Raw genomic sequence first — 72,089 nt, 5'->3', positions numbered from 1 at the left:
CAACGGAAACACCGAACGCTCCCTCCGTACGGAGGAGCATACGGCAGCTCTCGCAGCGGAGGTACAAAGTAGCCTTCTCAGGCAATTCTCCAGTCCGGCCATTAAAAAGCCAGACACTGCCAAGCGCGCCCGGAGTAACCTACAGCAGGACCGCCTGGCACAGTTTGAGAAAGCGTAGCAATGCGGCCCCAACCCCAGCTCTCGCGACATAGCGAAACCAGTACCTCACGTACATAACTACGCCCTTGAAATACCATGGGCACAGGGGAAGGGGCACAATAACGGCACGCCCAAAATACGGCTTAAAACGTACTAGGGGCTGCCGGATTCTTTTTTTAATTTTTTCTTACTTTCAGGACTCCATACTTCGGACGACCTGTTCGGCAATTCGACTGCCGCACAAACGATGCAAGATCCAGGGAGGCAGACAAGCCATGCCGCATTATGGAACTCCCAGGTGGTCTCTGTTACGAGTGGTATACCTGTTTTAAATACAATTCCACGGCCTGCCCCTGGTCAGGACATACTGAATAGTCCAATATCTTTCGCTTACCGCACTATTTGTATCGTTCGGCTTTGATAAATAGCCTCTCTATAAACAATGCATAGCTTTTTGTCTATTTTTTGCATTATCTCTCTTTTATATATGTTCATTAATGACATGTTGCACCCGTACACTGTGGTACGGCAAGTACGCCAGGGGCTTCAGTACCCTTTAATATGGTGTGAGAAGTCCGTACACTTTCACAAGTGCGGCACCCCGAACTTATAGCACTATATGCATCGGCTCCGAATCATGATTTGGGTCAATAGTTGGGTTTGCCCGGCTCCTATGTTTTGGTGCCTTACGTTCCGCTATATCGGCTAAGGTAGCACTAGGAGAACCACTGCGATTGTGCCCCGGTTGAGCTGGGTTAAGCACCTCAGTGGAGAAAGCTAAAACTGACTGTCATGATGAGGCGAGAGACCGGTCGCTGTTCGAGAGGTTTTTCGAGTCCCTAAAGACTTATGCCGCTTCGAGCGAGGAGCTGGATTACCCGGCCAAGGCGTGGATAGCGCCCCGAACTCGGTCTTCCGAACTAGGGGCTTCGCCGAAATTTAAAATTATAAAGTTCTATGGCTAAGTGAGAGTGTTCAAGCATTATAGTCCGATTGCCTGGTTCGTCGTGCTGAGCGCCTCCCTCGAAGGACCCAACATGGGAAAAAGAGCGCTCAGGTTTATCACCGAACACCCCAGCACTAGTGGCATGGGGGCAGAAGCCGACGACTGGCCATCTCTCAATTTTTGATAAACGGCCGCACAGAAAATAATATTTTAAATTCAATAAGCATTGCTTAGCGCATATGAACAAGTTTTCAGCGCACAGGATAAAACGAGCGAGTTCATTCAAAAATTACATCCTTGGTACATTCATCCGCCACAAGGCGGGCACCCGCAAGAACATCCTTATAGTAGTTCTCGGGCTTGCGATGCTCCTTCCCCGGCGGCGGCCCGTCCCTCACAAGCTTCTCACCGTCCAGCTTACCCCAGTGCACCTTTGCACGGGCAAGGGCCCTACGGGCACCTTCGATGCAGACGGAGCGCTTGATGACCTCGAGCCTTGGACAGGCCTCCACCAGCCGCCGCACCAGCCCGAAGTAGCTCCCAGGCAGGGCCTCTCCGGGCCACAGCCGAACTATGAAGCCCTTCATGGCCTGTTCGGCCGCCTTGTGGAGCTCGACCAGCTGTTTCAGCTGGTCGCTCAAGGGCACAGGGTGTCCGGCCTCAGCATACTGAGACCAGAACACCTTCTCCGTCGAGCTGCCCTCTTCAGCTCGGTAGAATGCGGCGGCGGCGGATACGCTGCGGGGAAGATCTGCGAATGCCCCTGGAGAGCTCCGGATTCGGGTAAGTAACAAGTAGTTTACTTTTATATTTCTGCTTTGCATAAAGAATGCCTTACCCGCTGCTATCTTTTTCACCTCCTCCAACTCTTGGAGGGCCTTTTGGGCTTCGGCCTTGGCAGACTTGGCAGTCTCAAGGGCCGCCGCGAGCTCGGACGCTTGGGTCTTTGACTCAAGCTCCAAACTCTCATGTTTTTTCATAAGAGCCTGAAGCTCTTGCTGCACCTCGCCGACCTGAGCTCCAAGTTTCTCTCGCTCGGTGCGCTCCGCGGCCGTTTTCTTTTCGGCCTCAGATAGCGCCTGCTTGAGGGTCGCCACCTCAGTCGTGGCCCCTACAATAAGTAGTACAATCCTGTTATTTTTTGCAATCGCGCCTCTCTATAGGCACCTTTTTCTGTAAGGTATTTCTTACCTTCTTTCTCCTCGAGCTGCCGTTTGGCAAGGCCGAGCTCTTGCCCGGTCCGCCCGGTCCTGTTTCAGGACACCCACCTCCGCAGTCAGTGCGGCGGTGGACAGCAGCGAAGCCTGCATACGCATATTGACTCTTTATTGTTAGACTCCTGCGAAATTTAATAGATCCTCTATTCGGCTTTTCTTTCTGAACGCCAAACAGAGCATCAGGGGCTACTATCTATGCGGTAATATTTTTTACATATTTTTAGTTACCTCGAAGCCTGTTAGGAGGCTAGCACAAGCTTCACTCAGTCCGCTCTTGGCGGACTGAACCTTCGGGATCACCGTACTCATAATAGTACGGTGCTCCTCGTCGATGGAGGCACCTTCAAACACCTCCAGCAGATTGTCCGGTGCCTCCGGTTGGACGGAGGCTGCCGGCTCAGAAGACTTGCTCCTCTTGGAAGGAGTTTGCCTACCGCAGTCCGGAACTGTTAAAGATTCCGGCGTGGTGTCCGGCATAAAGCCGGACTTGGAGCCCTGGGGGGTCTTGTCCCCTTTACTCCTGGAGTCCGGGAGGTCGCCTTGCGGCTCCTCCAGGACCACCTCCTCCTGCCCCGGAGCTCGTTGCGATGCCACTTCGGCGTCATCCGCAGTGCGGGGGGAGACAACGGGCGGAACTGAGTTCACGTCCGATGAATCCAGGGAGCCGCTCGACGACTCGTTGAGTTTGGCCCGGGGCAGGCTGCTTGATTATATTCGACATTAGGGAAAGCTGTGCAACAAAAGTAATATCATGAGTTACTCTGGTATCCGAACACTTACGATTTCGCCGGATGCCTGGCCCTGTCCGGCCACTCCTCTTCGTCCTCGTCGGCGTCGGGGGTGTAGTCCGGCGGAGGGGTCTTCCTCTTCTTGGACCCTTCGGCCTTCCCCCTTGGGGCGGCCTTCCTTTTCTTTCCTCCCTCCGCTGGGGGGTAGAGCTTTCTTCTTCCTCCTCCTCGTTTTTACGGGAGGAGGGCGTCTCGGACTCGTCGGATGACGAGTCCAACAACACCACGTTGCGGGTACTCTTTCGAGTCCCCGTGGTCTTCTTCTTCTTGGCCTTCTTTTCCGGCACCACATAAGGCGCCGGAGCCAGCAGCTTCACTAGTAGAGGTGGGGCTGGGTCTTCGGGCAGCAGAGCCGGACAGTTGATCGGTCCAGATACCGCCCGCCAAGCCTATCAAAGGTAAGGGAGTTTAGATCCCGCATAGAGATAAACTATGAAAAAAGCTGAACATCCTGTAAAAGGTGAAAATAGCTTACCTCGCTAGCGTGACGCTGCGAGCTGTATCCGCGGTCCTCGGAAGCGGATGCGGGAGCCTCGGCACCTTTGATTAGCGCCTTCCAGACGTCTTCATACATCGTGTCGAAAAGCCTGTTAAGGGTTCGGTGTCGTGCCGGGTCGAACTCCCACAGAGTAAAGTCCCGTTGTTGACATGGCAGGATTCGGCGAACGAGCATGACCTGGACTACATTTACAAGCCTGATTGACTTGTTTACCAGGGACTGGATGCATGTCTTCAGTCCGGTCACCTCTTTCTCGTTGCCCCACGATAGGCCCGTCTCTTTCCAGGACATGAGCCGCGTGGGGGGTCCGTATCGGAACTTGGGGGCTGCGATCCATTTCGGATCGCGTGGCTCGGTGATGTAGAACCACCCAGCTTGCCACCCCTTTAGGATCTCTATGAAGGAGCCCTCGAACCACAAGACGTTGGCAATCTTGCCCGCCATGGCGCCTCCACACTCCGCCTGGTTGCCGCACACCACCTTGGGCTTGACGTTGAACGTCTTGAGCCAGAGGCCAAAATGGGGGCCGACGCGGAGGAAGGCCTCGCACACGACAATAAACACCGAGATGTTGAGGATGAAGTTCGGGGCCATATCGTGAAAATCCAGGCCGTAGTAAAACATGAGCCCCCGGACGAATGGGTGAAGTGGAAAGCCCAGTCCGCGGAGGAAGTGGGGAAGGAATACTACCCTCTCATGGGGCCTTGGGGTGGGGAGAATCTGCCCCTCCTCGGGAAGCCGGTGCGCGATGTCTTTGGACAAGTATCCGGCCTTCCTTAGCTTTTTGACGTCGCCCTCCGTGACGGAGGAGACCATCCACTTGCCTCCCGCTCCGGACATTGCTGGAGAAGGTTGAGGTGAGAAGTGCGGGCTTGGGCGCTGGAGCTCGAGTGCGCGGGAGATGGATAGGCAAAGGAGGAAGAAGGCATAGGAAAAAAGGTGGATCCTTATCCCCTTATATGGACGGATGCGGTTGTGCGTCCCCACCTGCTTAATAAAACTCGCTTGCCTCCCAAGCGCCATGGTAAATGGCGCGGTTAGGGGTACCCACGTCCGTATTGATGAGAATCCCGTAAAAAGGGCATGCGATCTCTGCTTTGACAAGACGTGGCAAGGAAACCGCCTCGCAAAACATGCTGAGGTGGAAAAGTTAAAACGATTCGAGTAAAGGACTTGGCCGTAGTGTGATAGCACACTGCGGAATACGTCAGCAGATCTGATTCGCGTCAGTATTATTCTCTCTATGGCAATATGTGGAAACTTATTTTGCAGAACCGGACACTACTCTTGGTGTTTACAAATATTCTATGAAGGACTTGGAGGAGGAACCCGCCTTGCAATGCCGAAGACAATTTGCGCGCTGGACTCGTCGTCATTGAAGCCTGGTTCAGGGGCTACTGAGGGAGTCCTGGATTAGGGGGTGTTCGGGTAGCCGGACTATACCTTCAGCCGGACTCCTAGACTATGAAGATACAAGATTGAAGACTTCGTCCCGTGTCCGGATAGGACTTTCCTTGGCGTGGAAGGCAAGCTTGGCGATGCGGATATTCAAGATCTCCTACCATTGTAACCGACTCTGTGTAACCCTAACCCTATCTGGTGTCTATATAAACCGGAGGGTTGTAGTCCGTAGGCAATCAACTCCATACACAACAATCATTCCATAGGCTAGCTTCTAGGGTTTAGCCTCCTTGATCTCGTGGTAGATCTACTCTTGTACTACCCATATCATCAATATTAATCAAGCAGGAGTAGGGTATTACCTCCATCGAGAGGGCCCGAACCTGGGTAAAACAAAGTGTTCCCTGCCTCCTGTTACCATCCGGCCTAGACGCACAGTTCGGGACCCCCTACCCGAGATCAGCCGGTTTTGACACCGACACATGGGTTCAGAAGCCCATGCCTTTTCCTCCCAAACCATCCAAGAAAAAAGATGATGAGGATTTTGGGCGCTTTGCTGAAATGATTAGACCTATCTTTTTGCGTATGCGATTGACTGATATGCTCAAAATGAATCCTTATGCTAAATATATGAAAGATATTGTTACTAATAAAAGAAAGATACCGGAAGCTGAAATTTCCACCATGCTTGCTAATTATACTTTTAAGGGTGGAATACCAAAGAAACTTGGAGATCCGAGAGTACCTACTATACCATGTTCCATTAAAAGAAACTATGTTAAAACTGCTTTATGTGATCTTGGAGCCGGTGTTAGTGTTATGCCTCTCTCTTTATATCGTAGACTTGACTTGAATAAGTTGACACCTACTGAAATATCTTTACAAATGGCTGATAAATCAACTGCTATACCTGTCGGTATTTGTGAGGATGTGCCTGTTGTGGTTGCGAACGTTACTATTTTAACGGACTTTGTTATTCTTGATATTCCCGAGGACGATAGTATGTCCATTATTCTTGGAAGACCTTTTCTTAATACTGTAGGGGCTGTTATTGATTGCAACAAAGGCAATGTCAATTTTCATGTTAATGGTAATGCGCATACGGTACACTTTCCGAGGAAACAACCTCAAGTTCATAGTATCAACTCTATTGGAAAAATTCCATTGATTATATTTGGAGGTTTTGAATTTCCTCTTCCTACTGTCAAGAAGAAATATGATATTCTTATTATTGGGGATGTGCATATCCCCGTTGAGGTAACATAGTGTTATTCGAAATTTCTCCGGTTTCATGTTAATCGGAATGAGTTTGTTAACAAGACTTGATCAACCTTGTTAGTGGATTCCTTTTGATGAGCATGAGATGGATGAAACTAGAAAGCACAACCTTCTGTACCCTCTTTATACTTTCTGTTGTTTAGTTGAAATAAAGTAAAAATAGTATTTTTCTGTCTGTTTCCTAATTTATCCGTGCAATATAAAAATATCCCGAAAATAAAAGTCCTCAGAATGCCATGCCAATTTAATATGATTTTTTCGGGAATATTTGAGGATTTATGGTGCAAAAATTACCGCGGGGGGAGCTGCCACCTGGCCACGAGGGTGGAGGGCGCGCCCTACCCCCCTGGGCGTGCCCCCTGCCTCGTGGGCCCACGGTGGCCCTCCTCCACTTATTACTGCACCCATCCTCTTCTTCTTCCTCACAAAAACACGAATATATGGTTCAAGCACGGGTTCTAGCTCACTTTGCTGTGATTTTCGATCTCCTTGGTCAAAGCACCTCTCGCAGAACTGCTTGGGGAGATTGTTCCTTGGTATGCGACTCTTCCATTGGTCCAATTAGTTTTTGTTCTAGTGCTTTATTCTTTGCAAATTTGTGCTGCATAGGTGACCATGTTCTTGAGCTTGCATGTAAAATTTATATGGTTCCAAGTAGTTCTAATGCTTCATATTCGCCCTAGGCACTTGCAGGAGTTGTTGCTATCAATTTTGTTGAGCTTTGTTCACTTTTGTTTGAAGTTACTAAAAAATTCAGAAATTTTTCAGAGAAAAACAATATGTTTAGGAAGATGTTCAAAGGTGGTTCTTCAAGGAAGCAAGGACCCAGGCTTGCAATGCGTGATGCTGATGAGGAGCCCCCGAGGGACGCTCCCGTGAGGCCCTGTGAATGGCCTTTGGAAAACTTTATGGATCGAGTGGGAATTAAAGAATAATTTAACGCATATTTGCGTAACGCCGATCTTGTGGACTTTGAGGCAGACAAATGCCTACAGTATCATGATCTTACTAGTTCATTCGTGAGGAGGTTTGAGTTTTCATCTTCTCATAATTCTCCTTCAGTCATGTTTGATCTTTATGATAAATCCTATACCATGGACTTAGAGGATTTTACTCTTGCCTGCAAACTCCCACAATGGGGTAGTATTATTGATCCCCGTAAATCTGAATTTAGAAACTTTCTTGCTAGTATAACTGTAGGGGAATCTAGAGACATAACGCAAGCTACCATAGGGAGCATTCACTTTCCTGCTATACATTATTTTGCTCTCTTCATAGGTAGATGCATAAATGCTAAAGATGGAGCTTGTCACATGTGTGTTCCTGACCTTAGCATTCTCAGGAGTGCTGTGTTAGGAGACCAATCTTATCATGTGGGAGCCATTGTAGCACGTAGGTTGCATCATAATAGATATAATGGAGATTTCTTTGGAGGAATTTATGCAACCCGCTTAGCTAATTTTCTTGAGGTAGACGTACGTGAGGGTGACATGGAGTTGCCCCCTACTTATTTAGATTTTGATTCTATGGTTTCCCACCAGTTTGTCGAGAGGACCGAATTACCCCTCCAGTATCGACTAATCTTTAACAAACGACATGTTGTCCATATTACTCTTCCTGCTCCTGCCTTCTTTGATTCTCAGACAAAAGGAAGATATACTATTACTAGAGAGGAGGCAGATGAGTACGAGAGGGGAGCAGAGGCAGCTCGACTCCACGCTGCAGCTCAGGAGGCGATAGTCACTGCATCACAGTACAACCCCAACTATTCTTCGTCGTAGTACGACCCCAGCTACACCTACGGGTATCTGCCAGGCTATCCCTGGCAATAAACCAACTTAGGCCAAAAGCCTAAGCTTGGGGGAGTATGTATTTCTCACCGACATTACATTTATGTTCACACACACTCATTGCTAGATGTCGGTGCTCATACTCTTTCATTGTAATATCCATGCTAGTTTATTTTCTTTTTCCTGCTTTCTTCTTGTGTGCTTGTTAAACCTTAAGAAAAACCACAAAAAAATTAGTAGTAGTTTACTTTCCTGCTGTAGTAGTAATAATTAAAAAGAAAACCCAAAAATATTTCCCGTTCTTCTTTTGCTTGTTGGGAGCTTTCCCGTGTAAATAGTTTTATTTCTTTTCTTTTCTTTGGGGGTCGATAGGAGAAGACCATGATTAAATTGTTGAAGTGGCTCTTATATACATAATTGTTGATTTAAACAAGAGCCCATATTGCCTTGTCTTCTCCTGCTTATTGAATGCTCACAGATTCTAGCTTAGTCCAATGCACGAGCACTTTTATTCACATTGTTCGGTCGTGCAAGTGAAAGGCAATTATGATGATATATGATGGACTAACTGAGATGGGAAAAGCTGGTATGAACTCGAACTCTTTTGTTTTTGTAAATATGATGAGTTCATCGTTCTTGATTCAACTTATTATGAATAAACATGTTTGCAATGACAATTAGAGATTATAGTTGCTTATGCCATGCTTGATTAGCTATGAGTTATAATGGTTTACCTTGCGTGCCAACATGCTATCGAAATGGTTATGATGTGGTATAGTGGGGTGGTATCCTCCTTTGGATGATTTAAGTGACTTGACTTGGCACATGTTCGCGCATGTAGTTGAAACAAATCAACATAGCCTTAATGATATTTATGTTCATGGTGGATTATATCCTACTCATGCTTGCATCCAATGTTTATTAGTTTTATTGCATGTACATGGCTGTTGTCGCTCTCTAGTTGGTCGCTTCCCAGTCTTTTGCTAGCCTTCACTTGTACTAAGCGGAATACTGATTGTGCATCCAATCCCTTAAACCCCAAAGTTATTCCATATCAGTCCACTATACCTTCCTATATGTGGTATCTACCTGCCGTTCCAAGTAAATTTGTATGTGCCAAACTCTAAACCTTCAAATAAACATTCTGTTTTGTATGCTCGGATAGCTCATGTATCAACTAGGGCTGCCCTTATCTTCCATATTAGGCGGGTTATTCTCAAGAGGAGTGGACTCTACTCCTCACTCACGAGAAAATGGCTGGTCACCGGGATGCCCAGTCCCATGCTTTATGCAAACTAAATCAAAATTAATTGCAAACAAAACTCCCCCTAGGACCTGATGTTAGTTGGAGACACTCGTTGTTTCGAGCAAGTCATGGATTGATGCTTGTTGGTGGAGGGGGAGTATAAACTTTACCATTCTGTTTGGGAACCGCCTATAATGTGTGTGGCATGGAAGATATCGCCATCTCTTAGTTTCTATGTTGACAATGAAAGTATACCGCTCAAAATATTATTTATCTCTATTTCAAAACCGAGCTCCGGCACCTCTACAAATCCCTACTTCCCTCTACGAAGGGCCTATCCATTTACTTTTATGTTGAGTCATCACCCTCTTATTAAAGAGCACTAGATGGAGAGCACAACTGTCATTTGCATTCATCACTATTAATTTATATTGGGTGTGACTATGACTGGATCTCTTTTACCATGAATTACAATGTCTAGTCAGTCCTTGATCTTTGAAGGTGCTCTGCATTTATGTTTTCCGGTCTCAGAAAGGGCTAGCGAGATACCATCCTGTTATATCATATTATGATTGTTTTGAGAAAGTGTTGTCATCCGAGATTTATTATTATGGCTCGCTAGTTGATTATGCTATTGATATGAGTAATTATGAGACCTGAGAATTATTGCAAATGTGGTTAGTTATAGTATTTGCTGAAAATTTGAATGCTGGCTTGACATATTTACAACAACAAGAGCAAACAAAGTTTGTAAAAGTCTTTCTTTTTCTCTTTCAGTTTGTCAACTGAATTGCTTGAGGACAAGCAAGGGTTTAAGCTTGGGGGAGTTGATACGTCTCCGTCGTATCTACTTTTCCAAACACTTTTGCCCTTGTTTTGGACTCTAACTTGTATAATTTGAATGGAACTAACCCGGACTGACACTGTTTTCAACAGAATTGCCATGATGTTGTTTTATGTGCAGAAAACAAAAGTTCTCGGAATGACCTAAAACTCCACGGAATATCTTATAATAAATAATAAAAATCCTCGCCAAAGATGAAGACCAGGGGGCCCACACCCAGTCCACGAGGGTGGGGGGCGCGCCCCTGGGCCCCCTGGAGACCTTCCGACGCCAACTCCAACTCTATATATTTTCTTTCGGGGAGAAAAAATGGAGGAGAAGAAATCATCGCGTTTTACGATACGGAGCCGCCGCCAAGCCCTAAAACCTCTCGGGAGGACTGATCTCGAGTCCGTTCGGGGCTCCGAAGAGGGGGATTCGTCGCCGTCGTCATCATCAACCATCCTCCATCACCAATTTCATGATGCTCACCGCCGTGCGTGAGTAATTTCATCGTAGGCTTGCTGGACGGTGATGGGTTGGATGAGATCTATCATGTAATCGAGTTAGTTTTGTTAGGGTTTGATCCTTAGTATCCATTATGTTCTGAGATTGATGTTGCTATGACTTTGCTATGCTTAATGCTTGTCACTAGGGCCCGAGTGCCATGATTTCAGATCTGAACCTATTATGTTTTCATGAATATATGTGAGTTCTTGATCCTATCTTGCAAGTCTATAGTCACCTACTATGTGTTATGATCCGGCAATCATGAAGTGACAATAATCGGGACCATTCCCGGTGATGACCATAGTTTGAGGAGTTCATGTATTCACTATGTGCTAATGCTTTGTTCCGGTTCTCTATTAAAAGGAGGTCTTAATATCCCTTAGTTTCTATTAGGACCCCGCTACCACGGGAGGGTAGGACAAAAGATGTCATGCAAGTTCTTTTCCATAAGCACGTATGACTATATTCAAAATACATGCCTACATTACATTGATGAATTGGAGCTAGTTCTGTGTCACCCTATGTTATGACTGTTACATGATGAACCGTATCCGGCATAATTATCCATCACTGATCCAATGCCTACGAGCTTTCCATATACTGGTTTACGCTTATTTACTTTCCCGTTGCTATTGTTACAATCACTACAAAATACCAAAAATATTACTTTGCTTTCTTTGCTCTTTTGTTACCGTTAGCACCACTATCATATTACTTTGCTACTAAACACTTTGTTGCAGATATTAAGTTTCCAGGTGTGGTTGAATTTACAACTCAGCTGCTAATACTTGAGAATATTCTTTGGCTCCCCTTGTGTCGAATCAATAAATTTGGGTTGAATACTCTACCCTTGAAAGCTGTTGCGATCCCTTATACTTGTGGGTTATCAGCGCGCCCCCTAGGCTTGTGGCCTCCTCGGTCACCTCCTGGCACATCTTCGGTGCTCCGTGGGTCTCTTCTGGTCCATAAAAAATCACAGTAAATTTTCAACTCGTTTGTGCTCCGTTTGATATTCCTTTTCTGTAAAACTCAAAAACAAGAAAAAATATAATCTGGCACTGGGCTCGAGGTTAATAGGTTAGTCCCAAAAATAATATAAAATAGCATATTGATGCATATAAAACGTCCAAAACAGATAATATAATAGCATGGAACAATAAAAAATTATAGATATGTTGGAGACGTATCAAGCATCCCCAAGATTAATTCATGCTCGTCCTCTAGTAGGTAAATGATAAAAACAAAAAATTTGACGCGGAATGCTACCTAACATATTTATCCATGTAATCTTCTTTATTGTGGCATGAATATTGAGATCCACAAGATTCAAAACAAAAGTTTAATATTGACATAAAAACAATAATACTTCAAGCATACTAATAAAGTAATCATGTCTTCTTAAAATATCATGGCGAAAGAAAGTTATCCATACAAAATCATATAGTCTGGCTATGCTCCATCTTCATGACACAAAGTATTAAATCATGCACTACCCTGATGACAAGCCAAGCAATTGTTTCATACTTCTGATGTTCTTAAACCTTTTCAACTTTCACGAAATACATGAGCGTGAGCCATGTATATAGCACTATAGGTGGAATAGAGTATGGTGGAGGTTGTGAGGAGAAGACAAAAAGGAGAAAGTCTCACATTAACTAGGCAAATTAATGGGCTATGAAGATGCCCATCAATTGATATCGATGCAAGTGAGTAGGGATTGCCATGCAACCGATGCACTAGAGCTATAAGTGTATGAAAGCTCAAAAGGAAACTAAGTGGGTGTGCATCCAACTTTCTTGCTCACGGAGACCTAGGGAAATTTAAGGAAGCTCATCATTGGAATATACAAGCGAAGTTATATAATGAAAAATTCCCACTAGTATATGAAAGTGATAAAATAGGAGACTCTCTATCATGAAGGACATGGTGCTACTTTGAAGCGCAAGTGTGGTAAAAAGGATAGTAGCATTGCCCCTTCTCTCTTTGCTCTCATTTTCTTTCATTTTTTTATTTGGACTTCTTTCGCCTCTTTTATTTTAAGACATTTTTTATTTCTTAATTAAGATGATGTTTGGAAGATCTCGTGCGTTGACGTTTGGATATGTGCGGTCAAGATGTAATTGATCCACACAATTTGCTCTTGTGGTCAAGATCTTATTCAAATTCTTTCCCTTTGGAGATATTTTCTGCATTTGAGTGGATGAGAATAGAGTCAGGAGCTGAATGATATTGAGAAAAACCAGATTGAAGAAAAAAAACCGAAGGTGGAGGGAAAAAAATCAACGACGGAAGGAAAGAAAACCACTGTGGAGGGGGGATGGTGCGAGGTGAGGCAAAACTAAACTGGTGCGGCGAAAATAAACCATGGATACCGGTCTACCATGTATGCGCGTTTATATGAGCGCTTGCGTCTGTACTGTGTTAAAAAAAGGAGTATAGATGAAACAGGAAAAAATGGAAAAATGAAACATAGGAAAAAGTGAAAAAATAAAAACACGCGCACACATCAAATGGGCCGGCCAAGTTTGATTAACGTTGATGTTTTGGGAAGATTTGATTTGATTTAGGTATGAGTAGTGGAAGACAAAGAAAGTTTGGACTTACTCGATATTTTCTTAGGATTTTACTGGAATTAGTTAATGCATGACGTTGTTTTGGGAAAATGTCGATTTAATTGAATTAATGCATGCATCAAATGGACAAATCCAAATTGGCCGCGCTTGAGCAAAATGTCGCCTATAAGACGCTCGTGAACATAATAAAGGGTTGGTGGGAGGTGAGGCGAGAGTAACAACTCTCCCTTTAGGAGTAGAGATGAGGATCAAATTGCTCCAGAGCGCACCTGAATCCAATCTACAAATAAAATCAATAAAAGTTAAAGATCTTTTAAGTAAAATAAGTGAGATTCAAGCTTTTGATGTTTTAACATTCATCAAATTTTTAACAAACAAATTAGAAAACTGTGTTCTAGATATAAAAAAAAATCTCAAATGACCAAGTATTAGAGTGAATAATAATAATCTCAGGTAGCAAGGCAGATTCTGTTTGTTGAGTACCGGATCTGCCGCGGCGTATATTTTTTGTGCATAATAATATATAAATACGCAAAATTTGACTTGTAATTTTAAAACAGATTGTCATTTATATAGATCTATATATGAAAATAGCATGCATTTTTCATGCCCTTCAATAACCACTGTGTCCAACTTAAAAAAATCCCGCAAAAAACCACATTAACTTAAGGTGTTGCTTCCAGTATCTGAAGTTTTTTACTAGTTGGTGACAGCCGGCTTGCAGCACCCATGTGCTTAATGGCTTGCCATACTCTTAAATATTTGGCCTTTAAAAGTTTTTTTTTCTTGCCAGCACATTTGGCATTTGATCCTTATAGAAAAAGCTTTGATTAGATTTAAGAGCACGAGCCATTACCATTTCGTATGAACAGAGAACAGCGGCCCACGAAGAAAATAGAAAGCAAATCCTACATAATCACGCAAGGTGATTACAAAAGAAGAATATATATTCACCCAATCTGAATACTTAATATATAGAATACTATGCAAATTGTATGATTGTAAAGAATGTGATCTACTACCATAATTCTTTATATCATGCAATCTTTCTCATTTATTGAAAAAACATAAATACACCATTAGTATATATAGGCACGATCCACTGATGGTTGTTGTGTGCTACAGTCAATCTCTCTATACCCATCAAATCCTCGATTGTGCATATTGTTGTGTCAATCGAGATTGAAGCAAGATAATAACGGCCCGGCGCACTTGATAATCTTGTTGATCCTTTTCTGACGCCTTGCAACGACAACCGAGTGTAAGTATATATGTGATGTGTTTGGTAGATTTCATTGCTTTTGTTATGTTTGCATCTTTGACTGAGTTGGGTATGGTAAGTGAATACATGCCAAAAATGTGGTTCTGCACATAGTTTGCTAGCCTGCATTGCACCCTGAGCAGTTTGATGTCTGGCATTTAGTTAGCAGCAATTATGGGTTATGGTTGTCAACATGCAAAACACGGTGTTTGGTTGTGCATGTTGTGGTCACCACTTATCACTAGCGGTGACCTTACAATACATTACACTAGATATGTTGTATGCAATAAACATTGTTTCAATCCTACCTAGTAAACAAATGATAATTCATCCTATCTACAAAAAAATTACAGTACAAATTAATAGTCATATGGCTCCATGGGGGAAATTTCATCGATGCCGAACTAGGAGAAAGTCCATCCTCGCGTTCTTCTTCTTTTATTGTTGTTGCTGCTTCTTCTTCTTTCAATCCCTTCCCGTTCTCGGTTTGCCGACAGTGCCTCAACACACTCGAACCCTTTCATTTTCATATGACTCCACACCATGGCCGGAGTTTTCAACAACACCGACCATCACATATTCCTCGTCCGGCACAAACTCATCACAACCCCATTCTCAGATCCAATTATGGGAAGTGCAACATGCTAGAACATGCCTAATTAACCTAGGTGGGGAAACGATGGAACGGCTTCTGATCCAGGATCTTAAATAGATTCTTCAAAACTCCAAATGCCATTTGAAGTATAACTCTAAGGCTAGAGTGTCTGAGATTGAACAATTCCCTTGCAATCCTCGGATGGTTCCTAGAATAGAACTAGTTCAGATGGTACCTAATTTTTCTGAAGGGTGGAAGAGCACCAGAACGACATGCATATCCAACATCTCTTAGGTAGAACTTATCATCGGGGATATTGATCCCATTAGGTCTAGACATGTTGTCAGCAAGAATGTTAGCATCATGGCCTGACCTTTCCCTAGCCCTAGGCCGCGCCTCCTCCCAACACTCAGCCGCCGCCCCATGAAACCCTTCCCCGCTCCTCCACCATCCCCCATAGATGTCCGCCCACAGCTCAGCTGACTCAATCCAGCCGGCTACCCCCAACTCGTTCGTGCTCGCCAGCGACCCTGTCAACTAGGCCACCGCAGCTACGATGATAAGGCCATCTCGATCTGTTGGGGCGCTCCCAACCCCCAGCAAGGGGCGCCTATGATGGAGATGGTCCGACATCAGCGCCCCGTGTACACGACGGCACCGCCACCGCGCCGAGTGTCTATGGTGGCGATGGTCCCGCAGTAGGGGCGTACATAGCGGTGCCACCGTCGGCACAAGGTGGGCACTGTGCACCTCTGATGGAGATGGTCCCATAGCAGGGAACGGACATGGTGGCCCCGACCGCCCTGCATGCCACATGGTGACGTACCTGGTGATGCAATGGGTGGTGGCACCGACGCCCATGCAGGAGCCATCATACATGCCCATGGCGTCAGCGCTGCCCCTGCAATCCCAAACCAAAATGCCATCTCATCCCTCTTAAGACGAACTTATGATGGCACTGCGGCCATTTATTGGCCGATCCTCCACTTCCACAGCCAGATCCATGATGATGGTGCAACCGCTGTTGCCTGCTGGCACCCATGACGGCCATGCAACACGTACATGCGGCCCTACATACGATGGCACAACAACCGATGCCCACTGCCAAGCATAAGTATCCTTAGTTTCCTGATTACTTTGGTTTGTGTTAGTTTACTGCTCAACACTATCTTTTGATAATTAGATTAATGTTTTATCTTGTTCTTACATATTCATAGGAAAGCATTGAACAATATCCCGTTCCTGGAAAGTGTAAGCATCCTTAGATTAATGTTTTGTACGCTTGGATGTTGAACAGTAAACAATATTCCGTTATACCTTAAACTTTCGAATGAATATGTAAGAACAAGACAAAACTTTAATCTAATTAACATAATTTAGTGTTGAGCAGACACAAATGAAAGTAATCAAGAAACAAAGGATGCTTACGCTTGGCATTTGGCAAAGGCTGCTGTGCCATCGTATGTACGGCTGTCCGTAGGTGCTGCATCGCCGTCATGGGTGGAGGGCCGGCAGGCAGCGGCGGCTGCGCCATCATCGTGGATCCTGCCCGTGGAAGTAGACGACCGGCAAGGAATGGCCGCAGTGCCATCATAAGTTCTTGTTGCGTGGGGTGAGGTGCCATTTTGGTTTGGGCTTACAGGAGCACCGCAGACGTCATGGTCATGTACGATGGCTCCTTCACGAGCGTCGATGCCACTGCCCATTGCATCGCCAGGTGCTTCATCGGTGGCCATGCATGCAGGGCGGCCGAGGCCACCATGTACGTGACCTGCTGCAGAACCTTCTCCATCACAAGCGCACGGTGTCCACCTTGTCTCGGCAGTGCCACTGCCATGTACACGCCCTGCTACAGGGCCGTCGCCACCGTAGACGCTCGGAGCGATTGCAACGCCTTCACGTACACGATGTGTTGCTATGGGCCCATCTCCATCACAGGCGCCTCTTGCTAGGTTGGGAGCGTCCCAGCAGATCGAGGCGGCCCGGACGACGCAGCAACGGTGTCCTGGTGGACAGGGTCGCTGGCGAGCATGGACGAGTTGGGGACGGCCGGCGGGATCGGGTGGGCTAAACTGCGGGCCGACATCTGTGGGGGATGGTGACGTAGTGGGAAAGGGTTTCATGGGGCGGCGACTGAGGGTCGGGAGGAGGTGTGGGCTAGGGCTAGGGAAACAAGGCATCCATATAAATGACGGTGAGCTCCGGGATGCCGGCTTTGGCATTCGCCAGCGGTATCTCCGCTGGAGGAAGGAAACGCGGAAACGGCTGGCGAGTGTCAGCGCGCGGAGGTGAGACCCGCCGCCGATGAATGCGATTTAGCAGGTCTTGGCAACTCTGAAAAAACTCCTGTTGAAATACTGTGATTTGAGTTTAGCATAGGCATACTCTCCCACCTTAGAGGCAAGAGACTTTGGCACAGGTACTATCCAGCAGGGAGATCACGAACTTGAATCGCAATTTCCAAAGTATTCGGTGCAAACGAGGATGGCTTGGTGTATCCATCATACTGCCCGAGCATGACAATGTTGCCCCATACCGTCCATGGCCCTCTCTCCTTGACCCTCTCCCAATATCCAAGGCAAGCAAACTGAAGGATGTACAAATATATTGACGGTTTTGCCAGAATCCTCAAGACTAAGCTACAGAAGATACGAAGGTTGGTTTGGAGGGGATTGTTCTGTATTTATCCTAGTGAGAGTAGCCTCAGAGCACCATCATTGGCTAGCATAAGATCATAGAGCACCTGTTCTTATCAGTGAGAAGGAGAGAAAGAGACAGTGGGAAGAGCAAGTATAGGATCTGTTCGAATCAGAATGTAGAAGCGAGGGAACTTGGGGCAAGAAAAGGTACTGTCCTTAACCAGTACAAAAATTCAGGCCATTGTAGAACATAAACAGTATATCTGCTATAGGCAGAACACTACCACCCACCTGCACAGGGGTATTTTCTATATATAGGAACACCAAGCATATCACAACACTTGGGCTAGTTCATAGCTGCAGTATATACAAGAACAAGAACTATAGTTACATAGATTTATTAAAAGCACAACAATAAAAAGGAATGGAAGAATTACTAACTACAAAGAGCAGATACAGTAACCGGAGAAGCTATTCTAAACTGAACAAGGTAAAGCAATATAATTATCTATAAGTATAAAGGACTAAATCATTATAAAGTACTAAAGAACTAGTAGCACTTATAGGTATCAATTTACAAATGCTGTTGTTGGTAACCTAGAGTGCAACCACTCTGACCATAGACCATTTTTAGTGCACACTGATTATCCCTGTTAGGTACCCGCACAGCGGACATGACGTAAAATGTTGGAGGCACGCGGGTTGCATGAATCAAAATTTAGGGAGAAGGTGGAGCAGGCTTGGTCTGAAGCAAACTGTCACATTACTTCAGGAGGTACCAGGTGAAACTTAATTTCATGCACGATGCGTTCCATGACTGGGACCAAAGGGTGCTGAAGAAGCCACAAAAGAGATTACAGAAGGCTCAAGGGGATCTTGAAAAAGAGATGCAAGACCAGATGGATGATGAAACGGAAATACAAAAAAGGAGCTATCTGAGTTGACAGAATATTTGCTAGAGCTAGAAGAAATTCATTGGCCCTAGCGGTCCCGGGTTAATTGGCTTATGTAAGGAGATAAAAATACTGCCTTTCTCACTTGTTTGCCTCGGCCAGATGGAAACGGAATAGAATATCACGATTGATGAACGACCAGGGTATCTGGCTCGAAGGTACTGATAATTTGAATACTTTGATTCATTCTTGTTTCGCTGATTTGTTTTCTTCTGAAGTTAATGAAACAAAGCCAGAGCGACTTGCTAAGGTGCACTCTCATGTAACCTTGGAGATGAATGATGTGCTCACGACTCCCGATTCAGCAGTAGATGTCAAAAAAGCGGTTATAGTAGTGAGCTCTTTCCTATAAAGAATATTGACATATTTTTGGTGAAGAGATAAAACAAGATGTACTTCCTGCTATTAATTCTGAAATAATATCAGAGGAATGGAATAATACCACTGTTGTTCTTATCCCTAAAGTTGATGCTCCAGAGGTATTTACTTCCTAGATGTGGGTAGCTGGATTGAAAACAGTTCTTCCAGAAATTATCTCCCCAAAACAAAAAACAAAGTGCTTTTGTCCCCGGAAGGTTAATTACTGATAATGTATTGGTGGCATACAAAAATAAAAATGAGAGATTTTTAGGCCTCTTTGCGGTAAAATTTGATATGCATCAGGCCTGTGACCAGATTGAATGGGGTTTTCTGGGAAATATGATGATAAAATTACTGGGTGCCAATATTCAACTTCTGGTGATGAACTGTGTGAGCTCAGTCACGTACACTGTAAGGTATAACTCGCAGGAGCCTGAAAGTTTTTCACACTCTAGAGGCATCCCTCATAGTGATCCTCTATCACCGTATTTATTCCTTTTATGTGCTGAAGGGTTATCGAGTTTGTTGTTGCATGAAGAAGTAGTTGGTGGCATTGATGGGATAAAGGTGTGCAGAAATGCAATGTCGGTTTCCCACCTCTTATTTGCCGACGATTCCTTGATTCTCATGAGAGCGGATATGTTAAATGAAGCTTCCTTGCAACAAGTTCTTGATACATATTGTGCTAATTTTGGTCAGCTTGTGAGTAGGGGAAAGTCAAGCATTTCTTTAGTCCTAACACGGGTGTTGCGCTGAAATCTGAGATTTGCAATGAAGTGCACATTGATAATGAGGCCTTATCTGACAAGTACTTGGGTCTGCCTGTAATGGTGAGTGCGGATAGAATCAACTATTTTAAACATTTTCTAGATAGGATCGGAGAGAAAATTAATGGATGGAAGGAGAACAATTATCTTTAGGCGGTAAGGAAATATTGTTGAAGGTCGTATGTGTTTAAATTATCCACAAGTGTTTGCAAGGACATTATGAATACAATTGCATACTTTTGGTGGGGCGATGATGGAGATGAAAAAAAGATGCACTGGTATGCTTGATGAAGAAAGCAGGGGGCATGGGATTCCGTGATTTACATTGCTTCAACCTAGCAACGTTAGCAAAAAAAGTGTGGAGGCTAGTCACCTCCCCTGATTCTCTCAGTGCTATGATTTTGAAAGCAAAGTACTATCCAAATTGTAGTGTCCTCAAAGCAGGATCTAAAGCAGGGTCCTTGTTCACCTGTCTGAGTTTATGCACTAGTATCCAGACATTTAAAAGAAGTTGCATTTGGAGGATTAGTGGTGGTTAATCGGTTAACGTATGAGCAGATCCTCTGATCCCATTGAGTCCTAATCCAAAAGTTATATCCCAATGTGGTCAAACCCTTCCCTCCGAAGTTAGTGTCTTGATCTATCCCTCTACTAGCAATTGGGATGAAGATCTCATATCCTCTATATTTAGTACGATGGATGTTGCCAGAATTTTACGGATTCCTCCTAACCATGTGGCGTTCGAGGATTTTGTCTCATGGCATTTTACAAAGACATGAATCTTTTCAGTATGCACTGCATACCATATTGAATGGTCCCATCAATTTTGTCAGAATTTAACAAATGGCTCTTCTGGCCCTTCGGTGACAATTCTTGTGGGATCATCTTTGGCACCTCATTGTCCCACGCAAAGTCCACATATTTCGCTTGAGAGCTTTAGATGGTACTACCTTCGTCCTGGTTTATTGGTCCCCTTTGTATTTTGTGTTAAATTTTGACCATAAATTCAAGTAAGAAATATTAATGCATGCCACCAAGATTATATCGTTGGATTCGTATTTAAACATAGTTTCCCATGGTATAAATTTTTATGACATGCATTGACATTTTGTTAGTTAAATCTATAATCAAAATCTGACACTAAATTTTTATGACATGCATTGACACTAAATATGAAGGGGAACAATAAATCAGGCTGGAGGTAGTATTCTGCAGCTGAAACCTATATTGGCTAATCGCCACATTCGCATGCAGGGCCATTTTCCCATTTGTAACCAAGCCGCCGAATGTTAGCCCAAACTACAGAGTATTACGCTGCAGCTAGTAGCTAGGAACTAGTAGAACACGCTAGCTATGTTCTGCACATACAAGCACACGCAGATACAAGTGAAGCTCACGGTGGCACTAGACTACTAGTAGCTAAAAATGATTCTGCACTGAACACCCACGCTATGTAAGAGTACTATTTGAGCTGATTGGAGCTTGGTGCTTGATGGATACTTGCTGCTAAGGATTAATCATCGAATCGGACATTTCACATAATATATCTGTAACCCATTTATCGGTAGGTTAACTAGGGTCATATTTAATATATCTGAGGCTACATAGCAACATGCATTGTACTGAATGACTAAATATGCAATCCTAGACTACATAGCAATAAGGAAAAGTGTTACCTTAATGTTCTGATGATGTCTAGATATATATATAATAAGATCTTATATAATCCGATGAAGGGAGTGTTGTACTACATCATTTTGTAATTGTTGTTTATAGCTTCTAATATTAATTTGGTCCTTTTAGGTACATATGTCATTGTCAAAGATCCGCACTTCGATCCTTTCTGCGTATGGGCCAATGAGATATTCGTGAACCAGCATCAAGTGAGGAAACAGATAAAGAGTGTTATTAAAATTGGTCAAAAGATGTCAATCGAACTATTTGATTACACTTTATGCAAGACAACAATGAACTGCAGGATGGTAAGTAAGAACTCTGTAGCCTTCTTTTTACTACCCGTGATGAGTTGTGCACTAGTAAGAACTCTGTAGCCTTCCGTAAGAAAATATATAATCGTTGTAAAAAAATATTTTATGTTATGTAAAATTACAAACGTAAAAACATAGCATAAAATATACATAAATTGTAAAAATTTTGTCTTATGACTTATATTTTTATTTTCTTATGCCAAATTTTACGTAGTAAATCAATAAGAATGTAACTATTTGAATTCGAAACGTAATTTAATTATGAAATGGTCGTAATATTACCTCGAATGAAGAATAACTTATTTTGCACCCTGGGTGATGAATAGTAACACTATATATATATATATATATATATATATATATATATATATATATATATATATATATATATACACACTTGTTCTCTTGAAAATTACAAGCAATTTTCTGTTTTGGTCAAAACTCCAAGTAGTTGTCAATCAATGACCCCTTCACAGCCTCTTTTAGATAATTGTCCAATGCTAATGATGTTGCTCTTCAATGAAGGAATGAAGTACACATTTTATAGGATTCGATGCTCACAATTTCTGTCCTTGAACAGGATAGAACCTCTCCCAAGGATTGCAATATTTGAGACATCACCTTTCCTTTCACTAATTTATCAAGCTCATGGAACTTCTCTTCGCTTGCCTACGTCTTCGTGGCGAGGCTCCGCTCTGTTCCAGCTAGCCGAGAGAGATTGGGACGACGTGGCTTCCGGTGAAAATCGCACCTGACTGCGGCCTTGCGGACGATGGCGGCGTCCCAGACGTCGTTCCCTTCTCGAGGCATCGTTGTTGCAGGTCACGTCAACCCGATTCGGATGTTCCTGGGGAAATCCTAGATCTGGGTCTACCGGATCGGACGATGACAGCGCTTTCGGCGTCGTTCTCCCTCCTGGGGGCATCATTTTGGAGAAAGTGCTGGCTGGAGGGGACAAGAGGAAGAGCGGTGTTTCATCTTGCCCGTTTATGGCGGCGAATCTCTGCGGCGTGGCGCAACAGAGACTCGGCGCCTGATGGGCGGAGATGGACTCGCGCGGGATGGTGGCGTTGTCTAGCGTCATGGTGGCGTCGACAGCAGGTAGGCCGTGCAAGGTAGATGCAACAGTACAAAACTGAGGATGGATTGGTGGCAGGTGGCTACGTCGGCCTCATACCCGGCGGGCGTCCTGGTTGAGGAGTGCGCCGGACTGGTAGGTGCCCCATACCCGGCAGGCACCCTGGTTAGGACATCATGTCTTTGATGTTAGGTTTGGCTGTGAGGTCTGTTTCGTACTAGGCCCAGACTATCAACATCCCTTCATCACTTGAATAGGAGTGGTGACACTTTTGTTGCCTAGACGGTGCCTTCAGTCTTATTGTTGTATGACTTCGTAAGGTCTTGTGTGAATAATTAATAAAGTGGTTGGATGCATCATCCAGATGCAGAGGCAGAGGATCCTCCTCCATTTCTAAAAAAAGGAACTTCTCTTCAACTCGTGTCACATGGTTGCCTGCTCCCGTGTCTGGGTACCACACACCACTTCACCATCAACAGATTAGGCATCCAGATGGCAATGGGTAGGGTATGGGCGGGTACAACCTCCTTCTACCCAAACCCATACCCATAGAAACTTTTTATACCCACCCACTTCAATACCCATGGGTATGAATTGACACCCATGGGCATCCTGCATCAACTCACATGTCTGCACCATGACTAGTGCAGCATCATCATCGCCATTCTACTTCTCGGCAACATAAGCACGTTCCTTGTTCGGCCAATTACTTTCCTTTTTGAAATGACCATTCTTGCCAGAACTGTAACACCTCACTTTTTCTTGTAAAACTTTCACTCCCGCCTTAGGTTGTTCCATGCTCTGTTTCCCACTAGCACACCTCTAGTAGCCCCTGTTTTCATCCAACTCCAGCTGAACTCTCACTGAATTTCTTCTTGTTTCCAGCATATTTTTTGCACTATGACTAAGATAATATTAGGTGCACACCTTCTTTGGGGTTGCCAAAACATTGACGCACTTGCTCGTTGTACGCCTTGTACTGGCCGACGAGGTCCTCATGGGGAAACAATGGAGGAAATCATTTCTAGCAGCTACAACTTTCAGAGCTGACCAACCACTAATACTAGTACATGCATATTTGCGTGGTCCTATTTCTTGATGAACTCCAGAAGATAATTTCAACATATTTATGTGGTTGGTATTTGTTGAAAAGAAAACATCAAACTTTACCTGCACTACACAAGGTCCGAAAAATAGTAGAGAAGGATCTGAATTGTAATCGAAAGCCTTTGACGACTGATAGAGGTGGGGAGTTCACCTCGTATAAATTCACTAACTGCTGCGATAAAAATGGCATTAAGAATTTCCTCATTCCTCCATAGCACCACAACAGAACGGCGTTGTAAAGCGCCAGAACCAAACTGTTGTATCAATGGAGAGAAGCTAGTTGAAGAGCAAAGGTGTTCCAACCATATTTTGGGGAGAGGCTATCAGTACATCTGTGTACTTAATGAATAGATCTCCCACAATATGTGTGACAAACATTATAACACCCCACCTTGTAAGAAGGAACGTTGTCACTAAAACACAACCAAAACCTAACATGCTTGTGGGAAAATCCAGCAGTACCTCCTTTGTACCGTCGGACATCCACCACAGCCAACTAAAGAGTATATATATACACAAAACACAAGCAAAAGCATATAAAAAGCTTAATAATTAGAAAAGTCAAATTTAAACATTGTTTTAGCCTTTTAGGTTCGCTAATCAAGCGGCTCATGAGCTATCTCAGTATTGTTTTTGTAATAAGATTTCGAGTAGCTGTTCCGAGGGTCCGCTAATCTTATAACATGCATGAGTGTTTGTCCATGAAAACCGACACGTGTAGTATCGACCAGCGATAGTGATTATTGTTGGTTGCATGTTACCAAAGTGTTGAAGTTCATTATATATGCAGTTCTACTAGTAGCAGCCATCATATATCAAGGACAGATAAGAGACCACAAAAGCCTAGATGATCCTATCCTTTCACAAGGCTTTACTTGCTTGTTGATCAGTGTCCTTGTGTATAATGGGTATTTCTAATCCATGTGAACATCAACAATGCCATAGATGTTGGCTTGGAGACACTTATTTCAGTTGGGATTATATTATTAGAAGCATCATGGGTTTCAAACTACTATCCTAGAAATTTACGGTCTAAGAGCATCTCCAACAGCCGCACCAAACAAGCACCACGCCGCAAAAATTGCCCATTTTAGTGCGCGCGCAACCGGTATAGTGGCTCCAGTGGGCGCGCAAAAACCGCGCACGCGGCATATCTAGTTTGGTGCGCGGGCCGAAACTCCATCACGTGTCGCTTATTTGCTGCGCCCGCTCCCGCGCGCTCGCTCGCAACTCACCCCCCTCTAGTCGCGGCGCCGCCGTTGTCCGCACCACCCGGCGATCGTTCTGGCGCTTCCCCGGCCTATCCCCGCGCCGCGACGGCTTCCCCCTCCCCCCTCTAGTCACCGTCTCCCCTCGCGCACGTCCGTCCTCCGACGAACAGCGCCCGGGCGATCGCTGCCGCTTGGCGCCCGCAAGGTGTTCGACAAAACGCCTGCAAGGTATGTATTGCTCAAACTTCATGAATTTGGTGCATGTTGATTGTAGTTTTTATAGCATAGTATTGAACATTGTAGATGAGTTCGTCGTATGATTCTTCTGAAGAAGAATTTGATATGGAAGAGGAGGAGGATCTTGCAATGATCCTAGCTATGCACATCAATAAAAAGCCGAAGCACGATGGTTCGGTTATGGGTCGGCAGAAAATTTGGAGGGATAGGGTCGATGCCCACAACAGATTGATCAAGCATTATTTTGCGGAGAATCCCACATACCTCGAGTCGTATTTTCGTCGCTGGTTTAGGATGAGCACCGAGTTGTTCAGGCGCATTGCAGAGAAACTAGCGAGCCATGACCGATTTTTTCAACAAAGGAGGAATGCCGCCGGAGAGCAAGAGCATAGAACCTTTCAGAAGGTGACAACCGCTTTGCGTATGTTGGCATACGGTATCCCGACTGATTTAGTTGATGAACACTCGGCTATGGGTGAGAGCCAAGCCATTATGTGCATCAAGCGCTTCGCAGTCGGAATTGTGCAAGTGTTTGGCCAGGAGTATTTGACATCTCCCAATGCTGAAGACGCTGCAAGGCTATTGAAGATGAACAAAGCTCGCGACTTTCCTGGTATGCTTGGCTCAATAGATTGCATGCATTGGAGTTGGAAAAATTGTCCAAAGGCATGGCATGGGCAATTCCACGGCCAAAAAAAGGGTTTCACTATAATCTTTGAAGTGGTGGTCGATCAAGAGACTTGGATTTGGCATGCATTCTTTGGAATGCGTGGATCTTTGAATGACATCAATGTTGTCAACCGGTCACCACTGATGAATAAGATTGCAAATGGTGATTTGCCACCGGTGTAATTTATAGCAAATGACTGTACATACAACTATGGCTATTATCTAGCGGATGGCATCTATCCAAAGTGGCAAACCTTTGTGAAGCTGTTGAAAAAGCCGGAAGTTAAGAAAAATCTTGATTTCCACAATGCTCAGGCGGCGGCTAGAAAAGATGTGGAGAGAGCTTTTGGGATTTTGCAAGCCCAATTTGCTATTGTGAGAGGACCGGCTAGATTTTGGGATCAAAAAAATACTTTGGTACATCATGCACGCTTGTGTGATCATGCATAACATGATCATCGAGAATGAACGTGGCCAAGATGTATACTACTCTCAGTATGAGCCCTTGGGACATCCCGTGCGAGTGCGATGGAGGGCTGAAAGGGTGGCCCGTTTTGTTGCCTCCTATCATGCCATTCGACGTCCCGCAGCGCATGATGATCTTCAGAAGGATCTCATTGAGGAGTGGTGGACATGGAATGGACGACAAAGAGCATCATGATTTGTGCATTCGATATTGTATTGTTGAACTATTTGTTGTGTTTATTGCACTATTTGTTGTATTGAATGATAAACTGTTTGTTTGAGTTGTAATAACGAAATTGAACTATTTATTTTGATTTTTTTTTTGTGTTTGATCTTTTTGCTTCTGTTTTGGAATGCATATGTTGTTTGTGCGAGAGTCGCGCGTGCTACATTTTTGCGCGTTGCTGGAGCTGCGCGCGTGTGCTGCATTTTAGCGCGGCTGCTGGAGCCAGCGCTGCCCGCCGTGCAAAACCAGGCGATGGGCGTGTGACAAAGTAGTTTTTAGCGCGCGGCGCGTGCGGCAGCTGTTGGAGATGCTCTAAATGCACAACTTCTAGTATGTATTAGACTTGTATTAGTTGGTCATTCTTCCTAAATATGTTCCTCTGCGTGTGCTAGCTGTACTTATTTATGGTACTTCTTTCCATCTTAAATTACTTCGGTGTAATTACATGATAATTGCTGTTCATCCAAGAATTTCTGTTATGTGAATACTATTGCTAAACAAATAAGCTATCTACGTTACACATTCACATAGGAAATCTTTCTCTGATTCCATTGTGTTTGTGTTGTTTACATTCTTTCTTCAACATTGGTTGCTTCTCATGTTCCCCTTTTATTTTTGCAAAACTGGACCATATCTATAGACATCATGTGCTATTTTATGTTTACTTGTATATGCCGATATCCATCTTCTTGTTTCGCTTTCTTTACATAGTTTCCCCTCTTTCTTGTGTTACCTTTACCTAGCTGAATCATTTCTGTATTTTCTGTAACAGGTACATGCTCTTCTCCAGATCAACCTGGCATCTGAATTCCTAGACTTATGGCAGCAGAAAACTCGCACATTTGTCAATAACAACTGTTATACTTACTATCATACACTTCTTGCTACAGTCCTTTCATCAGCTATGTCAAAACTCGTTACGTTTCAGTCCAATATACGGACTTGTAAGCTACATCAAAAATTCTGTTTATACCAATGGTTGGATCATGCTTATGAACATTTTTTATACCTTGCATGGTGCAAACTGTCATCAGTCAGTCAATCAGTCCGGTGAATATTGGAAGTTTGCTGAGTTTGTTCTTTCATGTCTTAGTGCGTGCTTGGATTGCTGTTTTCCAGCAAATTACATGCGTAAAACATGCAACTGTGATAGAAACCGAGCGGTCTACTTGGGATGTGTCGTTTTGGCGTGTAAATTTTACCACCGATTTCGCTTTACAGTTGTATTCTGCTCATAATCCACCAGTTTGCAAAACACTGTGCAGGTCGTCGTTTTCTTCCGTATTCCCAACGTCTCACTTGATTGATTGACTGACCACAAGAAGGTGAGCAAAGGGGGAGTGGAAGGCGAACATCAATGTTTTGGCAACCCCAAAGAAGGTGAGCACCAAATGTTATCACGATCATAGTGCTAAAACTATGCTGGAAACAAGAAGCAATTCAGTGAGAGTTCAGCTGGGAGTTGGATGAAAACACGGGCTAGTAGCAGTGTGATGGTAGAAAATAGAGCATGGAACGACCTAATGCGGAGTGGAAGTTTGACAAGAAAATAGAGCATGAAACCAACTGTTCCGAGCACAGAAACATATATGTTGCCATGTTGGGAACCCGTAAACATATATGTTCCGAGGCAATGTTTATACACAGCAAGTAGATCCTAGCTATCAAGAATCTTTAACTAAATATGCTGGTTATCATGATCGAGCTAGATGAATGAAAGGGGAGTGAAATTTGTGAGTGGACGCCCGTCCCTCTTTACGCCCTCGCGCCGCCTCCCTGGGAGGCGGCCGGGTCGGCTCCCTCGCCTCTGCTCTCGGCGCCGCTTCCCTCGTCCTCTCCCCTGCCATCGCCGGCGGGCGCCCCCGGCTCCGGCGGCGGCGGGATCTCCTCTTGCCGCGCGCGTGTCCTCCTATCCGGGGGGGGAGGGGGGGGTCGCTCGGCAAGGCAGCGGTCCGGTGACCCGACGGCGGATGTGGTGGCGGTGTTGGAGATACACGTAATAGGTAGGCCCACAAAGGGTCGAAATACCATAAAACATGGGGTCCACAGACCATGTGGGTCTAGATAAATTTCATACAGACATACTATCCACTCGGACAAGCAGCATACTATCCACTCGGATGACAGTTCACCACTCGACCGTACGACTCACTCGGGTATACGAAGACCAGCAGGCAGCAAAGCAGCCAATGCATCATTCTTATAGCGAAGGCTTTTTAGTGAGTGGCATTATGACATTCATGCCCCACTATGTAAGCCACCCCCCACCACTAGGCCAAGGGGGCTCTTTCTTCCACGTCTCTATCTCTTTTTCACCATTTAGCTCAAGCATAGAGATCCATTCTCCCCGCTCTCTCTCAAATACATCATGTAACTCCGTGTTCATGACAGATAAAACAAAGCCTCTTCGGAGCATGCTCCTTTGTCCTACCCCTTATTATTGTCGGAATCGTTCCTACGATAGTTGGTGCCCACCATGAGGCATGGCGTCTATCGAGCCGTGATGCAGATGATTTTTTATTTATTCATCTCTATCCAGTTCCTGTTCTTACAGTTCCTACTGTTTGTTTCCGCAGCGAGTATTTGAAACATCAAAAAAGGAGGGGAAAAGATACATCTTCACCCGACGGACGGATCAGGAGTTTTCTCTCTCCTGAGTGCTATCCGCTTACGATCTAACGATCAATCGATGACCTGCTGATTGGTTTCTATTTCTTTTGCATGTCTACACGTTCGTGCACTCAAGCTGATCGATTCAAGCGTGTGCAAGAAAGGCAACAGACGTTGGTTCAGGTGGTCACCTCACGCGGACGGGTTCTCCTCGGCAGCACTAGCAGCGACGGCGTTCAGCCAGCCTCTCCATGTCATCGAAGACGACCACTCCACAGCAGCCCAGCGCAGCCCGTTGTAGCAGCGTCATCCAAAATGGATCGGCTTCCCGAGTGATGAGGCATCAGCTGCACGGCGGCGGCGCGGACGTACCACGGCTCCATCCTCCGACAGCTCCCTCCAATGTCGATTGCTCAACGCGGCGCGCCGGCGCGGACATGCGATGGCCGCTACCTTCCCTTTCGACTGCTCGACACAGTGCGGGCAGCGGCGGCCCCCTCCGCCATCGACTGCCCGGCACAACACACCGGCGGCTCGTCGACAACATTAGCAAAGGCCGTCGGTGCCGAGGCCACTGGGGTGCATGCCCAAGGTCGCTGCCTCGGCAACAGCCAACAGGGTCGAGAACTCGACCACCGAGCCTGGACCCGCAGCCGCCTCCACGACGGCAAGGTTACTTCGATGGCGGCCGACTGCACCCACTTCCGCTCGGGCAGTTTCTTTCTCCGGCGAAATCAATCAGGCAGCTCCTTCTCTCCCCTCAGTTATTAACTTTATGGGGCCTCCTCCTCGATTATTAACCGCATGCACCATGCAGGAAAAGGAAACGGAAGGACGGCTCCCACCAATAGGCAACCCCGCTGCCTCCAATTTGTCAAGGTATAATCACTTCATTAGACTAGCCATAATGGGTAGTAACATAGACTAATAATAACATGCATATGTTACTAGTCTATGTTACTATATCTATAGTGAGAAATAACATATGTATAGTAACATGCAACACATAAAAGTCACTTTGGAGGACGGGTGCATTGGAGCCCTATATCTTGAATAGTGTCAAAATGCTGTTTTAAAGTTTTAAAAAAATCTGAAAATAAATCAACATATTTATATGGATGCATATTACACATGTACAAATTTTGATGCTGAAATAAGTAATCATGTGAGTTACACAAAAATGTACATATTTATATGGATGCATATTACACATGTACAAAGTATTTAAAATAAGGTCCTCCAATACACCCATGTTCCAAAAATCCACTCTCCATGCAGCACTTCATTTATTAGGCTATAGACTCATTTTATCTTGATATGTGTGATGTTACTCATACTACTAGTAACTAGCTATGTTATCACTTTGCTTTCTTTCTTTATTTATTGCTTGCCATATCCTCTATTTTATCTAGATATATGTGAGGTTACTACCTATGTTAGACTAGACACAGTGGGAGTAACTTCGGAAGTAACTTCAAGTTCAACTCAGCAAATTTGTTTATATGGCAATGAGTTAATGAAGAAAGAAATAGTTCTAGTAACTTAGCTAGTTACTGTAACATCACATGTTCCAATGCAGTATGAGTCTATAACCTAATGCATGGAGCTTTGCATGACATTACACCTATGTTACTACCCAATATGAAGGTAGTAACATATTCTAAGGATATGTGTATGTTACTCTTTATTATTGTTAGTGTTACTCCCATTGTAGGTTACTCACTCGGATGCCCTTTAGTCCCGGTTCGTGTCTCAAACCGGGACTAAAGGGGTTTGTGTCTCAAACTCTAGCCCCACTTATCGCCATTTCAGTTTTCAAAAAGACAAAAGGAAATGATAAAAACTTCAAAAAATAAAATCCTTTGAGATGTAGTTATATTACCACACCTACTAGTTAGGAAAATTTAAAAACTTAAATTTGGACATATTTTGCCCAAAAATGTTATGAAAAACTAAAACGGCTATAATTTTTGCATACGATGTCAGAAAAAACGTATAATATATCAAAATGTTCAGCACGAAAATTGGCATCCGATTTTGACCGTCGTAGGCCATTTTTCCAAACTTTTAGAATCCTCAAATTCTAAAAGGAAAAAAAAGTTATGCTCAAATTTTAGTTTTTTTAATTTTGGTTAAATCCGGTCAAACTATCGTCAATGTACTTATTCAAGAAGTATTTGTGTTACTAAATAATTATTCAAGAATATTAGTGTTACTAAATAATTATTTTAGTTTTTTAGAATTTTGGTCAAATCTGGTCAAATTGTGGTCAAACTGTGGACAAACTATGGTCAAACTACTTATTCAAAAAATATTAGTGTTACTAAATAATTATTGTTTTTAAGAATAATAGTTTCAAACTCAAGCAGTGAAACATGTGACTTCATGCTCAAGCTAAACTCCTGAGGGTTAATAGGATTGACGTCTTACTATTGTCAGGAAAACAGCAATTGCAAACTTGAAAACTAGGGGGAGTAGAACTCAGAAGTTAAGCGTGGGATGATTAGAGATTAAATTGTAAAATAATTCAAAATTTTGAAAATTAGAAAAAAGTTAAAAAAAAATTCAAAAAAGAATCATAAAATTTTCTTTAGTCCCGCTTGGTGTTACCAATTGGGACTAAAGGTGGAGCTCCAAACAGCGGTCACGTGGAGGGCCTTTAGTCCCGGTTCGTAACAGAACCGGGACTAAGAGGGGGGGGGGGGGGGCTTTAGTCCCGACCCTTTAGTCCCGGTTCCAGAACCGGGACTAAAGGCCCGTTTTCCACTAGTGGATATCGAAAACAAACAAACAATATGGCTACGGACTCATAAGAAACTTTTCTACAAAAAAGTTCCAACTATAAGAACTCACATTGGAAATTATTACTCCACTATTTCCAGGTCCAGACTAGCGAGTTGCTCACGTTGGAAATTCATAGGAAGACGAATACTCATTATAATTAGTTGATTTTTTGTATTAGCAGCTATGCATCACACACAACATTGCAGGGAACAAAACATGAATTTATTTGAATGGTTAAAGCTCCTAAAGCCTACGAGTAAACTATTATTCTCCGTCTCTAAAATTTTGAAGAGCTGCAAAGAAACATGTAAAACACGAGCTTCACCACTCTAATTGATACAGTTAACCAATCAAAACGATCGTAGGAGCAATACCTACAAAGCATTCCACATGCTCCTCCTCTGATTTTTCCATATACGGACTCAAAATTGATGATTTCCAGATCTGTATGCAAGAAACAACAATATAGAGTTATAGACAGATTCTTGACCTAATTCCGAAATGAACTAGCTGCTCCCCAACCCTAGGAACCTAGGATTCACCATGTACAACACCTGAGAGGATCATGGAGGGTGGTGGAACTCACCCTTGAGGCTTGAGAAAGGGGAGGTGAGGATCTTCTCTTTCTTCCTATCCCTGTCCTCTTCTTATCTCAACTTCTTGTCTTCTCTTCTTCTTCCATAAGAGAATGTCCAGGCTGCCCTAGGAGGTAGGGGACGACATATTGTTGATGGGAGAGATCAGGGGTGAAGGGGAGAGGGAGGGGAGCTTGAGGGAATGAGGCCCTATGAGGAGAGGTATGAGAGAGCTCTTGTGAACTAGGAAAGAGAAATGGGCTGCTTTGTTGATGAGCATAAAGAGAAGAAAATCTATGATACCGGGTCTAACTCACCCACCCCGATGAATGCCATGTGGCATCTACAATCTCAAAGCACAAGTCCATTCCTGGCTTCGTAATCCCGATTCTCGTCATAATCCTTTCCTCTTCGTTGCTGCAAATCAAGGCTTTCCCGTTCATGCATATCGAGAAACACGTATGCATGTCACATGCACACACGTCATTGTAGTAGTTGTAGTCATCCAACTTGTTCCCCAAGTACATATTGTGTAATTAGGATCTTAGATGTGGACGATAATACCATTGTACGTGTTATATGCGGGCACCCCATCATGTGAATACAATTGTTTTGCGCCATATAATTTCTCTACATGGTATCAACCTTCTCTTCATGCTTTCCCCTAGCCGTGCCAGACCTCTAGCCGCCGCCGCTATCCTCTCTAGCCGCCACCATCGCCACACCCCTTGTAGCCGTCATCCTGCTCCTTTTCCATTCTAGTTCCTTCATAGTTACCCTCCCCACAGATGCCGCCGCCGCTAGCCCTATCCACCGCCACCGCCACTTTTCATCCTCCTATCGCCGCTACCTACTCCATAGATGTTGCCCCCACCCATCTACCTGTTGGGGAACATAGTAATTTCAAAAAAATTCCTACGCACACGTAAGATGATGGTGATGCATAGCAACAAGAGGGGAGAGTGTTGTCTATGTACCCTTGTAGACCGGCAACGGAAGCGTTGACACAACGTAGAGGAAGTAGTCGTACGTCTTCCCGATCCGACCGATCCAAGTACCGAACATACGGCACCTCCGAGTTCTGCACACTTTCAACTCGGTGATGTCCCTCGAGCTCCGATCCAGCCAAGTGTTGAGGGAGAGTTTCGTCAGCACGACAGTGTGATGACGGTGATGATGTTCTACCAACGCAGGGCTTCGCCTAAGCACCGCTACGATATGACCGAGGTGGAATATGGTGGAAGGGGGCACCGCACACGGCTAAGGAACAATCACAAAGATCAACTTGTGAGTTATGGGGTGCCCCCTTGCCCCTGTATATAAAGGAGGGAGAGGGGAAGGTGCGGCCAGCCTGAGGGGTGCGCCTGGAGGAGTCCTACTCCCACCGGGGTAGGACTCCCCCCTCTTGCCTTGTTGGAGAAGGAAAGGGGAAGGGGGAAAGAGGAAGGGGGGGCGCCCCCCCCTTCCTTGTCCTATTCGGACTAGGGGGGAGGGGGCGCGCGGCCTGTCCTGGCCGGCCCTCCTCTTCTCCGTTAGGGCCCATGTAGGCCCATTAACCCCCGAGGGGTTCCGGTAACCCCCCGGTGTTCCGGTAAAATCCCGATTTCACCCGGAACATTTCCGATATCCAAATATAGGCTTCCAATATATCAATCTTTATGTCTCAACCATTTCGAGACTCCTCGTCATGTCCGTGATCACATCCGGTACTTAGAACAACCTTCGGTACATCAAAACACAAAAACCCTAATTACGATCGTAACCGAACTTTAAGCGTGCGGACCCTACGGGTTCGTGAACTATGTAGACATGACCGAGACACGTCTCCGGTCAATAACCAATAGCGGAACCTGGATGCTCATATTGTCTCCTACATATTCTACGAAGATCTTTATCGGTCAGACCGCATAACAACATACATTGTTCCCTTTGTCATCGGTATGTTACTTGCCCGAGATTCGATTGTCGGTATCTCAATACCTAGTTCAATCTCGTTACCGGCAAGTCTCTTTACTCGTTCCGTAATACATCATCCCGCAACTAACTTATTAGTTGCAATGCTTGCAAGGCTTGAGTGATGTGCATTACCGAGAGTGCCCAGAGATACCTCTCCGACAATTGGAGTGACAAATCCTAATCTCGAAATACGCCAACCCAACAAGTACCTTCGGAGACACCTGTAGAGCACATTTATAATCACCCAGTTACGTTGTGACGTTTGGTAGCACACAAAGTGTTCCTCCGATAAACGGGAGTTGCATAATCTCATAGTCATAGGAACATGTATAAGTCATGAAGAAAGCAATAGCAATAAACTAAACGATCAAGTGCTAAGCTAACGGAATGGGTTAAGTCAATCACATCATTCTCCTAATGATGTGATCCCGTTAATCAAATGACAACTCATGTCTATGGTTCGTAAACATAACCATCTTTGATCAACGAGCTAGTCAAGTAGAGGCATACTAGTGACACTCTGTTTGTCTATGTATCCACACATGTATTATGTTTCCGGTTAATACAATTCTAGCATGAATAATAAACATTTATCATGATATAAGGAAATAAATAATAACTTTATTATTGCCTCTAGGGCATATTTCCTTCACTACCAAAACCTTAACCCTACCCAACACGGCCGCTTCTGCTGCCCACCATGAACTACATGGATTCCCCATCTCCTCCCTCTACGGCACACCACCACTACCCGTTCGCCTATATACCCGTCTTGCTGTCGCCGCTCTCTCCATTGGGATTTCACGCGGGGCATCTTCCTCATCGGCACCACCTCTGCCGCACTACCCGGCGGCCACAGTGCCCTCGGTTCCCCCTCCGCTGCAGTCACCTACGGCCCTTGACCGCAACCGACAGCACAAGTGCACGGGGCAGGGGGGCAACAGCCCACAGCACGCCCCGGCCCCTGGTCTCCATGGCCCCCTTCCAGCGGCCCCCTAGGCCTTTTTCGCGGCGCCACAGTTGCTGGCATACGGCGTGCCCACGCCATCTCTGTGGAATCCCGCATAGCTGACTGTGCTCCAGACTGCCTCACCTTCGACAAAAACTACTCGTGATCTTCAGTGGAGCAATATATTAAAATGGAGTCAAATTCGGTGTATTATGAAGAATTTACTACATGAGGATCAAGTTGCTCAAGAGGCACCTGAATCCAGTATGCAAAGAAAATTATAGAAAGTTAAATATCTTTTAAGGAAAATCAGTGAGATTTAAGCTTTTGAGGTTTTAACATGCATCGAGTTTTTCTAAGAAAGAAATTAAGAAAAAGTGATAAACAATTTGTTTCTCTGAAAAGACCAGGTATTGAAGTGAAAAAAAATTAATTTCGTATGGCAAGCCAGATTCTATTTGTAGAGCATCAGATCTGCAGCCGTGTATATCTTCTGCATATGATATTAGACTAGTACACATGTCCGTGCGTTGCAACGGGAGATACAATTGTATGTGTGAAACATGTCACGGTGGAATAGGTCCATAATGGGACGATAAGGTGATCCATCGCGACAGCTTGCGCCAGCGGCCTCTCACGCGCGTCGCTGGAGTAGAAACCTAGATGTCGGAAAGGGGAGGTATGATAGAGGGCGGGCAGAGTGTATTCAACAATGACAATGAACAGCGACGACGAAGGAAGCAAACAGGTGTCTTAGTTCCTGCTTTAAGCAGCTGGCTTGTATTGTATGTACACAGAAACGCAGAAAAGAAAGCATCGCTAGACTTGTCGCCAGCCAATACAAAATCACGCCACACACGCACATATGTTGGTCGATACTGGCCGGATGCTCTTGTAACACACGCATGCATGCGAGACGCTTTGCTGATTGTCTATATCCAAAACTGCAGCACATAACCTGGTAGGTTTTTTGGCGTATAAACGTGGGCAGTTATTTTGTTTGCCGCGTGCGTGCATCCGGTTTTCGACAGCAAATGCTTGACACGTATACATCCCTGCAATCCAATGCCAGATCATCCTTTGCCTTGGCGTCGTTTGTCTCAGCTTGAGGAAGGCGTCAGTGGTGATTGATCTTGTCGATGCCCTTGGTGGGCACGGCTGTCATATATCTATAAGAGGGAACCGTACAAATACAGGTTATGTTACAACACGTATATCTAATATCTATCTATCTATCTATCTATCTATCTATCTATCTACACCTCTATAATTACAGACTCCCAAAAAAATTCCATATTAATCAGTAATTATGAACCGTTAATCTGGTGAGCTCTGTGAGTTATTACGGTGCAGATTAGATTAACCATATAATTCTCGCCAGCAAAAAAAAATGCACCGAAGGCATGACACGCATGGTTGTAGAAAATAGAGGCCAGCTCAGTTCGGCCCAAGATATTTTGATTACAAAGCCCAGCCGATTGAACATGTCTACAATGCTTTTACTGTTACTAGTAAGCATGCACGTGCAATGCACGTCTCGACTAATACTGTAAAAAATACAAAAAATACACTTATAAAAAAATAAAGTAGAGATATCCTAATAATATTGAAATCCACAATATTCAACAAACGCTATAATTTAGCACGTGCAGAGTAAAGACGCAACTAACTACTGATAATACATTTCAAACTTCTCATATAATGTCAGAACTCTTGGGTGCACCATCACCCTCATTGTGCTCTTGCTTGGTTAGTACACAAAAATATGCTTACTTTATCTCCCATCATCCATTAGGCGAACACCTTTCCATACTATTCCATTAGTGTGTTATGATAATATTCTGTGCAACATAGTGTTTCTTTACACCGATAACTTGTCATGGTACACGTCAAAAGAATGTTTTCATGCATATCTTGTAGCTTTCATTATCTTAGATGCCCTCCAAACTAAAACCTAGGCCCTTGGCTTCCCTTTCTTTCTCAATGTGGTGCTCAGGACCTGAGTTTGCCTGGACAACACAATTTGTTATTATGGTATTTAGAAAAGGGTAGGTGGCTTGTAAAAAAGACTGCTTAAACAATAGAACATAGCTCTAGCAATAAAGGAAAATGATTAAAATATATTTGAGAAGCGAACATCCCATACCAAACATAAGAGTAACATTTGAAAATTTAAATCCAATAAAGAGTTTCCAAACATCGTAGAATATTGTGTCTTTTAGACGCACCAATGTTCACTAATGGAAATAGTACATAACATATTAGAAGGTCAAGCATTGTGCCACCATATTTGCTTGGCTCACATGTAAATCTTGAGCAAAAGTGGGAAGTTATAATTGCTGGTGAAGATACATCTGAAATAAAATAGAATGAGAAACCATTTCATGCAACATATAAAAAGTTTCCCCATCAAATGATATCTACATAACAGGATCATGCATCGTTTATTAATCAATAAACAAATCCTAAAAAATCAATGAACAACCATCGCCAACCAAACCTAGTAACCCTTTCCCTACCTGCATGGAATGGAGATTGGTCTCAATGTGAATACTTCTTTGAACCTCAATTTGTTTCAAGACTGAAGCCTGAAAGGAACAAAAATAAACCAGACAATTAAGTTCAAATTGGATCTTAATAACCAAAATAAAGATATGGATAAAAGTGAGATAATGAATAAATTACGAACCGCATACGAAATGCAGCCTGCTGTTCCCTGAAAACTAAGGATGGAACATGATAGGTAAGCAGGAAATTAAAATCAAGATAGTTAAAGTGTAGTCAGTTTTGATTAGCTCATCTCAATGCAAATTATAAACTGCACGTACACATCATATGTTGCACCAAAGATGTAGTAAAAGCAAGAAGTCACATATTTGAACCTACGCCATAAGAAGGTGTAGGAGCATGTGTAGCTTATTGGTGGACGTTCTTATAGCAGTAGGGAGATGCCTTGGCGCCATCAAGCTTGCGAGCTGCTTTGGTGCGAGGGGGCTCATCCTTGTCACCTAGCCGTTGTCAGCGGCACTGTCCGTCGCATCATTCTAGGACATGTTGCATCGTGTGCATCACACATCTAAATATAATTCATCAGAAAAAATGAATTTAGTTTGAAAGAGAAGAGGATCACTGAATTGCAACCAGAGCAATAAGGCATATTTTAGAACTCACCCATCCTCTCACATGAAATCAAGCTATGCATTGGCACAAAGAATAATCCACTTGTTGAAGGATGGAGAAGAACACCTGGATCTCCTTCGAAGCTCTGCTGCGCCGATCCTTCCACAAGAGTGATGACCTGACAAATATTTGTTCATGTTAAAGGCATCAACAAATAACATGACTGACAAAGATTCTAGAGCTTTTTCATTGGTTATTTAATCAAAAAAGATGGACACATACCCACACATGATTATTGGTTGTTCCATAAAATATTTTTCAATAATAATTTCCAATTAAAAGGATATTAGATTACCTGTTAAGTGCCATATTACATGGACTACAAGGCAAAGATGAACGGAAAATATAAACAGTACTGCTCACAAATGCGATAAAACACAATAAGCAAGGATCACAAAGCAATATTCCTGAACTAAAAGAAAGATGGGTAATGCCACACCAAGGCACTGACATATATCTAGTGCAGAAGCGGAAAACCGGATGAAAAGGCTAAGAATAATAATATCATAATTGATTATCCAGGAGGTCGTTGTCAATTGCCAATGTGAGAATGTGACGGATTCAGAATTCTGTACATTCAAGTAGACGTTGAATTCTTTTGGCAATGAGATACTAAAATATTGTACATCGATTGAACATATATCAGTAACGTCAAACTAACCTGTTAGTACATAAAAAAGGGAACCTTTTGATTACCTTGAGAAGAACACTTTTACCAGAAGAGGACACAAACATGTGGTTTGCAAAATTTCTAGAGAACGCCTATCAGATAGAAGTGTGAAAAAAATAGCGGCCGGCATGCATTTCACAGCACCAGCATCTTTCCCTTGAAATCAATCTATGGTTTAAACCTCAACCCCAGAAGGACCTAGATATTCTTCTAACTTCTGTCTAAAATTAGTAACAAATTATTAAATTATAGTAATATGAAATTATCATTTTGAAGACAATTTTCATAATAGATTTTCACCTAACCAATTTGAATACTCTCTTTTCTCAAGAAAACAATCTGAACACTCTTTTGTTGGGTATGAGCCAATTTTAGACTGCACACTTTCTAAGATGCCATTAATTTAGGAGCAGAGAACATGTACATACTAAATAAACAGTCAATGTGCAGTACAGTACCTGATAACATTACTCTCCTGTATTGTGTCTGGCACTAAAATGGGCATGGCAAGGACATTCACACCAGAGATAGCGGTGCCAAGAAGAGCCATCTCTGAAGATACTCTTCTACTGGAAATCCCACACACTATCCTGAATCCACGGCATGTTAGCCAGATCACCTTCTGTGGATCTGATTGGAATAAGAACTCCCAAGAGCGACCAAAATTTTAGAAGAAGTTCCAAGAAATATATTTAAAGAAACATGGGATTCCATGGTGTTACCTAGGAGAAGGGGAGCAGCGGGCAGATCAACATGAAGAGTCGGATATTACCTTGCACCCACCTGCTCCAGAACAGCCTTGAGCTCCTCGTAGTTGATCTGCCCGCTGTTGTCGGTACCCATTCATCTTGAACACCTCCTTCAGGCAGCCATGTATATGGGTGGGATTATAGCATAGGTGATGTGACTGAAACCTGTGCATCCCACGGAAATCAGTAGGGACAACCACGTGTTTCCAAAATCCATGGAACAGAAAAACAAAAAAAATAACGCACTCTCAACTGACCAGCAGTGGTAGATCCACTCCCTCGGGAGCGGCGGCCATGCCTGCATCCTCGCTCGCCCCCGGGTATGCAGGAGCGGCGGCGGTGCCTGCCTAGTCCAGCGCCCCACCATCGGCTCTGTGCGCCGCTCAAAATCAATCTACTTGACCCAGTTCTGCGTCCGCTCCGCTCTCATGCGCAGCAACACGTGATATGATGGCGGCTTCGCTCGAGCGCTGATGGAGGAGGCAGGTAACGACGCCGGCCGAGATGGTGGCGAGATCTGAGGGAGATCGATGCTGGGACACCCCATTGAGGGCGGAGCGACCATCAGAGATATAGCGACGCTGAGACACCCGTCGAGGGCAGAGCAGCCACCTACCTAGGGCCGGCGGAGGAGAAAGAGCGTGATGGGATCGGGAGGAACATAATGCGCGCGAGGTCTCCGCCCTCTGCGTGACGATATTGTTCCGTGATTTGGGGAGACGGGGCATCGAGCGGACGGACCTGCGGGAGGAGTCTGCCGGCAGAACATTGAATCTCAGCCGTGTGATTAGATGGCAGATTATTGGAGAAATATAGACTATTGGATTTATCAGGCGGAGTAGATCGGAGGCTTCAGGTTTTCCCGTGTACACTTACCTTGGGTGGCTGTAAAAAAATTACAGTTCGCTCTTTTAATAGTATATATATATATATATAATATAATATATAATATATATAATAAGTAGTAGAGATAGAGATACACAGACCCCGTCTATCTGCTCCATGTAGCTATTCTTAAAAAAACAACTCTACGTAGCCCTCAAAACAGATATATCGACTCCACGTCGTCGCTGCCGCCGCCTCGCTTCCTTCTCCCCATATTGCCGCCGGCAGCTCCAAGTTAGATCTGAGATTATTGAAATTCCACTCAAGCTCCGACTGATCCAACATTGATATCTATGAATACGGAGATTCCTCGAAGGCTTGGGCTCCACAACCTTCCACGACATCAATCTGGCAACGGTGAGTATATTTCTCTCCTGTTTAGATCATTGAAGCACTATTGAAAGCTAGTAGAATGCCCGTGCGTTGTCACGGGCTTCTGAAATATTTTTCTAAAATTATGTAAAGATATTTCACAAGTAGAGACCATATGTAGAGACAATGTAACATGGTCACAAGTGCATAATAATTGAAGTTCACTTCACTTGTAATGTAAAGTGATCACAAAATGGAAAATTAGCAATAAGTACAAACATAGTCTGTCGGCATGATAAAAAAACGAGTGAATTAGGCAATATGACGAAGGAAAGATCTATAACAACATTGAAAAAAATACCTTGCGCGGTAACATTTAAATTGGCATCTTTTTTTGATTTTTTATGAGATAACACCGCTTCCACATCATTATGTTGTAAAAAATTCGATGAAGCCCCATTTTAGTGACGTCACTTCGGAACCCTTGTCGATGGATTCTTTTTGTGCATCTCCAAATTCCATATCTATGTCTCCTATATTCTGAAAAAAATACATAAAGAATACACCTTTTGTATTATCATGTATAACATACATACAAAGATTAGCTATATGCACCTCTTCTCGTAGTGTTTCAGTTAGGTCAGTCATCGTTACATCAGTGTGTATGTCAGAACCCATCACTTTTTATCTCTGATGAAAGAAACATATATAATATATATAATAAAAATAAAAGTGAAACTAACACAACTATTTTATTTTGTAAAATAGAAAACCCGTTTTTCATATTATAAAAAAAGATGTTGCATTTATCTCGGAGAAAACAACCAACTATAATGTTCATATATAAATAAGCAGTCATCTGAAATTTCTTGAATCATTTTAGTTTATTTATATAGGCTAAGGAAAATTGTCCGACGAAAGATAAAAGCATGCAAGCAATCCAACACAAACCAAGTATATTCGGTTTCTTCTCTCAAAATTGTGTTTTTTGTGTGATACTTTGAATATATCTAATAAGTATAAAAAATATTTTTTTGTATGCTCCATGTTTAATTAATATATGTATACACTTTAATATATATGTTTTTGTATGCCCAAATCAGCTACCAACACGGCCCAACCAGCACCCAATCTACCCCCTAAAAAACCAAAAAAAAACAGCACCCAACCTCTCCTTCCCCGCACGACCCAAGCCCAACCAGCACCTATCTCCCTCCCCTGATCCCCTCACTCTCTCCACTCCCAGACTCCCAGTCCACTCACGATGCCAGATCTCGGCGAGTCACCCACTCCACCGCCTCCGCTCTCGCCCCCACAGCCGGCGACCTCGTCTCGCACCGCCGCCCCTCTCATCCCCTCCCCAGCTCCCCTCCACTCATCCGACGGCGGCTAGATGCGCACACAACCGGCGACCAACATCACACAAAGGTCGCCACCGCCGGCGGTGGAAGGACAGTCTTCTCCCGCCGCTAGCCGCAGCCTCCGCCTCGCCCTGATCCTCGGCCTCCTCGACCGCCGCTCGCTCTCCTGGGAAGCACCTCGCCGCCTCCCTGCCCATGCCGTCTTCGCCGACTGCCCTGCTCGCGCCGACCTCGCCAATCTCGCGGCCGCGCTTGGCAGTGCTCGACTTGTCCTCGCCGCCGCCAGCGGCGACGGGTCCTTCCCGTGCCTCTACCGCCTCGTGGCCGAGTCCTCCTCTCCCCAAATCGACACCCGCCCCTTTGTCGAGCCTGCCGTGCCAGCGACATGAGCAGGATGGTGGCCGTCGAGGCTTCGGATGCGGTCGACGCAGATGAGAACAGTTCATAGAGCCGTACCAGGTATAGCTACTCTTCCTCTTCAATCAATAGCAGGCAATTCTGTGTGTGGAGGTTGCAGCTCACACGGGTTTGTGGAGGTGTTGGCTCCAGTATTTACCAGGGATGTTTGTAGATGTGTTGGCATATGAACCAATACATAAATTGATTGATTGATTGCTTAGCACAATGCTGATTATAGTTGATCGAATTATTTGCATCTGACATATTGCACACATATATCAGGCAGAACAAGCTGTTCCACGCATGGGGTCTGATTTGAATATTTTCGGAGATGCATAATATGCCAAACACTTCTAAAGGTGCCTCGTCCATGGGCGCATGATAGTGGAAAACATCTGTAAATTGTGCAGGATCCTATAGAGCAAATGGGCATCATCGACGTGCAGTACACGCTCTCTTAGGCAGATAAGTAACCTCAGACAACTTATTTTGTGAAGACCGGTGGTTCATGGTCTGAAAGTTTTGTTTTTCTCTCTAAATTTTATACTTAGATAATCCCTTAAATGCTTTTTACTGCTTGATCACATAATACATGTCCGTGCAAGAAAGGAGTTGTTAACTGAAACAATAATGTTAATTTTTGTTGTTAGCTGAAACAATAATGTTAATTTTTGTTAACTACAAACGGTCTTGGACATTGGTTTTTTCAAATTAACTCCGTGTTGAACTGGTTCTTCTTGTTGTGTGCTGCAGCCCAGCAATCTGTTCATGCCAAATGATTGAGTCCTGGTGAGGTTCATTGCTGGACATGCATGGTCTCCGCAGGCAAGGTATTCGAAGCTGCCCTTTGGTCGCTTTTGTTTTATTTCCAAAGAGCTGCAAGACCTCGAAAGGAAATTTTCGTATTGATGTGATTAGCAAGTGTATTTAACAATGCATATATGTACGCGAGTTATGTGTAGTGCTGAATCTGATGTGGCTGAACTATCTTCAATTTATGAAGACCTATTTTCCTTTTTAGCATTTTGTACGAACAATATACTTATAATCAGTGTGGAGTTTATTGTAATTTTAGTTGTTCTCTCATAAGTAGAGGCATGCTTTACTGCATTTATGACCACAATCTTCAATTGCCTGACCCCAACAACAAAACTCATGATAGCTACAATGTATTTGTTTTGTGTATTTTGGATTTGTTCCTCTATGGCTGCATTATCACAGCTTTCTCCTTGCATGTAAAGATGAATCTAAAAGATGTGACTCCCTTAGAGTAGCTTAATAATAAATTCTTTCCTCCCCCTCCCTCTTTGTCGGAAAATGCTGGTACCGTCTTCTACTTTATGTAGTCAAGAAGAAAACCCATTTTCACTTAATTTGGTTACTCTATTCAGGAACACATAAAAGTAAATCAGCGTGTTATCAGAAACTCATGAGCATGAAAGAGAAATTTGGATCATGTGCGAACATGGGTAGAGAGCAGATCGAGGAGAACTTGAAGATTAAAGGCAATGAAAGGTATGTGCCTATAACCATCATATTTTTATGTTGAATATTCGCTAGCTGGTATGTGCTGATTTCCGACGAAGTAAAGCCTGACATCATTGGTCAGTGAGGTATAACGAAAATAATCATTCTGGTGAAAGTACATGCAAGATAATAAAGAACTTCTCCTTCTTAGGAGCATGCATAGTTTGAATTAATCTTTCAAACTGATTAGGAAGTAGAGATAGTATATACTTTATATCTCAGGGAATGCAAGAGAAGTACTTGCGCGGCAACGAAGGAAGACTTGCTAATTACAGGGCAAAGTACTCTATAGTGGTATTTCCAGATTAAAAGTTTAGCGGTGCTAATTTCGGTATCTACATAGAACAAAGCCTATAATAGAAAAGCGTCAATGGATTTAAGATGCGGGAGGATTCTGGATAGTTGGCCTCACCGGAAATAGAGGCGCTCGGTTGTGCTCGACGCGGATACGATAGTAAGATATCAAATAAATCACAATTTTATATTCATTTACTTATTATCATGGGATTCGATGCCACATTATAATTAACGTATCTGCATGTATATTTTTAACATCGAATTACAGATTGGTCGTCAAGTGGCTCAGGCTGTAGGGTGTAGGCATCGACGTACAAAGATCACGACAATAAGTAAACATACAGTCTGCATTGGGGCCGCATCATAAATATATTTCTCTAATGTAGAACACTCAGTGGAGTCTAGTTTTACAAGAACGAAGTGACCAAGGCAGTCTGCAATATTTGTGCAGAAAAACATAGCGAAGAGGTTTAGATGTAGTAGATCATTGATTACAAAACAACAAAAGAATAATATACATAAGCAAACCATCAAAACGAAAAATAATGTCACATACAACAAAATTTGGCAACTTGCAAAGTCACAAATCCGAGGCAATATTATTAATACTTGCCTTGTACTATAAACATAATAAAGTTCAATTGCAAACATCGAAAGATAGAGATATGTACAAAGACACCAAAAAGCACCAAATTACATGTAGCATAAGAGTAAATCCTCTCACATATTTAAGAGCGGACTTAAGCCTGTAAGGACTTCCTTATAGACGATGTTCTTCATCGAGGTCTGTAAGGACAAGGCGGGTCTTTTTTGCTTCTTAGATTTACCGCTTTGCTTCTTGGCATTCTCCTTCTCCTTCTCCTTCTCAATGAGGATCTTTATATTTCTCTTTGTGGTGGCTCGAGACAATGCGACATAGAGTTGACCATGAGAGAACACCGGATTAGGTAGGTACACGCCAACAATCGGAATCGTCTGGCCTTGAGCCTTGTTAATCGTCATAGCAAAGCTAAGCCTTACAGGAAATTGCTTCCTCTTGAACTTGAATGGAAACATGTCATTGTCAGACGGGCATAGGGGTATTCGAGGAAGGAATACCCTCCTACCTGCGTGTTGTCCGATCACGATTTCTGCATCGATGGCGTTCCTCTCGAAACCTCGCACCACAAGCCTCGTCCCGTTACACAGACCATTAGCCGGATCAATGTTCCTCAGAAGTATGACAGGGCAGTTGAGCTTCAGTTTGAGTGCATGCGGAGGCAGACCGTTGGGAGTCAATCCATTTAGGAACTCGGGAGCGTAGTAGCCATACGGGTCGTCTTCTGCACTGTCAAAGCTATGGTAGATTACTTCTTCTCCCCGAAAACGCTCTACCATGCGTATGTTTATCTTGTCGACGTTGTCGTTCGTGGTGGAGAGGATTGCGCGTGAAGTCATGTAATTCGGATCGGACTGGTTGTCATCTAGTCTCGGAAACACATGGTCAATCAGCTTCTCCAGGTCGTCACCCTCGCCTGTAGATGGCACACAAATATCTTCAGGGAGTCGTATGTTTCCTTGATCGTCAACTTCCTCGGTACCATTGCCTACCCTTAGCAAGTAATCGGCAAACCAGGTGTCATTATGAGCCCTCATGTTGGTGACGAGCCTTAGCTGGCGCATACCCTTCCAGAGGTGTGAACTTCGGAGGGTTGCATCGATTATCTGACCCCGGGACCCCCTCCTGACGACGGGAAGCACCTGCCTGAAGTCCCCGCCAAACACAACAGTTTTTCCTCCAAAGGGTCGGTCTCGTCTTCCCATGATGTCACGCATGCTGTTGTCCAGTGCCTCGACCGCCTGTCGCTTAGTCATGGTGGCCTCGTCCCATAGTATCAATGAGGCCATCCTCAGTAGCTTGGCGGTACCACTCTGCTTCGTGAAGGTGCATGAGGCGCCATCATCACAGCTCAATGGGATCTTGAACCTCGAGTGGGCAGTCCTGCCTCCAGGCATGATAGAAGCAGCGACGCCTGACGCCGCGGTAGCGATAGCGATGTTTCCCTCGCTTCGAACCTTGGCGAGCAGCGCCCTGTACAGGAAGGTCTTCCCTGTACCTCCCGGGCCATCAACAAAGAACACACCCCCATCACCACGTTTAACAAAAGCTAGTATCTTATCGTATGCAACCCTCTGCTTCGAGTTTAGCAACGAAGCCAATTTAGTGTCATTGATGTCAAAATCGACATTGGATTCCTCGATCACTTCTCTGGCCTCGCCCTCGGTTGGGTCGAAAGCATCGTCAATGCATGGAAGAGCGAAATCAGCTATGTCTTTGCCCATGGACTGCAACATACCCCTAATGTCAAGCAACACCATCTGTTCCACCCTAATCGGGCACGTGTGTGATCGCCGATAGTCATCAGACATAGGCTCGAAGTGCCTATCCCATAAACCACGCACGTCGCCTGGCTCACAGTGCACCAAAATTGTTGCGAAGAGCCTCCTGAGCGAACATGGCATCGCCCACTGCTCTGCCTCGGTAAGACAGTCGTCGAGCGTGTTATCTGCCTCGATGAGTCCCAACCTTTCGGCAGCCTCTCTAAAGCTCCCGCATAGCCTACCGTCCACGGTGAGCAGGTCCTCATAGGATGTCTTGCCAGCAACATGGTTTAGCAGCACACGCAGATAGTATCGCTCCCCCTCGGCAGGATTGGCAGACACAATTCGACCTATCTGATAACGCTCCACCCGCTCTTTCCAATACTTCTTACCCTTCTGCCATGTGAACCTTCCAGGAAAATCCTTGTACAATATATTCCTAGCCCATGGGTGGTTTTGGTTAGCTTTGAAATACTCTGTCAACATGGATTTGGAAGCATTCTCAGAGGCGACTACGTCGGTCAAGTGAGCTTGCTCATTGAATGCCACCCTGTGCATATTCGGGAGATGAAGAGGCAACTGTAGGACAGGCGGGTCATTGGCACACAAGGGGAAGCCAAATATCCTCCACATCGCCTCTGGAGGAGTAACCCACCTCGCGTCTACGTATCTTTTGATCTCATCAATGTTACCATTGGCATCGGGCTGGTCGATGCTGAAAGAAGCCCTATCATGGCCCTTGTATATGTACTTGTAAAGGTATTTGACGGCCTTTATGCTGGAGCAAACCTCAACGTTGATGTGGCAATTGAACATCCGCAGAAGGTAAGGGTTATATGGCACAACCCATCTATTGTCCAACATTTTACCCCGGACCTTAGCCTGCCGACCATTATCTCGACGACGATAAACTGGGTATGAGTCCTTGCCCTGTGCCGTGTTTTCATTGAACGGCCGCGGGTATCTGCACTTACACTCGTTCTGTTGCATGCACACATTGTTGGGGTTGAGAGCACCGCATGGTCCGTGCATCATATGTTTCACCACCAAGGCGTGGAGTTCAGGATACTTCTGCTTGTCTGGGAGCTCGGCAGAAATGAGTCGGTCGTACTGCTCCGGAACAACAAGCTTATAGGCAGAATCCATGATCAACAAAAAGTGTGCGTGGCGAAGGCCCCTCTTCTGGAACTCGACTACGTATACATGTGCGACAACAACACCCAAGATATTCTTCTTGAACAACATCTCTTTCATAGCCTCTAGCTTGCCATGGAACACACGAGCCACAAGATCAGGTCGGTCTTGCGCTGTCTGACCAGGAAACAACTCATTCGTTATCTCTTCCCAGTTAGGGTTGCAGGTCATGGTCAAGAAGATGTCAGGCTTCCCGTAGGTATGGACAATTGCCATGGCATCCATATGCCTCCGCTTCATGTCGCAGTCGCCACCTGGGTACGTTCCAGGGAGCACTATCCTTACTCCAACAGCGCTTGCCCGGGTCTCCCCGGATGTAATTGCATCAACAACTCCTTTATACAGGTCGGCACGGATCTTTGTCTGATTCTTTTTGTACCATTTCAACCTGCAACTCTCAATCTTGATGTACATGTCCACGCCCCATTGCTGGAGCAATCGTGCTCCACAGAGTATGGGATTGAATATCCCAAGTCATGTTTGGAGCATGTAACAGTAGTAGTCTCTCACCGAGACGCATAACCTGCTATTCCCCTCTGCACATGGATGAGTAACGCGGACATTAGAATTCATATGAGAAGTATACAATTCATCTAAACAACAAAATACGAATAAGGCTTACCTACATCCTCATCATCATCACGTTTACCTCTTGGTTGTTGCACAACCGGCCAAGGGACATCACATTTAGGAAGTTTCGGGTGCCAACCGAGCTCCCTCCTTGGGTAGAAGAGTGGGTAAGAGAGCGGGTCATACGAGCAAGCCGTCACATGTATACTGTGCCTCTGGTTGTCATTCCCGCAAAGTGTAATCCTACGATCGAACCTCTTCGCTAGGTCAGTGCCCTCCACCCAAATCGCAGCGACCTCAGATGATAGAGGTCTATTATACTTCTGTTGGTCTAGTCTCTGGTCAGTATTGAGGTCTATCCTGTAATCGTCGAGGTTGTCCCTGTGCGCACCCAAACTCCTAAACTGTTAGGAGTACGGGTTCTCCCTGAGTATGTCCACTAACTTTGTGACGACATCCTGGTCTAATTGCTCGGTGGCAGCCTTGCGATGGGTTAGGCCTGGGTCGTCGTCGTAGAAGTACAACTGTAGATGATCTGGACGTGACGTTGGCCCGAAGGAATGAACTTTGTGGTAGATGGTGCCATGCGCCCGGAACGTGTACACCCCAGACTTCACGTTTGTGTAGCTTTCATCAAGGCTGACTCCGAGGGTTGTGAAGGAGAAGTGGCCATTGAAGAACTGTATGTTCTCCCGAAAATGCCTTGAGTCCGCATCCATGCTAGACCAAAGCCTCATTAGCTCCGGGATGGGCTCCGGTTGCTTCAGTTGGATCTGCCCACTGCGACAGCAGAATCCCGGGGCCTCGGACACAAACTTCTTGGCCTTGCACTGATCGCAATTTGCGGCGTGCTTCAGGATGTGTGTGTGGTCTGGGAGGTTTGAGTAGACATAGTCCAATGGATCATGGTCGACATAGGTATTGTGACTTGAGTCTTCCAATTCGTCGTGCTCCATGTCATCAGCATCTGAGCCTGCAAACAATGTTTAAAATTAGTGTGATATTCCCAACGGGTGGATGTTGCTCAAGTGGGTGTACATACCTTCACCAGCAAACAGGTAATACTCATCGTCAAAGAGGCTGTCAGGGTTGACATTATCATTCATGAGACGACTAAGGTAAGCGTCCATGTCGTCTGCTCAGGTGCGAAACCAATAAATGAGGGTTCAGTCTCAAGGGACGCAAGGAGAGTAAGGATGGGAGTGTTACCTTCACTTCTGATCGTGTACTCCGGTGTGCTAGATGAGGTCGAGGCACCGTGTGCTTCCACTACGGTAGGTTGTCCACTTGAGCTCATTTCCGGTATGGAGATGGACCTGACGGTTGGGGTCTTCACCCTACCTGCAAACCTTTCATTACGCCGATCTAGTAGAGCATTCCTCTCACCACGTGGTACCTTCTGTGATGTTTTTTGCTTGCCAATTTTCTCCTGACGCTTCTTCGCCGCCATACTTCCCTTGCAAGCTTGCTCTCTCATCCTATGCCGAGCTCTGGACTCATGATTCTGCTCGTCCGCTCCGTTATCCGCTATTGTTACCGGATCACTGGTTAGCTGGTCGACACTTTTCAGGTGATCATCGATTTTGACTGGGTCGTCATCTACAGCCCCGTCACCGAAGGTTCTACTTAGGTAGGCACCTGCAACATTTTTGAGTTGTCATAAACAACTGTTGAATGTTTACAAAATGAAAGCTGGTTCATGATGGGATAAGTACCATCGGTTTTCGGTGTTTCGAATGTATGCGGGGCTCTTGGTGACAGCAGGAGCATGATCAATTTGTTCACCATGGGATTGTTGCCCAGGATCCAACATGAGGATACTATCGTCCAGCGTACTGGTACAGTAGGCGGCTGCACCGATACGGAGCAAGTAAATATTTGTTTAATGCATACGAACATAAGATGTGGAGTACACAGGCGAGGAATACCGTAAGATTTGAAGGTGTGACCGCATGTGCTCGCCGTAGCTGAGGTTGCTAAATCAGGACGAGGCATCGCGATGGATTCAGCACACGGGGTGTTCGGATAGCTTTCTCCCGCTGTCGGCGCTGAGCACTAATCTCCCCTTTCTGCTCTGGTGTTAAGCTATCTCGATGTTTCTGAGCCGTTTCCCGTCTTTGCGTGTTTACTTGTTCCTTCTTCTTCTCGTAAGCGGCTCGCCTCTTTGCGTTTATAATATCTAATGTGTTTGTGTCCTTTGGTGTCTTCATCTCGTAAGCTGCTCGTCTTTGTGTGTTCAACTTATCCTTTTGTTCTTGGTACCCTTCCTCTTCTATTTTCTTTTTATAAGTTGCTCGTCTCCGTGCGTTTATGACATCATTTTTTTCCGTTGATAATGTCCCTTTACGTTGGCCCTCACAGCCCCTTATAGCTGGACCTGTTGTTGTAGGTCTATACATATTAGCATCCGAACCAGAACAATCAAGTTCAAAGCTCTTATGGTTGATTGGAGGTACAACAGTAATACTCCCTCTGTCCCAAAATAAGTGACTCAACTTTGTACTTATTTCTGTTTCGATGTTTGTAGAAAATCAAAGGAGGTGTGAGTTCGAAAGTAATACCTGGACTACCTATGGGGAGTTCTATGGTTGACACAGAGGGGATTGTTGTTTCATGTATAATCAGGCCTCTCAACCGTTGTGGGTCAGCTGCAATGGCTTGCGAAAGGGATTGTTCAAATTAGTAAAAATTCAATATGAAAGGCATTTAAAGATTGTCTCAGAGTTATACCTAGACTCCCTTTGGGTAGTTCAATGGTTGAGGGCGATGGGGTTGGTGCTTCGCGAATAAATAGTCCGCTTGATGGTTGTGGGTCAGATCGGTTGTCTTGCGAAAGGGACTTTGTTAATTAGTAAGAAACAACATTGAAGGTGAATTACTAAAAACATTACACAAATTCCATATACCTGGACCCTCTTTGGGGAGTATATTAACATTGGTGTCTTCACCAAGAGCGTGTCGGAGGCCATTTGTCGCATCCATCTGTCGCTGTCGGTCTTCCTGCTGTTTCTTCTTCTGATAAGATTCTCGTCTCTTTGTGTTCAACTTATCCTTTTGTTCTTGGTACCCTTGCTCTTCTTTTTTCTTCTTATAAGTTGCTCTTCTCCGTGCGTTGATGACATCCCTTTCTTCCTTTGATAAGGTCCCTTTACGTTGGCCAGCACGGCCCCTCGTAGCTCCATCTGTTGTTGTAGGTATACACAAGTTAGCATCTGATTTTGAACAGTAATAGTATTTATGGATAAAATCATGCACCATCAGGGTTGCGATATATTAATTATATACCAAACCAGATGATTCGCAACAATCCCCTCTGATGGATTAAATTTACCGCTTCATTATATTTAGAAATTGGAAGGAGGTGTGAGTTCGGAAGCTATACCTGGACTACCTTTGTGGTTTTCTACGGTTGACGCAGAGGGGATTGGTGCTTCATGTATAATCAGGCTGCTCGATGGTCGTGGGTCAGATGCAACAGCTTGCGAAAGGGATTGTTCAAATTAGTAATCACCAATATCGAAGGCATTTAAATATTGCTGATGAGTTATACCTGGACTCCCTTTCGGAAGTTCTATGGTCGAGGGAGACAGGACATCTGCTTCACGAATAAACAAGCCGCTCGATGGTTGTGGGCCAGCTCCAATGGCTTGCGAAAGGGATTGTTTAGGTTAGTAATTTAACAATCACCAAGTACCAATCAATTATTAATTAAATATACCTGGACCCTCTTTGGGGAGTCTATCAACATTGGTGATATCACCAAGAGGTTGTCGGAGCCCAGTTGTCGCCTCCATTTGTCGCTGTCGGTGTTGCTTAGCAAGATTCACCCTTTCCCAACGAGAACCAAACGGGGTCAAGTCGTTTGAGGACATCACTGTCATAGACAATTGTCATTGGCAAAGCAGACCAATAAGTACCGTATACTATATTTGACGCACTTTAATCTACATTGAACAGAAGTAAAGTAAGTTCTTGGCATGTTTGGTACAATAATGCTTCTCTTCAGTTTTTGTGCCCAATAACCAACATTGTCATCTAATGCATTGCTTGCTACAGGTTCCGTAAAATGGTAGCGGGTAGAGTTCTTGTTCTACACAAAGGAAGTTAACTAACCTTCTTGTATTATCTTTATATCTGCATGATTTTGGTAGATTGAGTTGTGCAATGGATTAACTACTTTGGTTCAAGTTTTCTTCTTCCTAGGCTGGTCGAGATTAAGAAAAGCCAAAAAAAAAATAAAAAAATAGGAGAGTAGAAGAAACCACACAGAAAAGCATAGAGTCAGGGGGCAGCATCATCTCGTCCTCCATTAGTAGTAATTTTTCTCGGACACAAATCTTATTTCTCATACGCCATTGACAAGACAAACTTGCTTGGAGTATTGGCTCCAGGGAGCATATACTCCCTGGTGAACAGTAAATAGAAAACAAAATCCTGAAGATGGATCTTGTTTTGTAAACACAATAAATTTTCAAAATCCTGAAGTTTTTCTGTAGACCTTCATGTTAGTGTAACAAGCGTGCTTGCCAATTATTTCGGTCTACTCCTTGCTCTTGCTTTGGTGTCGTCACTCTACTTCTCTCCATACAGTTTCACCCTGACATGAAAAGCTAGTTCTTATTATCCATGTCATTTGTTTTTGTATGCATTGGTAACACTCATATGTATATGTGTGCTCCTCAAATATTTGGATTTTGAACCACCAGACCATTCAAATAAATGCATGGACTCTTACCTAGATATAAATAAATGGCAGGGATAGTTGCATCAGTACATGCTCGAGGAACACTATGTTTGACCACGAAGATAGGTTTGTGCCAAGTACTGATTTGTGATTTGTGACAAGTACTGATTTGTGACAAGTATATATACAAACTGAAGATAGTTCCATCAGTATATATAAAAACTGAAGATAGTCAACTAAGTGCATATAAGTGCATACTGGATTCCATATCAATTACGTACCACAGTTATTTTAACAAGCTCTTGATAATTAAAAAAAAGGAACACTATGGAGCATGTACTCCCTCTATTTCAAATTACTCGTCGCAGAAATTGATGTATCTAGAACTAAAATACATCTAGATACATCCATACATGCGACAAGTAATTCGGAACGGAGGGAGTATATAGCAAATTATCCTCTCTGAGCCATGTTCTTGGTACAGATTACTTCGGTAGAACGTCAGATAAATTATAGCCGGGGTTAGGATACCTCTCGAGAAGCAGTAAGTTTTCGAAAGGGTTGAATGTATACATATGTCAAGCCTTGCTATGCATTGGTTGTATACTTAAAGCAGTTGAGTACTTACTTTGAACAGGTATATGCCTCGCTAGCACACAAGAACAGTCAGTTCCATGTATGAATCGGACGAACAGTTGGGGCTATGTCACACCACCAATCGAACAGTTGTATAGTTAACCCAGTCTCTTCCCGCATTAGTTTAACCAGAAGTGAACTGTGTACAGGTTACTAACCTGTGTCTCGCTCGCAGCCCCGCCAGGACCCTTGTCTCGCTCGCAGCCGCGCCGACACCCGTGGATCGCTGGAAGCCAGGCCGGCACCCGTGTCTAGCTGGCAGCCGCGCCCGTCACCGGGGGCAAAGTTTGAAGAAACAGGCCTCGCACACCTGATCCGACGGCAAACTTTGAAGAAACAGTTCAAATCCACATGATCCGAACGCAAACCTGGAAGCGTGGAGAATCAGGCCTTGCTCGCCCCGCTCCGAAGATAGGATTTGGAAATTGTTTGTTGTATATGGAAAGAGCAAAAATATTAGATTAAACTGTTGTTTATGGAAGCTTCTCGTGACGGAATTTTCCGATATGGTTCCATATGATTTGATTTGATTGGTGTCGTAAATTGAAGGGAAGGACGGAAGGTTTGTTGTTTTATATGGAAGGGGGATGGAACGTTTGGCTTGGTTCTTGTGATGCATGAAAGAAAACCGATCTTGGTTTTCGGTGGGAAGAAAAAAATCGGTGGGGGGAGGGATCGCCTGGTGGGGAGATCGATGGGACGGTGGGAACGAACGAAGCGAACGAACGACTTACGTACTGAGACATTAGGAGTAGAGATCAGGTTGAAAAATAGTCCTCCATGGTCACGCATTGTTGCCAGAAAACTCAATTTTGAAACAGATGAGCAATAGACCAAAGTGGCAATGGCGGCGTGATTACCAATTGGCTTTTAGCTGAGCAAGGAGACAATGTCGTTCTACTCCAACAAATCGTTTTTCCTACACATCCAAGCACGTGAGATGAAAATTGCAAGTTGATTTGAAAGCCAGGAGGTACGATTCTCGACAGTACTCTCATCACTTGGCAGTTCTTATTTTTCAATATAGGTGGACTGTGTTGGTAAAACAGTTTACATGCACGCTACCAACAGTTTACATGCACGCGCAGGTGTGTCCGACATCCATTGCTAGCTGTGTGATGGACGAGGTGAAGGCAACTAATTAATCCATGCTTCTTTCGTGTGTTATTTTCGAATTTGTTGAAACCTATTAGATTTGGTTTTATTCTAGGTATCAAAAGAAGTAAGATATGGCAAGAATTTTTGACTTTATTTGAAACATAGCATTCTCGATACATTAAAAAAGTATGAAAAAGAATAGCATGCAAAATTTAAGTGTTTTACACATCTCCATGCAGATGGTCATTCCTAGCTTACTCCCCACCTGAGAAATATTACAAATTATCACTCCATAGGGCCGCTTCTATACTAATGTCTGATCATTCACCAGATGCCCTAAATACACATGATGTCACCTAGAGTATTCCTGCCCTCTTTAATAGTTGATTTTATTATACTGACTCAATACCAAAATTTAGGGCATATTATTCTTCCACCACTAATTAAACAAAGATTCATGTCTAGAAAAACATATCTCCCTTTACGTTCCAGCCAATTTGTGCAACCAATGCAATCGTACCTAGCCATCTCTCTGATCCCACCCTACGTGACCTTGCAATGATCCCTCTGCACGTACATCTTCCTCCAATCTTCCTTTTGTGCTTTCGGCTGTCGCAACAGCTGTGAATAAGCGGGGAAACAATCTTCCGTCTTCCACTGCCTTGGCCTGTGGTTGCCTCCCCACTCTTCTTCTAGCCACTACTGTTGGTACAGATCGACCAGCACCATCTCTATCACGATCCTGCCTCCGTTGCCTATATTCTTGGATCCTTCAGGCTGTTTCATATGTCCACTATCACGCAAAGCAGGCTGTATATGATCTTCTTTGGAACCATATTGTACATCATCTTCTTCCACCCAACATATGGAGATTAGGTGTAAGCTGCAACAAGATATTGTAAAATCCACTCTTCTTTCTCTTAGCTATTTATTTTTTTCTGCAGTTTGTAAGTGCTAATTGATGCACGTGGTGGTTTTAGGAGAGAAAACCTGCTACAATTAGGTTTTGTTGAATCTCCCGATTGAATTTTCTGTTGTTATGCATCCTTCATCGCGTACACATGATAATTAGTTCTCTCACAGGCAAGCAGAAAGGAGCACACGAGTTGTGTGCCCATACTTGCAGGTAGTGTTCTGATTTTTTGTTTAATGGGTTTATTTCGAATGTGTGTGCAGTAATATGATTTGATTTTTATTGTAGATTTACAGTTTGATGCGTTTTTCTCAGGAGCGGGGTTGTTCAGGTAGTTTTTGAGGCCTCGATCCACTACTGGCAGGTACCATTTGAGCTTTGCTTGGGTTCCCATTTAATAGTAACTTCAACTTTTGGACTTCTTTGATTATGTAATAAACCTAATGATATTAAACTAGCAAACATGCCCGTGCGTTGCAACGGGTGAAAATCAATATCACATGCCCCAGCCATTTTGTCGTTTATTGTGTTCCCCACACTTGCCCGCGGTAGTTGTGATGTCTAGGTGATCGGAATGCACAAAAATGCTGTCAATCCCAAAATGACGAGCTGATCTAGCACATAACACAGTATTAATGTAGGCTAGCATTGCCTGGCAAGCTCATGTGGAATTAGTGACCACACATGGATATAATTAATAGCTAACGACCATCATATGACAAGATTAAAAATGTCACTCTAAGACGGGATCCAATGCAAGAGTGTTTAGAATCCTAGGGAAATTAACATGCAAAACCATCTGGGGCTAGCAGCTACATATATTTGTTTTTTAGCGTCCGACTCTAGGTTATTTGTGGACGCCGGGAAAATAGCAGAGACGATGCAACAATTGCCAGGATTTTAAACCTTGTGCCCGCATTGTATGTGCCCTAACCAAGTTTCAGGTGGCAAAATTACTTTTAATTTTCTGAAAGAACCTGAGATGGCTTCCCTGAAGTCTGCTTGATCACCTACATTCATATCGTAGGGGGCCTCCAAAAGCTCACAAGCAAAAGAGCAACCGGGGTTAGGAAACATATGTTTGTTCTGTTATGGACATCTCATTGTGGAGACGAAGAAGCTCCTCGATCTACATGGGTATGTTCCATTGAAAAATTGATCGTAATAAAAATAGAGTTGCTCATAGTCTAGCTAATATTGGTCGTTCCGGAGGTAGCATCACTTGTTAGCTGGGTCAGGTTCCAAACAGTGTATTTGAGTTTGTATTAGCATACTGTTATTGAGGCATAAATTCATATTTTCTCGCAAAAAAATATGTTTGCTGCTAATTGGTGGAGCCAAGCAGCTGGTCGACACAACCGACGATTGCACTGACAGTGGTAGTGATGACTTGAAGAGGACGTCTAGAAAAAAACATTCAGACATAAGAGCAAACACTTGGCATACAGGGAGATATAAAGAGAGATCATTTCTACCCTCTTGCCTAGAATTTATGAGACAAGGCGGCAAAAAAAGATCCTAAATAAGCTACAGTAATTATAGCACACTACTGAATCCAAAGTTTGTTACTCCTGTGGACATGGTGCTCTCTACAAACTGGCTGTAGCAGTTTTTTTTAATGACATTGTTGTGTTCATATATAAGCCATCACTCATGCTATTGTTAACAAGGTCAGCAAAGGTACACCTTTTCTATTCATTGACATAATCCCCGTTTAATTAGCAGAAGTTGATTCCCATGCGTCCGTAATTTATTTACTCGCCTTCCACTTCTGTCACGCATGCAATGTTGTTAATTATTCTCGCGGTTAATTCTTCCGTAATTTGCTCGCCTTCCACTTCTCTCACCCATGCAACGCAATTAAATCTTCCGCAATTTACTCACCTTCCACTTGTGCCACTCATGCAACGCAATTAATGGTCCTCACCCATCTCTTCATTCAAATTAGAGGTGGCTTGCAGATTTAAAATTAAAGACGAATATAAACTGGTGCAATAGGTTGTAACAGAGCGAGGTGGGACTATTAAATAAATAAACGAACCCTTTCTCCTACACGCATTGACGACTTGGCTCAATGGAACAACTCTTATGATTTTGCAAGGCAGGTCGGGAGTTCGATTCCCTCATTGGCAATTTCTATTGTTAATTGCCATGGCCGCCACTACTGTCGGGCCGTGGCAGGCTAAGGCCCAGGTGCACGACGTAGCACCACAAAATTTGTTTAGTTAAATTTGATGGACGGATGAAAAACTAGTACCACCTCGGATAGAAGAAAAATCTCCAAAAATACTATGGGTGAACGGATGAAAAAATCAACGAAACACACCTTGCTTTAATGTTCTTTCAATTTTATGCTCTTTCAATTTTATAGTGTTCTGATCCAAGCCAAAATGATGCTATGTTCTGATGTAATTATTTTCGATAGTGTTGTTTGCAGATATGAAGTCTCTTTGCATTTGAAGAGCCAGGAAGGTAGCACCTTGGGCAGTATTTATCCGAAGCAACAAGGGGGGTCAAGAAATTATGCTCAAGTTAAAACCTCATATGTGAGTTGATTTTTGTATGGGTTATTTATTCTGTTGTATAGACCTTGGACGACCTTAGAGTAAGAGCTGCTATGTAATTGAAATCTGATCCACTAACACAATGAAACTTCCATGAAAATTTATCTGTACAGATTAATTCCATGATATTAAATTGTATGTTGTTGTAGTTTTTACTTATGTTATACATACATGTGCGAGTTCACTAGAGATGAATTGTGAATAGATAAAGTAAGTAGGGTATGATCTAATTATTTGTGACATCATATTCAAGAACCAGTGTATTTCTCTACATGGATGAGATGATTATGAAACATTATGAATTTTGTCAAGATTATTTATATCATATTTATCTCATATGTTCCTTCTACTTGACACACTTAATGCTTACACGGGGACACATCTATAGTTTCGACTATCTTTTAAGGAGATGCATGCTTGCCTGCATTTGATGCAACAATTCATTCATGGTAGCTCTTATTTCTTTTCTGTTTCAGCATTGGTAAATTAAATTAGTAGACAAAAATATAAGATATTTGTCTATATAGATGGTGATACGTGAAATTAATATTTTTTAGTGTATGATGTTTCTTTGCAATTATTTTTTATGACAATCGACATTTTTGGACTATCTATATATCATATAATGGATCATGAAGTATATTTTCATAATCATCACCATGATCTCTTTGCCGAGTACTTTATAATTAAACCTACTATTAGTAGACTTTTGAAATCTGAGGTACAAAGAAATCATTGAGTGGAATCTCAAATAAGGGATTTCAATTGGAAATAACTAGCCCGTGCAGATGCACGGGTTCACGACTAGTATACTTAGTCTAACACCCTCCCTCAATCTTAACTATGTCCTGAAACACTCAGAAGGTTAAGATTGCGTCGACATCCTTCAAAAGAAGGAAAGGGCAAGGGTTTAGTGAAAATATCAGCAAGCTGATCCTTAGAAGGAACAAACTTGATCTGAAGAAGCTTCTGAACAACACATTCCCTCACAAAGTGATAGTCAACTTCAATGTGCTTCGTTCGGGCATGCAACGCTAGATTGGATGAAAGATATGTAGCACCGATGTTATCACACCAAAGAACAGGCGGCTGAGTTGGAGAGACCTTCAACTCCCGAAGCAATGACTGCACCCACATGATCTTAGTTGTGGCATTAGCAACCGCCTTGTACTCAGCTGCAGTACTACTCCGAGACACCGTAGCTTGCTTGCGAGCTTGCCAGGCGATCAAGTTAGGTCCATAGAACACAGCATGTCCCCCCGTGGATCGCCTGTCATCAGGACTACCAGCCCAGTCGGCATCAGAAAATGCAGAGATCAGTCCAGAAGGTGCCGACTGAAGATGAAGCCCATATGAACCAGTGTGACGAACATAGTGCAAGATGCGCTTAACAGCTTACCAGTGAGAATCACATGGTGCATGAAGATACTGGCACACACGGTTTACTGCAAACGATATGTCTGGTCGAGTGATCAGCAAATACTGCAACCCACCAACAATGCTGCGGTACTCAGTGGCATCCTCAAAAGATAGCAAGTCACCAACAAGAGCGGTCAGTTTGTCTGTGATAGACATGGGAGTCGTAGAGGGCTTGCACTGAAACATACCTGCACGACGTAGGAGATCCTGGGAGTACTTCTTCTGAGAAAGAGTCAAGCCACCATCACAAGGAAGAACCTCCAGACCCAGAAAATAATGCAGTCTCCCAAGATCCTTAACAGCAAACTCAGCACCAAGAGAGGACACAAGCCGGTCCGTAGCAGCAGCAGACGAACTAACAAGGATGATGTCATCAACATAGACCAGAATGTACATAGTCACCTCCGGTCTCTGAAAGATGAACAAAGACGTGTCCGCTGCAGAAGGCACAAACCCATGAGCATGAAGAGCAGCGCCAAGACGTGCATGCCACGCACGAGGGGCCTGTTTCAGTCCATACAGAGCTTTGACAAGACGACACAAATGATGTGGCTGAGCAGGACCAACAAAACTGGGTGGCTGACGCATATAAACCTCTTCCTCTAGAACTCCATGGAGGAAAACATTCTGAACATCAAGCTGTCGAAGCGACCATCCTCGAGTAACAACCAAGGAGAGAAGAACACGAATAGTGGTTGGTTTAATAACAGAACTGAATGTGTCTGCATAAGCAATGTCATACCGTTGTTTGAAACCCTTGGCAACGAGACGTGCCTTGTATCTCTCAATGGAACCATCAGCATGTTTCTTCACCTTGAATACCCATTTAGAGTCAATGATATTAACACCAGATGGAGCTGGAACCAGATGCCAAGTGTTGTTTCGTTGAAGTGCATGGATCTCCTCCTCCATCGCAGCACGCCAGTGTGGAATGCCAAGTGCTGCCTGAAAATGTCATGGTTCAGTTGTAGGGTCGGCCTCGGTATGTGCCATACATGCCGCAAGCCACGCAACAGTGCCATCAAAGCGACCATCCTCGAGTAACAGCCAAGGAGAGAAGAACACGAATAGTGGTTGGTTTAATAACAGAACTGAATGTGTCTGCATAAGCAATGTCATACCGTTGTTTGAAACCCTTGGCAACGAGACGTGCCTTGTATCTCTCAATGGAACCATCAACATGTTTCTTCACCTTGAATACCCATTTAGAGTCAATGATATTAACACCAGATGGAGGTGGAACCAGATGCCAAGTGTTGTTTCGTTGAAGTGCATGAATCTCCTCCTCCATCGCAGCACGCCAGTGTGGAATGCCAAGTGCTGCCTGAAAATGTCATGGTTCAGTTGTAGGGTCGGCCTCGGTATGTGCCATACATGCCGCAAGCCACGCAACAGTGCCATTAGTGCGCTTCTTCGGTTGGAAGATACCACTTTTGCTGCGAGTATGAGGACGCAGGACGACAGGCGGAGGTGATGGTGGAGCAGCCACCACAGAGGAGCCACTGTCCAACAGCGGTGAAGAAGACGCGCCTGGAATGGTCGGCGAAGACGATCCAGAAGAGGACGACCCAGTCGACGCAACAGTCGGTGAGGCCTCCTGCCCAGGTGACAGTGGCGCTGGTGCTGCCGGCCCGTGGGGCGACGCCGCGGGGTCGGCCGGCCCAGGTGCCAACACTGCGGGGTCAGCCGTCCCAGGCAGCATCAAGGCCACGGACACAGGCGACCCAGGCGGCAACGCCGCGGGATCGGCCGGCCCAGTTGACAACGAGGCCATGGACACAGGCGACATGGGTGCCTCGTCGAGTCCACGTGCATGTCCCGTGCACTCGTGGTCGACGTCGTGAAAAGCCTGTGGAGCAGTAGGCGCAGCCAGCGTAGTGGTGGCTGGCTCAGGTGGGACCTCATTATCATCCTCAAGAAGCTCAAGTTGCGCACCTCGTCCAGTCCCTGCACCATGGTTAGGCAACAATAGAGGAGAATATGCAGCATCCACAAATTGATCAGGCAAAACTGGAAAAGAGTGCAACTCGCTGACGGGAGTATAAGTGCATGATGCAAGCGTGGAAAAAGGGAAGACAATCTCATCGAACACAACGTCACGGGAAATGTAAACGTGATTCATCGGAATGTGGAGACACTTGTAACCTTTGTGGAGAGGACTGTACCCAAGGAATACACACTTTTTTGATCGATACTCAAGTTTATGCTTGTTGTATGGACGAAGATGTGGCCAACACGCACAACCGAACACTTTGAGAAAGGAGTAATCTAGAGTTTCATGAAGCAACACCTCGAGAGGAGACTTCATGTGAAGAAGTCGTGTGGGAGTCCTGTTTATCAGAAAACAAGCAGTGAAAAAAGCACCGCTCCAGAACCAAAAAGGAATAGAGGCACGTGCAAGAAGTGTTAGACCAGTTTGAACTATGTGACGGTGCTTGCGCTCAGCAGCACCGTTCTGCTGATGTGTATGAGGACAAGACACATGGTGTGAGATGCCAAGTTTCTGAAAAAAGGTGTGGAGATTACGATATTCACCCCCCCAGTCGGATTGCACATGGATAATTTTGTGCTTAAGCAAACGCTCTACATGTGCTTGGAATTGCATAAAGACATGAAACACATCAGATTTGCATTTAATAAGATAAATCCAAGTAAAGCGACTGAAAGAATCAATGAAACTGCCATAATAGTTGTGACCACTGACAGAAGTTTGGGCTTAGCCCCACTCATCTGAAAACACAAGCTTGAGAGGAGCCGTGACAACACGACTCGATACAGAAAAAGACAACTGATGACTTTTGCCTTGTTGACAGGCATCACACACTAAAAACTCCTTATTTCTTGACTCAACGGGAAGACTATGACGACGAAGCACATGGCGCACAATGGGAGTGGCAGGATGGCCAAGGCGAGAGTGCCACTGCGACGATGACACCCGAACACCACTGAAAACTTGAGGAACTCGTGCATGGGCTCGGGGCTCATCAAGCGCATATAATCCACCGCGAGCTCGACCACTAAGTAGAACATCCCTCGTGTCCCGGTCCTTAACAAAAAAATGGAAAGGGTGAAAGTCAACAAACACATTGTTGTCACGAGTTAATTTAGGGACCGAGAGTAAACTACATGTGACTGAAGGAACACGAAGGACATCAAGAAGACGCAAGGTTTTAGTGGTACGCGAAAGAAGAGATGCCTGACCAACATGTGAGATGGGCATACCTGATCCATTGGTAGTGCGGACCTGATCATGACCGATGTAGGCCTGGCGAGTGGCCAGCTTGTCAAGCTGTCTCGTCAAGTGGTCCGTGCCACCTGTGTCCACGTACCATGCAGGTGTTGGGGAATGTAGTAATTTCAAAAAAATTCCTACGCACACGCAAGATCATGGTGATGCATAGCAACGAGAGGGGAGAGTGTGATCTACGTACCCTTGTAGATCGACAATGGAAGCGTTTGATTGATGTAGTCGTACGTGTCCAAGGCCCGACCGATCAAGCACCGAAACTACGGCACCTCCGAGTTCTAGCACATGTTCAGCTCGATGACGATCCCCGGACTCCGATCCAGCAAAGTGTCGGGGAAGAATTCCGTCAGCACGACGGCGTGGTGACGATCTTGATGTACTACTGTCGGAGGGCTTCGCCTAAGCACCGCTACAATATTATCGAGGACTATGGTGGAAGGGGGCACCGCACACGGCTAAGAATATGATCACGTGGATCAACTTGTGTCTCTAGGGGTGCCCCTGCCTCCGTATATAAAGGTTCAAGAAGGGGAGGCCGGCCGGCCATCATAGGGCGCGCCAGGAGGAGTCCTACTCCCTCCGGGAGTAGGACTCCCCCCCAATCCTAGTTGGAATATGATTCGCGAGGTGGGAAAAGAGAGAGAGAGAAGGAAGGGGGCGCCGGCCCCCTCTCTCCTTGTCCTATTCGGACAAGGAGGGAGGGGCGCGCGGCCCAGCCCTGGCCACCTCTCCTCTTTTTCCACTAAGGCCCATTAAGGCCCATGTACCTCCCGGGGGATTCCGGTAACCTCCCGGTACTCCGGTAAAATCCCGATTTCACCCGGAACACTTCCGATATCCAAATATAGGCTTCCAATATATCAATCTTTATGTCTCGACCATTTCGAGACTCCTCGTCATGTCCGTGATCACATCCGGGACTCCGAACAACCTTCGGTACATCAAAACGTATAAACTCATAATATAACTATCATCGAAACCTTAAGCGTGCGGAACCTACGGGTTCGAGAACAATGTAGACATGACCGAGACACGTCTCCGGTCAATAACCAATAGCGGGACCTGGATGCCCATATTGGTTCCTACATATTCTATGAAGATCTTTTATCGGTCAGACCGCATAACAACATACGTTGTTCCCTTTGTCATCGGTATGTTACTTGCCCGAGATTCGATCGTCGGTATCCAATACCTAGTTCAATCTCGTTACCGGCAAGTCTCTTTACTCGTTCCGTAATACATCATCCCGCAACTAAATCATTGGTTGCAATGCTTGCAAGGCTTATGTGATGTGCATTACCGAGAAGGCCCAGAGATACCTCTCCGACGATCGGAGTGACAAATCCTAATCTCGAAATACGTCAACCCAACATGTACCTTTGGAGACACCTGTAGAGCACCTTTATAATCACCCAGTTACGTTGTGACGTTTGGTAGCACACAAAGTGTTCCTCCGGCACACGGGAGTTACATAATCTCATAGTCATAGGAACATGTATAAGTCATGAAGAAAGCAATAGCAAGATACTAAACGATCGGGTGCTAACCTAATGGAATGGGTCATGTCAATCAGATCATTCAACTAATGATGTGATCCCGTTAATCAAATGACAACTCCTTTGTCCATGGTTAGGAAACATAACCATCTTTGATTAACGAGCTAGTCAAGTAGAGGCATACTAGTGACACTCTGTTTGTCTATGTATTCACACATGTATTATGTTTCCGGTTAATACAATTCTAGCATGAATAATAAACTTTTATCATGATATAAGGAAATAAATAATAACGTTATTATTGCCTCTAGGGCATATTTCCTTCAGTCTCCCACTTGCACTAGAGTCAATAATCTAGATTACACAGTAATGATTCTAACACCCATGGAGCCTTGGTGTTGATCATGTTTTGCTCGTGGAAGAGGCTTAGTCAACGGGTCTGCTATATTCAGATCCGTATGTATCTTGCAAATCTCTATGTCTCCCACCTGGACTAGATCCCAGATGGAATTGAAGCGTCTCTTGATGTGTTTGGTTCTCTTGTGAAATCTGGATTCCTTTGCCAAGGCAATTGCACCAGTATTGTCACAAAAGATTTTCATTGGACCCGATGCACTAGGTATGACACCTGAAGGAAATATGCCCTAGAGGCAATAATAAAGTTATTGTTTATTTCCTTATTTCATGATAAATGTTTATTATTCATGCTAGAATTGTATTAACCGGAAACATAATACATGTGTGAGTACATAGACAAACAGAGTGTCACTAGTATGCCTCTACTTGACTAGCTCGTTAATCAAAGATGGTTATGTTTCCTAACCATGGACAAAGAGTTGTTATTTGATTAACGGGATCACATCATTAGATGAATGATCTGATTGACATGACCCATTCCATTGGCTTAGCACCCGATCGTTTAGTATGTCTCTATTGCTTTTTTCATGACTTATACATGTTCCTATGACTATGAGATTATGCAACTCCCGTTTGCCGGAGGAACACTTTGTGTGATACCAAACGTCACAACGTAACTGGGCGATTATAAAGGAGCTCTACAGGTGTCTCCAAAGGTACATGTTGGGTTGGCGTATTTCGAGATTAGGATTTGTCACTCCGAATGTCAGAGAGGTATCTCTGGGCCCTCTCGGTAATGCACATCACTTAAGCCTTGCAAGCATTGCAACTAATGAGTTAGTTGCGGGATGATGTATTACGGAACGAGTAAAGAGACTTGCCGGTAACGAGATTGAACTAGGTATTGGATACCGACCATCGAATCTCGGGCAAGTAACATACCGATGACAAAGGGAACAACGTATGTTGTTATGCGATCTGACCGATAAAGATCTTCTTAGAATATGTAGGAGCCAATATGGGCATCCAGGTCCCGCTATTGGTTATTGACCGAAGACGTGTCTCGGTCATGTCTACATTGTTCTCGAACCCGTAGGGTCCTCACGCTTAAGGTTTCGATGACAGTTATATTATGAGTTTATGAGTTTTGATGTATCGAAGGAGTTCGGAGTCCCGGATGAGATCGGGGACATGACGAGGAGTCTCGAAATGGTCGAGACGTAAAGATTGATATATTGGACGACTATATTCGGATATCGGAAAGGTTCCGCGTGATTCGGGTATTTTTCGGAGTACCGGGTAGTTACGGGAGAAGCAATGGGCCTTGATGGGCTTTAGTGGGAAGAGGATAAAGGGCCAAGGGGCTGCTGCGCCCCCCCTCCCCTCTAGTCCGAATTGGACTAGGGAAAAGGGGGCCGGCCACCTCTCCTTCTCCTCCACTTCCTTCTCCCTTCCTCCCCTCTTGGTGGACTCCTACTAGGACTTGGAGTCCTAGTAGGACTCCACATCCTGGCCGCACCAACCTTGGCTGGCCTCCTCATCCTCCATCCTTTATATACTGAGGCAAGGGGCACCCCAAAGACATAAGTTGATCCATGTGATCGTTCCTTAGCCGTGTGCGGTGCCCCCTGCCACCATATTCCACCTCGGTCATATCGTTGTAGTGCTTAGGCGAAGCCCTGCGTCGGTAGAACATCAAGATCGTCACCACGCCGTCGTGCTGACGGAACTCCTCCCCGACGCTTTGCTGGATCGGAGCCCGGGGATCGTCATCGAGCTGTACGTGTGCTAAGAACTCGGAGGTGCCGGAGTAACGGTGCTTGGATCGGTCGGATCGGGAAGACGTACGACTACTTCCTCTACGTTGTGTCAACGCTTCCGCAGTCGGTCTGCGTGGGTACGTAGACAACACTCTCCCCTCTCGTTGCTATGCATCACCATGATCTTGCGTGTGCGTAGGAATTTTTTTGAAATTACTACGTTCCTCAACAGTGGCATCCGAGCCTAGGTTTTATGTGTTGATGTTATATGCACGAGTAGAACACAAGTGAGTTGTGGGCGATATAAGTCATACTGCTTATCAGCATGTCATACTTTGGTTCGGCGGTATTGTTGGATGAAGCGGCCCGGACCGACATTACGCGTACGCTTACGTGAGACCGGTTCTCCCGACGTGCTTTGCACAAAGGTGGCTAGCGGGTGACAGTTTCTCCAACTTTAGTTGAACCGAGTGTGGCTATGCCCGGTCCTCGCGAAGGTTAAAACGGAGTCTATTTGACAAACTATCGTTGTGGTTTTGATGCATAGGTCAGATTGGTTCTTGCTTAAGCCCGTAGCAGCCACGTAAAATTTGCAACAACAAAGTAGAGGACGTCTAACTTGTTTTTGCAGGGCATGTTGTGATGTGATATGGTCAAGACGTGATGAGATATAAGTTGTTGTATGAGATGATCATGTTTTGTTGAAGTTATCGGCAACTGGCAAAATCCTTATGGTTGTCTCTATATTGCATAAGATGCAAGCGTCCAATAATTGCTTTACTTTATCGCTATGCGATAGCAATAGTTGCAAGAGCAATTGTTGGCGAGACGACCACCTGACGACACATTGATATAGATCAAGATGATGGAGATCATGGTGTCATGCCGGTGACGATATAGATCATGTCAGTACTTTGGAGATGGAGATCAAAGAAGCAAGATGATGATGGCCATATCATGTCACATATTTTGATTGCATATGATGTTTATCTATTATACATCTTATTTTGCTTAGTTTGACGGTAGCATTATAAGATGATCTCTCACTAAATTATCAAGAAGTGTTCTCCCTGAGTATGCACTGTTGCCAAAGTTCGTCGTGCCCAGACACCACGTGATGATCGGGTGTGATAAGCTCTACGTCCATCTACAACGGGTGCAAGCCAGTTTTGCACACGCAGAATACTCGGGTTATACTTGACGAGCCTAGCATATGCAGATATGGCCTCGGAACACGGAGACCGAAAGGTCGAGCGTGAATCATATAGTAGATATGATCAACATAATGATGTTCACCACTGAAAACTACTCCATCTCACGTGATGATCGGTTATGGTTTAGTTGATTTGGATCACATGAGCACTTAGAGGATTAGAGGGATGTCTATCTAAGTGGGAGTTCTTAAGTAATATGATTAATTGAACTTAAATTTATCATGAACTTAGTCCTGGTGGTATTTTGCAAATTATGTTGTAGATCAATAGCTTGCGTTGTTGCTTTCATATGTTTATTTTGATATGTTCCTAGAGAAAAATTGTGTTGAAAGATGTTAGTAGCAATGATGCGGATTGGATCCGTGATCTGAGGTTTATCCTCATTGCTGCACAGAAGAATTATGTCCTTGATGCACAGCTAGGTGACAGACCTATTGCAGGAGCAGATGCAGACGTTATGAACGTTTGGCTAAGCTCAATATGATGACTACTTGATAGTTTAGTGCACCATGCTTAACGACTTAGAATCGAGACTTCAAAGACGTTTTGAATGTCATGGACCATATGAGATGTTCCAGGAGTTGAAGTTAATATTTCAAGCAAATACCCGAGTTGAGAGATATGAAGTCCCCAACAAGTTCTATAGCTAAAAAGATGGAGGAGAATCGCTCAACTAGTGAGCATGTGCTCAGATTGTCTGGGTACTACAATCGCTTGAATCAAGTGCGAGTTAATCTTCCAGATAAGATAGTGATTGACAGAATTCTCTAGTCACCAACACCAAGTTAGTAGAACTTCGTGATGAACTATAATATGCAAGGGGTAACGGAAACAACTCCCAAGCTCTTCGTGATGCTGAAATCAACGAAGGTAGAAATCAAGAAAAACATCAAGTGTTGATGGTTGACAAGACCACTAGTTTCAAGAAAAGGGTAAAGGGAAGAAGGGGAACTTCAAGAAGAACGGCAAGCAAGTTGCTGCTCAAGTGAAGAAGCCCAAGTCTGATCCTAAGCCTGAGACTAAGTGCTTCTACTACAAAGGGACTGGTCACTAGAAGCGGAACTACCCCAAGTGATTGGCGGATAAGAAGGATGGCAAAGTGAACATAAGTATATTTGATATACATGTTATTGATGTGTACTTTACTAGTGTTTATAGCAACCCCTCAGTATTTGATACTGGATCAGTTGCTAAGAGTAGTAACTAGAAACGGGAGTTGCAGAATGAACATAGACTAGTTAAGGGTGAAGTGACGATGTGTGTTGGAAGTGGTTCCAAGATTGATATGATCATCATCGCACACTCCCTATACTTTAGGGATTAGTGTTGAACCTAAATAAGTGTTATTTGGTGTTTGCGTTGAGCATGAATATGATTTGATCATGTTTATTGTAATACGGTTATTCATTTAAGTAAAAGAATAAATTGTTGTTCTATTTACATGAATAAAACCTTATATGGTTACACACCCAATGAAAATAGTTCATTGGATCTCGATCTTAATGATACACATATTCATAATATTGAAACCAAAAGATGCGAAGTTAATAATGATAGTGCAACTTATTTTTGGCACTGCCGTTTAGGTCATATTGGTGTAAAGCGCATGAAGAAACTCCATGCTGATGGGATTTTGGAATCACTTGATTACGAATCACTTGATGCTTGCGAACCATGCCTTATGGGCAAGATGACTAAAACGCCGTTCTCCGGAACAATGGAGCGAGCAACAGATTTGTTGGAAATCATACATACTGATGTATGTGGTCCGATGAATATTGAGGCTCGCGATAGGTATCATTATTTTCTGATCTTCACAGATGATTTGAGCAGATATGAGTATATCTACTTGATGAAACAAAGGTCTGAAACATTTGAAAAGTTCAAAGAATTTCAGAGTGAAGTGGAAAATCATCGTAACAAAAATGAAAAATTTCTACGATATGATCGCAGAAGTAAAATATTTGAGTTACGAGTTTGGTCTTCAATTAAAACAATGCGGAATAGTTTCGCAAACTCATGCCACCTGGAACACCACAGCATAATGGTGTGTCCGAATATCATAACCGTACTTTATTAGATATGGTGCGATCTATGATGTCTCTTACCGATCTACCACTATCGTTTTGGGGTTATGCATTAGAGACATCTGCATTCACGTTAATAGGGCACCATCTAAGTCCGTTGAGACGACACAATCTGAACTGTGGTTTGGCAAGAAACCAAAGTTGTCGTTTCTTAAAGTTTGGGGCTGTGATGCTTATATGAAAAAGTTTCATCCTAATAAGCTCAAACCCAAATCGGAGAAATATGTCCTCATAGGATACCCAAAGGAGACTGTTGGGTACACCTTCTATCACAAATCCGAAGGCAAGAATTTTGTTGCTAAATTCGGAGTTTTTCTAGAGAAGGAGTTTCTCTCGAAAGAAGTGAGTGGGAGGAAAGTAGAACTTGATGAGGTAACTGTACCTGCTCACTTATTGGAAAGTAGTTCATCACAGAAATCTGTTCCTGTGACTACTACACCAATTAGTGAGGAAGCTAATGATGATGATCATGTAACTTCAAATCAAGTTACTACCAAATCTCGTAGGTAAACCAGAATAAGATCCACACCAGAGTGGTATAGTAATCCTGTTCTGGAAGTCATGTTACTAGACCATGACGAACTTGCGAACTATGAGGAAGCGATGATGAGCCCAGATTCCGCGAAATGGTTTGAGGCCATGAAATCTGAGATATGATCCATGTATGAGAACAAAGTTTGGACTTTGGTTGACTTGCCCACTGATCGGCAAGCAATTGAGAATAAATGGATCTTCAAGAGGAAGACAGACGCTGATAGTAGTGTTACTATCTACAAAGCTAGAATTGTCGCAAAAAGGTTTTCGACAAGTTCAAGGTGTTGACTACGATGAGATTTTCTCACTCGTATCTATGCTTAAGTCTGTTCGAATCATGTTAGCAATTGCCGCATTTTATGAAATCTGGCAAATGGATAAACAAAACTGCATTCCTTAATGGATTTACTAAAGAAGAGTTGTATACGATGCAACTAGAAGGTTTTGTCGATCCTAAAGGTGTTAACTAAATATGCAAGCTCCAGCGATCCATCTATGGACTGGTGCAAGAATCTCGGAGTTGGAATATACGCTTTGATAAGTTGATCAAGGCATATAGTTTTATACAGACTTGCGGTAAAGCCTGTATTTACAAGAAAGTGAGTGGGAGCACTACATCATTTCTGATAAGTATATGTGTATGACATATTGTTGATCGAAAATAATGTAGAATTATTCTGCAAAGCATAAAGGAGTGTTTGAAAGGAGTTTTTCAAAGAAATACTTCGGTAAAGCTGCTTACATATTGAGCTTCAAGATCTATAGAGATAGATCAAGACGCTTGATAAGTTTTTTTCAATGAGTACATACCTTGACAAGATTTTGAGGTAGTTCAAAATGGAGCAGTCAAAGAAAGAGTTCTTGCCTGTATTACAAGGTGTGAAGTTGAGTAAGACTCAAAGCCCGACCACGACA

The 72,089-nt window shown here is 44.1% G+C and overlaps 3 long non-coding RNA genes across 8 annotated transcripts; 2 read left to right on the top strand and 1 right to left on the bottom strand.

The window, feature by feature from the left end:
• Nucleotides 1–37,470: 37,470 nt before the first annotated feature.
• On the bottom strand, nucleotides 37,471–40,989 carry LOC123149805 (uncharacterized). 6 transcript variants are annotated; one of them, XR_006474849.1, is made up of 7 exons: nucleotides 40,517–40,987; nucleotides 39,969–40,424; nucleotides 38,832–38,958; nucleotides 38,547–38,736; nucleotides 38,350–38,383; nucleotides 38,180–38,248; nucleotides 37,471–37,669 (listed from the first exon to the last, which is right to left on the bottom strand). It is a non-coding gene; the product is annotated as an uncharacterized lncRNA (long non-coding RNA). The 6 variants fall into 6 exon arrangements; XR_006474851.1 differs by lacking the exon at nucleotides 37,471–37,669 and adding an exon at nucleotides 37,761–38,014 and having other exon boundaries at nucleotides 40,517–40,988; XR_006474850.1 differs by lacking the exon at nucleotides 37,471–37,669 and adding an exon at nucleotides 37,761–38,014 and having other exon boundaries at nucleotides 38,180–38,383; nucleotides 40,517–40,989.
• A 1,756-nt stretch (nucleotides 40,990–42,745) lies between these two features.
• LOC123149803 (uncharacterized) lies at nucleotides 42,746–44,735 on the top strand. Its single transcript, XR_006474844.1, has 3 exons — nucleotides 42,746–43,276; nucleotides 43,499–44,046; nucleotides 44,608–44,735. It is a non-coding gene; the product is annotated as an uncharacterized lncRNA (long non-coding RNA).
• Nucleotides 44,736–56,465: 11,730 nt separating this feature from the next.
• Nucleotides 56,466–59,164, top strand: LOC123149804 (uncharacterized). Its single transcript, XR_006474845.1, has 3 exons — nucleotides 56,466–56,709; nucleotides 56,812–56,860; nucleotides 58,922–59,164. It is a non-coding gene; the product is annotated as an uncharacterized lncRNA (long non-coding RNA).
• The last annotated feature ends 12,925 nt before the right edge of the window (nucleotides 59,165–72,089 follow it).

Source organism: Triticum aestivum, chromosome 7A (assembly GCF_018294505.1).
Source record: "Triticum aestivum cultivar Chinese Spring chromosome 7A, IWGSC CS RefSeq v2.1, whole genome shotgun sequence".
In the NCBI taxonomy this organism is placed as follows: Eukaryota; Viridiplantae; Streptophyta; class Magnoliopsida; order Poales; family Poaceae; genus Triticum; species Triticum aestivum.
This window is presented reverse-complemented; position numbering and strand designations above follow the sequence as displayed.